The 70752-nt window shown below is 49.0% G+C and overlaps 3 protein-coding genes and 1 long non-coding RNA gene across 6 annotated transcripts; 3 read left to right on the forward strand and 1 right to left on the reverse strand.

The window, feature by feature from the left end:
- The first annotated feature begins 2173 nt into the window (after positions 1-2173).
- On the forward strand, positions 2174-14807 carry SERPINA5 (serpin family A member 5). 3 transcript variants are annotated; one of them, XM_017857891.1, is made up of 6 exons: positions 2174-2296; positions 2421-2516; positions 8186-8821; positions 10859-11129; positions 11569-11716; positions 13747-14807. In XM_017857891.1, exons 3-6 carry the CDS (start codon positions 8203-8205, stop codon positions 13927-13929), a joined length of 1221 nt encoding a protein of 406 aa, XP_017713380.1. In that variant the 5' UTR covers positions 2174-2296; positions 2421-2516; positions 8186-8202; the 3' UTR covers positions 13930-14807. The 3 variants fall into 3 exon arrangements, with proteins under 3 accessions (XP_017713380.1, XP_017713379.1, XP_017713381.1); XM_017857892.1 differs by having other exon boundaries at positions 2207-2296; positions 2421-2444; XM_017857890.1 differs by lacking the exon at positions 2421-2516 and having other exon boundaries at positions 2180-2296.
- Positions 14808-17798: 2991 nt separating this feature from the next.
- LOC108519099 (uncharacterized) lies at positions 17799-23897 on the reverse strand. Its single transcript, XR_001882528.1, has 3 exons — positions 21376-23897; positions 19180-19291; positions 17799-18662 (listed from the first exon to the last, which is right to left on the reverse strand). It is a non-coding gene; the product is annotated as an uncharacterized LOC108519099 (long non-coding RNA).
- An 11105-nt stretch (positions 23898-35002) lies between these two features.
- SERPINA3 (serpin family A member 3) lies at positions 35003-46750 on the forward strand. The gene is made up of 5 exons (XM_017857893.1): positions 35003-35115; positions 37057-37707; positions 41849-42122; positions 44919-45069; positions 46306-46750. The coding sequence occupies exons 1-5, from the start codon at positions 35049-35051 to the stop codon at positions 46507-46509; spliced, it is 1347 nt and encodes a 448-aa protein (XP_017713382.1). The 5' UTR covers positions 35003-35048; the 3' UTR covers positions 46510-46750.
- A 13186-nt stretch (positions 46751-59936) lies between these two features.
- LOC108519064 (putative serpin A13) lies at positions 59937-65678 on the forward strand. Its single transcript, XM_017857866.1, is given in 5 exon segments — positions 59937-60519; positions 62085-62281; positions 62283-62356; positions 63569-63689; positions 65469-65678. Coding segments are annotated over 5 exon segments (1185 nt in total).
- Positions 65679-70752: the final 5074 nt, after the last annotated feature.

Below are 70752 nucleotides of genomic sequence, written 5' to 3' on the forward strand. Positions count from 1 at the left end.
GGGTGGTCAGAGCACAGACAGCACACACAGGCTGGAGACGGCCCACAGGACCTTGGTTAGCCCACCTTTCCCAAAGTAGTTTCATCTGGAACCCATTTGGGGGGTGTTGCCCTAGTTTCTGATGGCTGCTCTAAGAAGTTATCACAAACAGTGGCTCAGACAACACAAAATTCTTCTTTCATGGTTGCAGAGGCCAGAGGCCTCACTGGGCTAGAATGAAGATATTGGCAGGGCTCCACTCTTTCTGGGGGGCTCTAGGGGAGGATCCATTCCTCGCCTTCTGCACTTCTAGAAGCTTCCTCACTCCTTGGCACCTGGCTCCAACATCACATTGACTTTCCCTCTCCTGCTTCCACCATCACATCACCTTCTTCTGACTCCAATCTCCTGCCTCTTTCTTGCAAGGATCCTTATGATTGTAATTAAGACCCAGCTGGATAATCCACGACAATCTCTTCAAGATCCTTAACTTAATGACATCTGCAAAGTCCCTTTTGTCATAGAAGATAACATTCACAGGTCCTGGGTATTAGGACACGGATATCTTTGGGGTTCCATTACTCACCTATAACTGGTATGCGGTGCTGATTTCCATCCTATAGGTATGGTTTAGGGATCTCTAGGTCAATGAGATAACGGACTCTTGCTCATGTTACATGGCATAATGGGAAGAAAGCCAACCCTAGAAAGAGGGGACTCAGCTTCCCTTCTTAGAGCCTCTTGTTTTTAACTGTGGGATTTGGGGCTGATTCCCTGACCTGCTCAGTTCTGTATTCTCTCCAACTCAACAGGAATGAACTGTGAGGGCACTGAGCAAAAACTAAGGGCTAGATACCTAGTAGTAGTGGGACTTGCCTCTGGATACCCAGTAGCGATCCTGCCTGCTTCTGGATATCCTATAGTAGCGATCCCACCTGCTTCTGGATATCCTACGGTAGCAATCCCACCTGCTTCTGGATACCCGGCAGTGATCATGCCTGGCTTTAGATACTCGGTAGTGATTGTGCTTCCTCTAGATACCCAGCAGTACTGTGCATGCTTCTAGAGATGTAGTCGTACTTGGACTTGGCTCTAGATACCCAGTGCTCATCTCTAGACTGGGCTGAGATCAGTGTCTCCCTTGAAGGGTTGTTGTAAGGATGAAAAGACATAATGTGTGTAAAGCACTTGGTGTAATACGTGGTCTTTTTAAAAGTGTGAATAAATACTAGTTCTTTTTATTTCTGTGGATATCCAACAGCCCCATAATTGGGCCCCAAAACCATGAAGAAGGAAGAGGAAATGTCTTAAAGGTTGACGGACAGTGTTTGCTGAACATCAAGATCACTTTCCAGGTATTACCTCTGATTTGCTCTACCAACTCCACACCCCACCTGCAGCCACACAACCTTCCATGATCACGGCCATACACAACACACTGTGTCCCCCAGGCACGGGAACCTTGGAAACATAACCAGGTTTGAGACAGCACCCTGCACCGCTGTCTTGGAAATGCTCTTAAGAGTGTGTGGCTGAGTTAGGGAACCTGGATTTCAAAGTAGAAAGGGAGAATCCACCCAAGCCCATAGAAATCCTGAATGCAGCTCCTTTCTCAGCAACAAGTACTGGCCTGACAGTCAGCCACCTGGGCACCAGCCCCACTCTGCCCCTAATTAAATGCATGACTTTGAGAATTCCCTTCATTCTTCAGAGCCCCAATTCAGTGACTGGTGCAATCACAGGCTTGGCTACAACGACCCATTCACTGCAGGCATGGTGAGACTCTCAATTCCTCTCATTCCCACCAGAATCCAACTGTTGGGATCTATGACCCAGTCAGCATCGCAGGCCTGTGGGGAGCTCTCAGGCTCAAGCCTATGCCCCCACTAATCTACAAGAAATTCGCTGCAGAAAACCAAGGAATAGTGCCTGGAAAAAGAGAGGGTTTGCTGGAGCTGTCCCTTTCCCTGTCTCTGGAATGCCAGCAACGGGCAGGCTCTTTGGTCTTGTCTCTCAGGAGTGCCCATGCCGTTCCAGGCAAATGGTGACCTGGTTGGTGGCGTAAGTCTTGGCAGGCAGCGAGTGTGCATCGTGGTCAAAGCCTCTGGAGCAGGCAGCTGCGTCTGCAGGCAGGCCTGCTGGCTGGAAACCTGCCAGGAAAGGAAAGGGCCGGCCTGGGGCGGGGCTAGGGAGGGGTGGAGACAGGGCCGGCTGTGGTCAGTGACAAATGCTGGCTGCAATCCAGCCAGCCCTCTGCCCTTTCCTGAGCCCAAGGGACTGCCACCTCCACTGTGTGCACGCTTGGCTACAGGACACAGTAAGTACAGATGCCTCAACAGGAGGTCCCGTGGGCTTGAGGGCATGTGGGACGAGGAAAGGATGGACTCTAGAGTTTTGGGGTTTGGGGGCTGCAAAGATCTGAAGGAGTCTCACCTCTGCAGTTTCAGGTATCCAAGGCAGCAGAGGTGAGTGGGTCCCCTGAGCTCTGTGACCTTATGCTCCACACTAACTCTGGCAGAGCCTCCGTTTCCTCATAGGTAAGATGGAAATAATTATACCCTTTGGATGGTGTGACTGAAGATTAAATACAGCGGGTGCTCTCACTCAGCACATCTGGCCATGTCTGCAGACACATTTGGTTGCCACAACTGGAAGGGAGATGGGGGTTAGTGGCATCTAGAGGCCAGCGATGCTGCTGATGATCCCACAATGCCCAGGACAAGATCGCAGAGCATCATCCTGTTGAAAAGGTCAACAGGATCAAGGTTGAGAGACCCTGAAATAAGGCTGTGGGGACAAAATGTCAGCTGGATAGGAGGTGCTCAGTAAATGGCAGCTTCTGTTGTTTTCTGTGCCTGGAGTCTTGGGCCTTTGGAAATCAGGAACAATGATCTAATATTATCTGCTTCCCTGAGATAAGGGCATCTTGCCTGGAGGCTGCCACCCAGGCCGGTCGTGGTAGCTGCTCCTGAGAGACAGTAACCACTTGGCAGTTTGTTAAATGAACAAAATGTAAAAATAAAGTAAGCAGAATTTTTTGTTTTTCTGAGGGTAGGGCTTTTGGCCAGATACACAGCAATAAAAGGGGAAACCACTTCCTTGGACCAGAGTCCTTGCTCATAGATCAGGAAACTGAAGCATGAAGAATACAGGCGGCAGATGCCTAGCGGTGACGGACGTGTTCATGGTGTTGACGGTGATGATAAGTGACAGATGTAGACTCATCTCCAAACTTGTCAGGTTGTAGACATTAAATAGGTGCAACTTTGTGAATAGCAGTCATGTCTCAATTAAGCGGTTTTAATAAAGAAATGAAACCAGAGCTGAGAGACAGGGAGGGAGTTGTTCAAGGTCATCTGGCAAGTGACCCCCGGGGCGGAGAGAGCTCAGCTCTGGGTGGATAGCCTGGCTTTTTCCACTGCTCAGTGTCCAACTTGCAGTCTAATGTCTCTGAATTACAGAAAAGGAGACAGGGGTCAGTTCATTCATTCATTCATTCATTCATTCATTCGTTCGTTCGTTCTACAAAGGTGTATGGAGCATCTCTCATGACTGCAAGTTTCTGAAGGTGAGAGCAGCACAGATGAGGGTCCCATGCAGAGAGAGGCTGGAATGGAAAACGTCAATGACAAATGCATATATGAAGGCATATGTGTAATTGAAGGAGCTCTGAGAGAAACAGTCAAGGCACCGTTCCAGAGAATAGCTGTGGAAGGGGAAAAGGTCCAGTGTGATAAGGTATTGCAAAGAAGTGACATTTAAGCAAAGGCCTGCAGCCTGTGCAGAAGTTGGCCTTGGTGAGAAAGGTCAGGGGAGGGTTCCAGTAGAGAGGGAAGGTGTGCAAAGGCCCAGGGTTAGGACAGAACTTGCTGCATTTGAGAAACTGGGAAAAGTGAGCCTGGGGGTATCTTGTGATCCAGGGCAGAGCAGGTCCAGGCCAGGCAAAGCCAGATCACAGGAGCCCTCGTGGGTTAGAGCACAAATCAAAGTTAGCATTTATCCGAAACACAGGAGTTGGCCATGAGTTTCTTAGGCAAGGAAGTGCTGTGACCGTATTTATGATTGAAGGAGATTCTTTTATATGCTGTATATAGAAAGCCTTGCGGGGCAAAGAAAGGAAGCTACTGGGGTAGCCCAGGGGAAGATGGTGGGAGATTCCATTGGGGGCAGTGAGAAAGCCAGGGAGAAGCGGCAGTTTTAAGACCTGTTTTGGAGCTAAAACTGACAAGCCTTGCTGATGGGCTGGAGTGGAACAGGAAGTCAAGATTACTTCTTCTGGGAAGTTCTGTTCCTGGGTCTTTAGGATGTAGAGGAAGCTATGACTTTGTCTCTCATCTCTGCCTGGGCTCCAAGCCTCACATCCCTCTTTGTAATTAGAAGATATTGGACAGACCCTCCTCACTAACACAGTTCCCACAGCTCAGTCCAGGGCAGAACTGGGCATGACTTCGTTGCCCAACACGGGAAATACCAGTCAGCAGATTTGGGCTTCATGGATGGTGGGGGCCAGCGGGAGGACTGACCAAGGCCCACCCATCACATCCCCAGCACCTGCCACCTAAATTCACCTTGGCCTGAGATGACAGATGAACTTGACTGATGCCCTCTCTTCCCTCTGCAGAAACACTACAGCCAGGGACCAGGAGAAGGGCAGCCCGACCAGGCTCTCAAGGCACTCGGTGGAGGCTGGTCTGGGGGATGGGAGGCTCCTAGGGCTTCACGTGTCTCTGTCAAAGCCATATATTTCCACCAGAGGCCCAAGAGTGTGATGGCAAACCCGGGACTTTGAAACTAAGAAACGTAAAACAAGCACTGAAGACCCCACTGCCTCTTGGAGCCACCTCTCTGATCCTCTGTTTCTTCTTTTGCACTGTTAGGATAATAATACCAACTCCATGTTACTGTGGAGAAGTATAAATGGGCTAATACAGGTGAACCGCCTGAGGACACCAGGAGGTGAGATCGAGGAGGAAAGAGGTATCACTCCTCAGAGTCACTCAGAGACAGACTGTGCATGAGTCAGAGGAACCCGGATTTTAATCCTGGTTCCATCACTCAGTAACGGGAACAAGCTTTTCCACTTCACTTAGCCTCAGTCTATTCAATCTGTAAAACAGAGTGAGTTTACTTTTGGAAAACTCTGTAAAATAGAGAGCTTACTTTTGGTGAAGGCTAAACATAGTAATATTTATGGAGTGTCTAGTAGGTCTTGAATAATTAGCGGTTTTACTAAAAGATAGAGCCAGTGGGCCCAGAGGGAGCAAGATTTCTGGGTCTCAAACGTGGAGCCCAGGAGAGCCTAAGTGAACCTGGGGCCCTCTCCAATCAGACCCTGGGGGAGGCTCAGTGCACACCCGGAGAAGCAGCTCCTCCCCGTCGGATCTCTAGTGCTTGGCAGAGGGCGGGGGTCCCGAAGGGGTGTCCACAGCACACGGCAGACTGCAGATGAAGAAACTGAGGCCCAGAAAGGGTGAGGCTTGCCCAGGGTGACCTAGCAGTTGCATAGATGAGAGAATGGAGGCCAGGGCCTCACTGGGACTCTTGGTCAGCTGCCCCTGGGCTCTATCCAAGAAGGAAACTCCCCTGCTTCTGAAACTGTTCTCGAAATTATCAGCTCAGTGTGACTCTGTGGGGGGTTGAGCCACATTGTTTCTTTAGCAGCATCTCCATACGTGGCTGGTTCCAACACTTGGCAGGAGGGACCATATTGTGCTGCAAAATAGACTCATTTAGAGGAGCCAGATATTAAACCACCCACCCATGTCCTTCAGAGCTCTCCAGGCGAGTGCCATGGTGGGAACAGGCAGGGAGTGTCAGCGGGGGGAAGCCCAGACTCTGCTCACTCATTATCTGCAGATTAGGGCTATTGTTGGTGGCTACTAAGTCAGGGATTTCAAAATCAGGAAGATGCAGCACAGGAACGGAGGAGGCAGGACTCTGTAGAGACACAGTGGTAACCAGGCCTGAGTCCAAGCTTTGCTAATGTTAGCAGGCGACTCCATCTCTCTGAATCTCGGATTACCCATCTGTAAAATAGAGCTAGCAGCAAGACGTACCTTTCTGGGTGGTATGGGGCTGAAGGAGTTGGCACAGTGCCTGAAAAAGGGTGAGGACAATGCGCCCAACTGCTACGGCTGCTGGGTTCAGTGCCAGGTTCGGTTCTGCAGTCAGAACCTTCTACATGAGCCTCCTTCTCAGAGGGAGCTCAGGGCGCAATTTAGAGGCTGGCCTGGCAAGGGTGACCTGCTGGAGTTATTCAGCCTCACTTAAAGACAGGCCTGCAGTCCCAGCCTGCCCAATTCCTGAGACCATTCTCTCTCCACTGCTGAGCCCCACGGCCACTCTGCAAGCGATTTCCCACGCAGCTGTTTGGGGCCCTTTGGAGTTTGGTTTTATTTGGGTCACGGGATGCTGTGACAGGCTGCCCCTGCCTGGTGGGGATCTGGGAACCCTGATGACATTGTGCCCATAGAAAGAGCCCAGCAGAAAGGGGTTCTCTCCAAGGTGACACACAGGGCAAAGCTCACATCAGAAGCCAGGCAGGCCCTCTGCACCTGATAATTAGCTGGCCTGGGTGCTGCCAGGCTCACAAGTGTGTGTGTTTGTGTTTGTGTGTGTGGGTGTGTGTGAAGCATGACCCTATGATGCAGTTGAGAATATGGGGGCCTCAGATGAGGCTTTTGCCAGAAACTGCCATGCCTACTGCTCATCCTTCCACAGCACGTGCCCCCAAGCACCCCATGGTGTAGGTGCTGCTATCATCACCGTCTTACAGTTGTGGAGAGTGGCTCAGGGTGTAGGTGCTGTTATCATCACTGTCTTACAGTTGTGGAGAGTGGCTCAGGGTGTAACTGACTTGCCCAAAATCTCACTGCAAGGACACAGCTGGGCTGAGATTTGAACCCAGCAGTGGCTTCAGAGCCTGGGCTGTTTCCTACTGCGGAGGGAGGAGGCAAGATTTCTACCCGTAGCCAGATGGGGAAGCATGGACACAGAAACAGCTCCTGGGTGAAGTGGAGGGAGGAAGAGGAGGACTGAAGGCAAAGGCCACATCAAGAGTGATGAGAGACCCCACAAAGCTCCCCCTGAGAAGCTCTAGAGTCAAAGATGAATGCCTCCTCGTCTAGAAGATGAAGAGATGTCTTTGCCTGCATGGGCTGCCGTCACAAAGTCCCACAGGCTAGGGGGCTTCAACAACAGAAATTTCTTTCCTTACAACTCCGGAAGCTGGAAGTCTGAGGTTTAGGCGCCAGCAGGATTTGTTCCTTCCAAGGCCCTTCTCCTTGGCTCACAGGTGGCTGTCTTCTCACTGTCTTCACCTGGTCTTCCCTCTGCGGGTGTCTCTATCCTGATCTCCTCTTTTTAAGTTTTGTGTAAGGACATAGTCATATGTCCATAGGGCCCACTCTAGTGACCTCATGCTAACTCAGTCCCCTCTTTAAAAGCCCTGTCTCCAAATACAGTCACATTCTAGGGTATTGAAGGTTAGGACTTAAGCATATGCGTTTTGGGGGGCACAATTCAGCCCAGAACAGGAGGACGGTGGAGATGCTCACATGAAGAGGGCAGGCAGAATTCCCTTAGGAGGGGAAGGTGTCTTTCTGTGAGACAAGGGTGGCATGGAGCAGTCCCTGGGGGAAGAAGAAAGGGACAGTTGGCATCCTGGTATCCTGCCTACCCCGGGGTGGATGCTCACTCCATGTTTGCTAAATGAACAGGGCAAGGCCAGCAGTGCTGATGGCCCCAGGTACGTAGCTGGTCTGAGTTCATAGAAGGACCACAGGGCCCTGCCATGTGCCAAACCAAGACACCAGAGTGAAGGCCAGAAGCTCACATGGAAGCAGCTTAGTTCCCTGGTAACCTTGAGATGCTGATGAGACAAAGCAGAGCAGGGGGAATCCTCTCCCTCCATGTCCCATCCTCCAAAATGTGTCCCTTGATGTGGATGGGCAGGGAGGGCTCCTGTCCTGCCTTCGGTCTGCACCTCCTCTCCCTCCTTCTTCTCCCCATTGTCCCTAAATCTTTGTCCTCGAGCCACTGCCACCCTGTGTAAACTCTCATCCCCAGTCTCGGGGGTGCCATCCCTTCTCTTTGAAGCTGAATGGACCAAACCTACCCATTGAGTGTTGGGGGCGGGGACATCTCTGGAAAATCAGTGCCTGGACCAGCCCCACCCCTCTCTGAGGACACCTTCTTTCCCTTTCAGAACAAAGAACAGCCGCCATGCAGCTCTTCCTCCTCTTGTGCCTGGTGCTTCTCAGCCCTCAGGAGGCCTCCCTTCACCGCCACCACCCCCGGGAGATGAAGAAGAGAGTCAAGGACCTCCATGTAGGTGCCACGGTGGCCCCCAGCAGCAGAAGGGACTTTACGTTCGACCTCTACAGGGCCTTGGCTTCCGCTGCCCCCAGCCAGAACATCTTCTTCTCCCCTCTGAGCATCTCCATGAGCCTGGCCATGCTCTCCCTGGGGGCTGGGTCCAGCACAAAGAGGCAGATCCTGGAGGGCCTGGGCCTCGACCTCCAGAAAAACTCAGAGGAGGAGCTGCACAGAGGCTTTCAGCAGCTCCTGCAGGAGCTCAGCCAGCCCAGAGATGGCTTCCAGCTGAGCCTCGGCAATGCCCTTTTCACCGACCTGGTGGTGGACGTGCAGGACACCTTCATGAGTGCCATGAAGACACTGTACCTGGCAGACTCTTTCCCCACCAACTTTGGGGACTCTGCGGGAGCCCTGAAGCAGATCAATGATTATGTGGCAAAGCAAACGAAGGGCAAGATTGTGGACTTGCTTAAGAACCTCGACAGCAATGCGGTCCTGGTCATGGTGAATTACATCTTCTTTAAAGGTAAGGGCCTTGGGCCCAAACCTGCGCTTTCTCTGGCTTTTCTGCTGCTTTTTTCTAAAGAATTCCCAATTTCCTCACATATGTAAAGGACGGGGAGTAGATTAAGTTCTTTCGGGTGCCTGCTGAGAAAAATTAAGTAAACAAGTAGCCAGAGAAGGTAAGATGAGTGCCTTCTCGCTGTGGATGCGGTTAGTGAGCCTGAGATGCTGTTTCCTCCATGGAGGAAGAGCTGATTGCTGTCTTTGGGCCCCTGGGAGCATCCAAAGCCCCAGCTTTCATACAGGCGCTGAAGCATGAACCCATTGTGGCCACCATGATAAAGACACCAACACCTCAGCCACTCAGGGCAGGACACGGATCCCAGAAGGGCTTAGAGGGCATTTCCCAGTCCCCCATATGCCCCAGATCCTGGCCCCTCTGCACTCATAGAGGCCACGACTCCCTCAGACAAATGCTTCTTCCTCTGAAATGCCTCCTCGAGACTCCTCAGTAAGAGCTGACCTCTGCTTATCTCCCCGACACTCCTTGTAAGCATTTCTGTTCGCGTCTGCAACTCCCGCCAGGTGCTGACCCTGAGGAAAGCAAGAATGGATAGAGAGGAGAGGGTGGGAAGGGTTGGGAAGGAAGGTAAATTGTTAACACCTCCCCTTCCTATGGTCACAGATCGTATCTTTGGCCATTTGCATGGCTATAACAAAATACGGTAAACTGGGCGACTTAGCAACAACAAACATTAATTTCTCATAGTTCTGGAGGCTGAGAAGTCCAGGATCAAGGCACTGGCAGATGCAGTGCCCGTTCCTTGGTTCATGACAGTGCCTTCTTAGTATGTCCTTGCTCGAAGGAGCAAGGCAGCTCTCTGTGGTCTCTTTTGTAAGGACATCGATCCTGTTCATGACAGCTCTACCCCCATGAACTAATCAACTCCCAAAGGCCCCCCGTCCTAATACCACCATCTCGGGGTTAGGTTTCAACATATGAACAATGTGGGGACACACACATTGAGACCGCAGCAGTGGGTGTTGAACTTGGACTCTGAGATTTCCTATCCCCTGGTGCAGGGCAGTCCCCATTACACCAGATTGCTGAGGACAACTGGGAAATAAGCTAAGGATAGTATTGGGTGGGGTCTTCCTTTGATAACAATGAAGAAGTTGGAAACAGGCCAGGCATGGTGACTCACGCCTGTAATCCCAACACTTTAGGAGGCCAAGGTGGGCAGATCACCTGAAGTCAGGAGTTCGAGACCAGCCTGGCCAACATAGTGAAACCCCGTCGCTACTTAAAAAATACGGAAATTAGCCAGGTGTGGTGGTAGGCACCTGTAATTCCAGCTACTTGGGAGGCTGAGGCAGGAGAATCACTTGAACCTGGGAGGCGGGGGCTGTAGAGAGCCAAAATTGTGCCACTGAACTCCAGTCTAGTTACAGAACGAGACTCCATCTCAAATAGATGAATTAATAAATTAATAAATTAATAAATAAAAATTTAAAAAAAGAAGTTGGAAGCAATTACTTGTAGCATTTTGTTCAGAAGTTCCCATAGGAAGGTAAGAGAAGGGTCACTGAAGACTTCCCAATAGGAAAAACCATTCGTTTCCAGGATCCATACGAACTTCTCTCTAAAACTTAAATTAAAATATTGAGAAGAAAGTGCAAACAGAGAAGCTCACCCAGACATCAGGTAGCATTCATGGCCAGCCACATTTTTTACCCTCTTCACTTGGAGATTTGGCCTTGAGTAAAACATTAGAGAATCAAAGAACATTAGGGGTTCAGGGCCTCTGAAGATGTGAAAACCGGCCTCCTTGTTTTGCAGATGTGGAAGGAAAAGCCCTGTGAAAAGTCAGAGAATGGACCCAGTGTTATAAAAGGACTTGCCTTGACATTCAAGAGGTTCAACAGTCACTGCTCTCAGGCTGCCATAAAGATGGTCTCTGCTGGCTATCTTTACTGTCTTCACTCCTTTTATTTGCAGCTGAGAATTTCCAATTCTTCCACAAAATTCTTTTTCGTTTTTCTTTCTTTTCATCTTTAGCTAAGTGGGAGACAAGCTTCATCCACAAAGGCACCCAAGAGCAAGACTTCTACGTGACTCCAGAGACTGTTGTGCGGGTACCCATGATGAGCCGCGAGGACCAGTATCACTACCTCCTGGACCGGAACCTCTCCTGCAGGGTGGTGGGGGTCCCCTACCAAGGCAATGCCACGGCTTTGTTCATTCTCCCCAGTGAGGGAAAGATGCAGCAGGTGGAGAATGGACTGAGCGAGAAAACACTGAGGAAGTGGCTTAAGATGTTCAAAAAGAGGTACTTTCAGACTACCCCAGGGCCAGCCTAACTCCATACAGCCCCAGGGAGACGCACATGCCCTACCAGGGCCACACAGCACTGGTGGGAAGGACTCGCCCAGCCAAGGAGCTGCCTTCAAGCCCAGAGGCATCCTGTGACATCCAGGTCCTGGGGTCCTAGCCCAGTTGGAGGGACAAGGGCTGGTAGCTGGGTTCTGTAGGGTGGTGCCAGAGTGGGCAGAGACCTCTGGGGCAGCCGATGTCCAAGTCCAGAGCAAAGGGAGGCTCATCCTAGACAAGAGGCCAGAGGATCCATAACCACCATTGTTCCTTGGGTTAAGAGTCCTTTTTTTAAAGCATCAAAACTAAGAATCCAGTGCATTATGAAGCCAAGGGGTGAACCTCAGTGTGCCAATGCCCTAGAACAGTCTAAGAAAGCTCCCTTTTTCCTTTTCTAGGCAGCTTGAGCTTTACCTTCCCAAATTCTCCATTGAGGGCTCCTATCAACTGGAGAAAGTCCTTCCCAAGCTGGGGATCAGTGACGTCTTCACCTTCCATGCGGACCTGTCCGGCATCAGTAACCACACAAATATCCAGGTGTCTGAGGTGGGTTCAGAAGCTCCTATGCATCCACTTTCCAAGATATTCTATTCTATGCTTTCTATTCCACTCTACCCCATTTCATTCCATTCCATTCCACTCCACTCCACTCCAGTTCACTCTATTCCATTCCACTCCACTCCTCCACTCCACTCTACTCCTCCACTCCACACCTCCACTCCACTCCACTCCTCCACTCCACTCCACTCCTCCACTCCACTCCTCTCCTCCACTCCAATCCACTCCTCTCCTCCACTGCACTCCACTCCTCTCCTCCACTCCACTCTTCAACTCCACTCCACTCCACTCCTCCACTCCTCCATTCCAGTCCTCCACTCCAGTCCTCCACTCCACTCTTCCACTCCACTCCTCTCCTCCACTCCACTCCTCTCATCCACTCCACTCCTCCACTCCTCCATTCCACTCCTCCACTCCACTCCAGTCCTCCACTTCACTCCTCTACTCCACTCCTCCACTCCACTCCTCCATTCCACTCCTCCACAGCACTCCAGTCCTCCACTCCACTCTTCCACTCCACTGCACTCCTCCACTCCAATCCTCCAATTCACTCCACTCCACTCCTCCACTCCACTCTAGTTCACTCTCTTCTATTCCACTCCACTCCACTCCATTCCATCCCATTCCATTCCACTTTGCTCCATTCTATTTTATTCCATTCCACTACACTCCACTCTTCCACTCCACTCCTCCACTACACTCCAGTTCACTCTATTCCATTTCACTCCACTCCACTCCATTCCATTCCATCCCATTCCATTCCACTCTACTCCATTCTATTCTACTCCATTACTCCACTCCTCCATTCCTCCACTCCATTCCTCCACTCCACTCTTCCACTCCACTCCTCCACTCCACTCCACTCCAGTTCACTCTATTCCATTCCACTCCACTCCACTCCATTCCCTCCCATCCCCTTCCATTCCACTCTACTCCATTCTATTCTATTCCATTCCACTTCACTCCATTCCTCCACTCCATTCCTCCACTCCACTCCTCCACTCCTGCACTCCTCCACTCCACTTTTCCACTCCACTCCATTCCACTCCTCCACTCCACTCCTCCACTCCACTCCATTCTACTCTATTCTATTCTACTCTATTCTATTCTATTCCATTCCATTCCATTCCATTCCACTCTATTCTCTTCCATTCCATTCCAGTCCACTCCACTTCACTCTCTACTATTCTATTCCACTCCCCTCCCCTCCACTCCATTCCTTTGCAGTCCACTCCNCTCCACCCCATTCCTCCACTCCACTCCTCCACTCCAGCACTCCTCCACTCCACTTTTCCACACCACTCCATTCCACTCCTCCACTCCACTCCTCCACTCCACTCCATTCTACTCTATTCTATTCTACTCTATTCTATTCTATTCCATTCCATTCCATTCCATTCCACTCTATTCTCTTCCATTCCATTCCAGTCCACTCCACTTCACTCTCTACTATTCTATTCCACTCCCCTCCCCTCCACTCCATTCCTTTGCAGTCCACTCCACTCCACTGCACTCCACTCCTCTATTCTATTCTATTCTATTCTATTCTATTCTATTCTATTCTATTCTATTCTATTCTCTCCCTCTCCCTCTCTTTTCCCCTAAGAAGCAAAAGTTTCACTTTATGTCTTATCCTTCATGTAATGGGAAACCATATCCACCACTGTTCCTTGAGTTAAGGAGTCTTGTTTTAAATAATCAAAACTAAGAAAGCACTTCCTAGCTGTGTGAAAAAAAGAACTTGATTCTCTGAGCCTCCTTTCTCTCTTCTATAAAATTGAAGAATTATGCCTTGCTCCAAGATGTCATGAGAATTTAATGACAGACACATGTGACGTCACCTCCCAGCACAGTGCCTGGGGCAGAGTAGCTGCTCCATTGTTGCATTTCCTACTTGCTCCGTGGCTCAGTTGAACAGATACTTAGAGGGTGATGCCCATAGGCAGAAGCTTTGCCATTTGATACGATGGCTTCACCCACCCCTGGTGTCCTGGTGATGCCTGGTGTCTCCCCTGCAGATGGTGCACAAAGCTGTGGTGGAGGTGGATGAGTCAGGAACCAGAGCAGCGGCAGCCACGGGGACAATCTTCACATTCAGGTCGGCCCGCCTGAGCTCTCAGAGGATAGTGTTCAACAGGCCTTTTCTGATGTTCATTGTGGATAATGATATCCTCTTCCTCGGCAAAGTGAACCGCCCCTGAGGTGGGGCTTCTTAACTCTACACGCCTCAGGGTGGGAGATGAAGGTGGCTATGCTATGGCCCATCTGTATGCTGGTAGCTAGTGATTTACACAGGTTTAGTTGATTAATGAGGCATTACAAATAATATTACTCCATGATGATTGCTTCCACCCACACAACTGCAAGACACAGGTGCCTTGGGGAAATTTGGAGAACATTCAATCTCGCCCTCACTCTTCCTCAATGAAGATTAGCACTGAGATCCAGAGAGGCTGGATGACTTGCTCAAGTTCACCAGCATGTTAGTGGCAAAGAGAGGTCCAGAGTCCAGGCCCTTGATGCCCAGCTCAGTGCCACAAAGCTCAGTAGGAGGGTTGTTCCAGTGGATGAGGGCCACCAGGAAGCACAGGTCCAAGGTTGGTCCCCTACCTATCAGCAACAGCAACTGTCAGTTCATCCTGCATGGGAAAAACATTGGAATGGGAGTCTGAAATGGGGCTACTGTTTTGGTCCCAACCTGCTGTGTGACACTGGGGCAACACTTCCCCTCTCCGGACCTCAGTTTCCGTCTGTATACAAGGATCAGATTCTTGCTGTGATCCAAGAACTCCTGAAATCATATGGAAAGGCTGGGGTGTGCCCTGTCAATCATGGTTGATTTCAATACACTCAAGTGCCACTCATCCTTTAAGAAAAACATCTGGATATCAAGGTGGAAATGGCCCATTTAATGATTGATTATATCATCTTGTGGATATAGTTGTAATCTTATGGGCCTGGCTGGGAGTGGAAGAAGGGAAGCCTGCTGCGAATAGTAGAGTATCAGTTGCAGGTGCCAATGACTAACTTTTTGAATTTTATGTTGGCATTAACAATAAAGCATTTTGCAAACACTGGTTATAACTGTCTTTATAGAGGCAGCTCTGGGAATGGTGACATTGATTGCTTACCATGCTCCAGGCCGGGTACCTGGCCTTTCACCTAGATGGTCGCATTTACCCCTCATAAGACTCCTATGAAGAAAGGCACCACTGTTATCCCCATTTCACAGATGGGAAAGGCAAGGCTTGAAGTGGTTAGGTGGCTTACCCAGTCACATATCTCCTAAGTGGTGCAGCCAGAATTTGGCGGGGAGAGTGTGGCCCAGAGCCTTGCACTCAGTCCTGTACTCTGTGCTGTGGAAAAGAGACGACCAGGAGCAGAAGCTTCGTTCAGGGGCATCTCAGGCACCGGCTACCCCAGAGCCAGGTAAGTTCCCTGCCTACCTTCACCAAGCATGATGTGTTTCCTCATATGTCAAATGAAGAGGATCAGACACTCAGTAACAGAATAAATGGGTGAGTGAGTCCTTCGCTGCATCCAAGTCTGACTCTCTGTGTACCTGCCCACCCCATCCTGCATGTTCTAAGCATGCTTCCATGAGGCTGTGCCCCACCCTCTGATTCTAGAGTCTGGACTGTATCAGAGATGAGTGCCCACTAGAGGTAACAAGGTCAGGACCCCAAGCCTTGTTCATCCCCGAAAGTATTGAGCCCCCACCATGCACCAGCCCACGCCAGATGCTTTGCACTTGTGATATCACCCATCCCTTAATAACCCAGCAAGGTCTGTTATTGTTCCCGTTTTACAGACAAGGACATAAGTACTTTCCCAGGGTCCCACAGCTGGTGACAGTGAGGGCCCAGGGTCTGAAAGCCCAGATGGCACATGTGCGGGCTGGTGGCAGGGCAGATGGCTGCAACCAGATTCAGACATTTCTCTGCAATTGTGCTGCGGGCTCAGGGTGGCTCTTTAGGACGGGGCCCCTTCGTAGGGTCATCCACTCCTATGTGCTTTCCCTTGCATCATGCCTTGCCTGTCTTGGCAAATAAATCTCTTGAGGTTTACCCAACCTGTCCAAGGTCACAGGGAAGCCCTGTCTGTGTCTCACACAGAAGGCCAAGGTCCAGCACTGTCCAAACTTTACTCAGCAAACAGTCACAAAGCAGCTTCTGTGTGAGGGGTCAGGGGTGGGCTCACTGTGGTCTCCGCTGCGTGTCACACGTTGAAGCACTGTGCTGGGGGTCATCACAGGCTGTTTCACTCAATTGTCACGTGAGCCTGGGTGCACAAAATGGTAGAGCAGCTCAGATAGAGATGGACAGAGACAGCATGAACCTCTGAGGAGTCAGGTTTTCGTGGACAAGGGGACACTGAGCTGGCTTTGGAGTGTGAGAAGGACTTCACCTAGCAGATGTGGGAAAGGAGTGAGACCTCCAGGCAGAGGGACTGGCTGGAGACAAGCATGACGTGATGAGCCGTGGAGTGTAGGGGACCCCACGGAACTTCAGTCTGGGCCTGCACGGGGCATGTGGAGGAGACAAGGAGGAGGGAGGTGGCTGTGCTGGTGGTTCAGTGACAGAGATCCTGAACCGGAGGCCAATGTTTTGTCTGATCTCTTTCATACCAACTTCAGGGTAGTTTGGTCATCCATGCCACACTACAAGTGTCCACTGGGCCCTTTCTGTCCCTCACTCTCCTGTCTACACACGAGTAGATGTCTCCTCGCAGCCCTCCCAGGATGCTCACCTCTATCCACAACTGCTTCTCCAACACCCACCAGGCCCTCCCATGGAATGAGCTCACCTACAGGGTAAAATCAGGTCACAGTCTGCGGAACTCCTGCATGTATAGGCCTGACTATTCCCCTCAGGACCCTCATTCACAGCCACTGTATTAATTTGATGGGGCTGCCAACATGAAGTGTTCTTGTCTGGGCAGCTGCAGTGGATTTGCTGAAATTGATTTGCTAGCATTGCTGAAATTGATTCAAGCTTGACTCTAGAGCTTGAATCTAAGATCAAGGCATGTGCAGGGCTGGTTTCCCTGAGGCCTCTCCCCTTGGTTTGCAGGTGGCTGTCCTCTCCCTATGTCCTCACATGGTCCTCCTCTGCATGTGCCTGGTTCTAACTTCCTCTTCTCTCCTCATCTGCACCCGTCCTATAGCATTAGGGCCCCCAATGACCTCATTCTAACTTAATAACCTCTTTAAAGACTGTATCTCCAAGTACAGTCACATTTTGAAATATTGAGGGTTAGGACTTCAGTGTATGAATTTTGGGAGGATGCAACTCAGCCAGGTTCACTCTTATTATTACAGTTGCACTAGTGCCATGTCTGGTTCCTAGTGGACACCCCGGGAACAGCCATCCATCCAGACTGATGTCCCGTGACATCCCCTACACTCCATGGCTCATCACATCACACTCATCTCCAGCTGGTCTCTCTGCCTGGAAGTCAAACACCTGTTCCCACATCCACTGTCTGGGGAGGTCCTTTTCATGCTTCAAAGCCAGCTCGGTGTCCTCCTTTGTGCAAAAAATGTCCTGACCTCTCAGAAGTTCATTCTTTCTCTCTTTCTGTCGATCTTTCTCTGAACTGCTCTATCATTTTGTGTATTGTTGAAATGAAGAAACGTGTGACAATTGAGTTGAACAGCTGGCAAAAATGAAAAAGAAGAAAAAAAATACTGAGTTAAACAGGCTGCAATGACCCCCAGCATGGTGCTTCAATGCATGCAATGCATGAATGACTTGTAGCAGAGGCCACACTCAGCCCCTGCTTGCCCTTTGAGTTTTTGTAGCTTTTGCCTGGGAAAGTTTTCCAAGGGAAAGTTTTGTAGTCTTGCTCTGTCACCCAGGCTGGAGTGCGGTGGCATGATCTCGGCTCACTGCAAGCTCCGCCTCCCAGGTTCACACCATTCTCCTGCCTCAGCCTCCAGAGTAGCTGGGGCTACAGGCGTCCGCCACCACGCCCAGCTAATTTTTTTTTTTTTTGTATTTTTTAGTAGAGATGGGGTTTCATCGTGTTAGCCAGGATGGTCTCGATCTCCTGACCTCATGATCTGCCCGTCTCGGCCTCCCAAAGTGCTGGGATTACAGGCGTGAGCCACCGCGCCCGGCCGCCGAGATCATTCTTGTTTTTAGAAAACCCACCATTATTTTCCTCTCTAGCCACATGGATTCTAAAACCTCCTCTTGTGAGCCGTAATCAGAATGCAGAGAAGTAATACAAGGTTAGGGCCCGGGACTCCTTCTCCCACCTCTCCCAGCAGAGACCCAGAATTTTTTAAAAAATGACCTTGGTCTTCAGGGAAAGAACTTCCCACCACAATGAGCAGCCATGCCCAGCCTGCCCTTGACTGTGGGGCTTACTTAGCTCATCCATCCAAAGGCTATTCCTGGGATGCCTAGTAGGAATCCAGGCATGGAACTAGTGCAAGCATAATGATAAGAGTAAGCCTGGCAGACACGGGCCCCAGTAATAACCAGGTAAACAAATAAACAGAACTACAAACTATGATGACAACAGTTCATCTGTCCACAGATATTCACTGAATGTCCACTGTGTGCCTGGCAGTGTTCCAAGTGCTGAAGAAAAATGAAGAAAACAAAAATCCCTGCCCTTGTAGAGGAGACATTGTAATGTGGAAGATAACATAATGAAAAAGAATGAAGAATAAAATAGAAAAGTAAAATGGATTGCATGTCACTTGATGACAAGTACTGTGGAATGAGACTGTCATCTATATGAAGCACAGAAAGTGGAACATGGCAACATCTCCGCCAAAAGACCTGGCAGACACCACCTTGGCCAAGGGATCGAGGTTGGCATCACCGGCTGTAAGCAGTGCTGACATCTTGTTCTCTTCGATATGGCATCATGAGCAGGCTGCCTTGCTGGTGGGATCTTCCTCCAAACCCAGAACTTCAGTCTAATCATGAGAAAATGATAGCCAATCTCAAGTTTAGGGACATTTGGCAAAATACCCCACCACTCCTACTTAAAAGTGTTGAGGTCATGAAAGGCAAGGAAACCCTGGGAAATCATCATTGGCCAGAGGAAACTAAGCAGACATGACGACTAAATGCAATGTAGAATCCTGGGGCAGAAAAGGACAATAGTGGGATAGCTGGTGAAACCCAAGTAAGTCCAGGCTGTACTAATGTCCACTTCCCAGTTCTGAGGAACATGCCGTGGTCACATGAGATATACATATTTGCATCAGTGGAAGCAGGGAGAGCGTATATGGGACCTCTCTGTACTGTTTGTATAACTTTTCTATAAATCTAAAACTGTTTTAAAATAGCTTTTTAAATGATACTTTAAGTTCTGGGGTATATGTGCAGAATGTGCAGATTTGTTACATAGGTAGACATGCACCACAGTGGTTTGCTGCATCCCCTTTTTTTAAGAAAATGTTTCAAAAAGAAAAACATTTTTTCTTTTACCTGTAGGTGATTTTTCCCTGTAGGTGAGCTCACTCCATGGGAGGGCCTGGTGGGTGTTGGAGAAGCAGCTGTGGATAGAGGTGAGCATCCTGGAAGGGCTGCGTGGAGGCATCTACTTATGTGCAGACAGAAGGGTGAGGGACAGAACCGTGTGAGTCAGCTCCTCTGCAGTGAACAAGGCGACCTCACAGAATGTTCTGTCTCAGGCTTCAGTTTGATGCAATCATGGATAAGTCAATCCTTTGTTATGCTCCTGGCCCTCACATTATGTAGCAGGGCACATAAGTGGGGTTGGGAATTGCAAAGGCAAAAGCAGGAGACCAGTTAAAGAAGAGAACGGGGCATAAGAGAGACAATCGGGAGGACCTTCCACAGCCAGGGCCCTGAGGGTCTCCTTGAGGTGGTGCCATTGAAGCTGAGTTCTGAGGGACAATCAGGTGTAGACACCGTGAGTCTCAGAAGTGGGAAAAGGGGAGTGCTGTGCACGGAATTGAGAGATGGTGCCTGTGGCAGCAGCTGGGGAGAGAAGGAGAAGGTGGGTGGGAGGCCCATTCTTTTCTTGGCCACAAGGACACTGAGTAGGGTGCCCAGACTCAGTAATAATAACAGGCAGCACTTGGAGGCTGCATCCTGTGTGTCTGGCACTCGCCTTAGCCCTTTGTGCCCATCGGCTGAGTTAATGCAGAGGTGAACTGAGAGGCACCTGGGGAAAGGGCTGGGGGACAGGAAGCAGGTGACATCTCCGGTCCTCTCCAGCTTCCTTAGACACTTCCTGGCAGACATTGGCCCCAGCAATAACCAGGTAAACAAATAAACAGAACTACAAACTATGATGACAACAATTCATCTGTCCACAGATATTCACTGAATGTCCACTGTGTGCCTGGCACTGTTCCAAGCGCTGAAGAAAAATGAAGAACACAAAAATCCCTGCCCTTGTAGAGGAGACATTGTAATGTGGAAGATAACATAATGAAAAAGAATGAAGAATAAAATAGAAAGGTCAAATGGATTGCAGGTCCACAGTACTGATCCTTCTCTGCCACCCTTCTCCAAGACCACCTTGGTGGGAGTAAGGGGCTCTAAGGTGACAATAGACACAGGAGCCAGACACAAGACACAAGACACTTTTGACTCCCAGGAGAAGCTAGTATGGGCATCCATACGCCCTTCCTGATGGTGACTTTTTATGCAGACATGCAGAGTACAGTTAACCAGCTGCTCCTGCACACGTCTGGATCTCTACTCACACATCTGTGCACATGCGTGACCGCGCGTGCACACACACACACACACACAGCCTCCTGGAGCACTGTGGATTCTGGGTGACTAACTCAGCTACAGCCTCTGGTTGTACTGAGCTGAGCACCCATTGCCTGCTGGGGTGGGGAGAGGGCGGGCACTTTCCCTGCGTGACCCCGTTTAACCCTCTCAGTGCCCCACTGAGGTGGTCCCTGTTGTCCCCAACGGACAGAGGAAGAACCTGAGTCAGGAACCCAGAGCGGTGTCTCCACTAAGTAGAAGCCTCTGTTTCTCTCCCAGCCTCTCCCAGAGGAGCTGTTCTGAAGCGTGTGGATTTGATCAGGATAATCAAGGTAAATGATCCTTGTCTTGATACATCACAAATGTTAGGGTTCAAGGTTGTGAGGGCGGAGAGTGGGTGGAGTCTCTGCTGCCCGGTATCCTGAGCTGGGTGATCGCAAGCAGACACAACGTGACCACCTCTCGGGCCACGCTGGGGGAATGAATGTAATGAGGCCAGGGTTACAGGGTTGTTGAAGGCTCAGGGGAGACCAGGCAAAAAAAAGCTATGACCTGCAACCTCCCTATAGCAGTGTTTCTCAAACTCTGATTAACGTTACTTGAGGAACTTGCTAAAAATACGTATTCCTGGCCCTGATCAGATAAATCAAGACAAGTCAGAATATTTGACGCAGAGTCTTTAAGCTCCCCCTTGGGATTCAAATGCACACAGATTTTTGGTGCTTTGCCACCTACAGTACAAGAAAGGGCAGGACTGTCCTGTTCAGTGCACTATGACCTGGGCGCTCAGGCCCCAGGAACTCCCCTACTCCCCCAGCTCCCTGCGGTGCCACCCACCTAGCTTTCTTGCCTGAGGGTGGTCCTCAGACTCCTCCTAGAACAGGCTCTTAGTTATGTAAGTATCCATTCCTCCAATCACTGCAGAGCACTCACCAGGTAACAAGAACACACGCCCAGGCGAGTTCCCCATGCTCATCCCCACGTTCATATCTCAGACTCTACAAGTCTGCAGCTGCTGCCTAGGACTCTGTAAGTCCTTGAGGCTGGGACCCCTACCACACACAAGAGCTGGCGTGCCCTGCAGGTGGGGAAGTGCTGACCATACACACCCAGGAAGTCAGAATTCCAGATAATGAGTAACTTTTTAGCGGAATTCCAGATAATGAGTAACTTTTTAGCACAAGTACCCATGCCCTATGAATTGTGAGGTATTTTTGTTTGTGAAATCTGACAATTCTACCTGTAGGGAACAGGGATGATTGAGAAGCAGCTGCCCTGATGGCCAGAAGCCAACAGCCTTCCCTGCAGAGATGCGGGAAGTCCAGGGGAGAGCAGAAAAGGTCAGGCACTGCACTGGCAGTGGGAGTGGAGCATGGGTCAGAGGAGGGTCAGAGCCATGAGGAAGGACCCTGGGAGGCTTCCTGCTAATGTGAGGGCCAGGAGCATAACAAAGGATTGACTTATCCATGATTGCATCAAACTGAAGCCTGAGACAGAACATTCTGTGAGGTCGCCTTGTTCACTGAAGAGGAGCTGACTCACACGGTTTTGTCCAGGAAGTTGCAACCTGTGCCAGGAGTAGCCAACCTGGGAGTAGCAAAGAGGCTTTTCTACTGCAGGTTTTCCCAGAGCTCCTCTCCCTCCCTCCCCTGGCCAAAGATGAGCTCTGCAGGGAGAGCCGGCTCTAGGGGACTTGGCTCCTAGGCATCCCAGCTGCAGAGATTGGTGGCGCCAGTCCAGAAAGGGGGGTCTTCTGGACCAGGGGACGATGGAGTTGGGCCTCGGGGCACTGGGAGGCCAGTAGGGGTGCTTCAAACTGGCCAGTGACCTGAAGGACTCATATTCTTAAGGATACCCTGGTGGCCACGTAGAAAACAGTCTGGTGGGATGAGGGTGGAAGTGAGGACCAACCAGCTCAGAGGTCACTGAGGGTGTGGCCAGATAGGCTGGGGCCCACATGGGCAGCAGAGGTGGGGAGTAGGGATGTGGAGGGGGAGACCCAGCCCCACGTTGGGGGCCCCAAGGGAAGGTAGAGGCTGAGCCAGGAGAAGAGGCACCACCCACTGACGTCCTGCTTGCTGAATAACTGTGAGAAGCAGGACCAGGAGCGAAAGAGCAAGCGAGGAAGTCAAAGGGGTTATTTGGGTGCTATGCTTCATGTGAGGGTAGCTAAGTACAGGTGCCAAGGAGGTACCTGTGTCAAAATCCCAGGTCAAAATGTTAGTTACCAGACGCCTCTGATAAAGACAGTGCCACAGGTAAAACGCAGCACGCACAACCCCTCAACCCTAAAATCAGAAGGCTATCTGTGTCCTGGCGAGGAGAGAAGCACAATTGACCATCCACACCACCAGGATGCAAGCCCGTTATTTCTGATGTAAAACCCAGGCTCCTTCCAGGGCTGGCACAGAGAATAGCCAGAGGTGTCAAGAGGCCTCCACCTTCCCCAGCTGGGCAACCTCAGAGGGTATCTCCTTATCTCTGAGATCACTGTGTGTTCATGTCCAGGCTGGGCACAGGTCACCTGGGAGTGGAGCTGTGTTTGCAGAGAAGGAACTAGGGTGGACGTCAAAGCCAACCAGCCTGGTTCAGAATCCCGGCTCAGCTTGGCACTTACCAATAGTGGCAATGAGGCCTTGGGAATGAGCTTCACCTCTCTGCACTTCTGTTTCCTCATATCTAAAGTTGAGGGAGTGATGGGACCCACCTCAGTGGGTGTTCATGTGGATTCCATGGGCTCTTAAGCATAAAGAACAGAGCAGCTATGATGACCATCATCTATGTCACGGGGCCTCCGGGGATGAGGGAAGAAGAGGCAGATCTACTTAAGTACAAGGAAGGTGGAGGAAGGTAGTAAGGCATCAGCCATGTGGCACAGATTGTATTATGAGATTGACCGGTTTTCTTACGTCACCCTCAAATTTCCCTCCTTACCCGCTTCCCATGATTCCTGAGAGTCAAGAGGACGGGAGCTATAGAATGTGTTAGTCATCCACTGCTGCAGAGCCAATCGCCCATGATTATCTCACGGAGTTCCTGAGAGTCAGGAATCCAGGAGGAGCTAAGCTGGGTGGTTCCAGCTCGAAGTCTCTCTTGAGCTTGCTGTCAAGCTGTTGGCCAGGGCAATCCCAGAAGGCTCACTCATGAGGCTGTTGGTAGAAGGTCTCAGTTCCTCGCCATGTGGGCTACTCACAGGGCTGCTCAAATGTGACTTAGAGAGAGAGAGAAAGAGAGAGAGAGAGAGGTTTATTTGTTTAGTGTCCAGGACCAAGAGAGAGGGCATAGAGAGAAAGCACAAAAGAGAGAGAGAAAAAAAGAGAAAGGCAGAGAGAGAGATAGAGACAGAGAGACAGAGACACAGATGGTTGTTTAATGTCCAGGACCAAGAGAGAGACAAAAGAGAGAAAGCACAAAAGAGAGGGGAAAAGAGAAAGACAGACAGAGTGAGAGACAGAGAGAGAGAACCCACAGCAGAAGCAGCAGTCTTTTTATAACCCAGTCTCAGAAATGATACCCCACCCCTTCCGCCTTAGAAGGAAGTCACTAAGTCCAGTCCAATGCAAGGGGAGGTAATAAAGCTCTATCTCTTCAAGGAAGTGGTATCAGACATTTGTGGACACATTTGTAAAATGACCAGAGCATTAGAACCTCAGAATCCAGCAGAGTAATTGCCCTAATAGTAGATTATTAATATTTTTAAAAATGGATGGACTAGCTGAAGGAATAAATGAACGACAGAGTGAGAAGGATATTTCTGTCTCATTTCACACACAGGAAAGGCACCGAGCCTCAGAGCAATTAGGATATGTGTGAGGTTGTCTAGGCAGTAAGGGATGGGGGCTGGGCTGGTTTGCCAGAAATCTGAGATGAAGCATGCAGCGTGCAGCAGTTCTGAAATGGAAGCCAGGGATGGCAAGCTGTAGCAGCCACTCCCTCCCGGAGGGAGAACAGACTCAATACCACTCAACACCGGGGAGGAAGGGATGACTCAGCAGCACTCAAAACAGAGTCAGGAGTTCTCCCTGCTCTTGCCAAACGCTCTGCAGGCACCTCTTATCCACACAGGGACACCACCAAAGGCCTGGTTGTGCTGAAGGAAATTTGCAACTCCTGCTTCAAATCTACAGCCAGTATCTCCTCCAGCAGCCACCAAACCAGGCAGCACAAACCCAGCCAGAGAACAACATAGGTGTCAGGCAAAAACAGGCTATGGACTCCATCTTTTTCTAACAGAGATCAGAGTCCTCTGGCCTTCCACAGAGAAGGTGGGGCCTTCTCAGGGTTCTCTGGGTCTGGGTCTGCTGGTGTCAGTCAGTATCTATTTCTTCTTCCTAAGAATTCTTTTTTTTTTTTTTGAGATGGAGTTTTTGCTCTGTTGCCCAGGCTGGAGTGCAATCATGCAATCTAGGCTCACTCCAATCTCTGCCTCCTGGGTTCAAGCAATTCTCCTGCCTCAGCCTCCTGAGTAGCTGGGATTACAGGCACCCACCACCACACCGGGCTAATTTTTGTAATTTTAGTAGAGACAAGGTTTCACCATGTTGGCCAGGCTGGTTTCAAACTCTTGACCTCAGGTGATCCACCTACCTCAGCCTCCCAAAGTGCTAGGATTACAGGCATGAGCCACTGAGCCCAGCCTCCTAAGAATTCTTAAAGGAGCTTACGGTTGACAAAAGAGGTTCAGAGAGGTAAAGTAATGGCCCTAAAGTCACCCAGCAAGTAGGTGTGGCAAAGCCATGGTGCAAAAGAAGCCCTGGTGGGTGACACTCTTTGGATGGCCCCTGCCTCTCTGGAAGGCACCAGCATTGGTTTCTCTCTGCCTCACCTTCCTATGCAGGTGGGCATGCTTGTGCTTGGGCTCCTGCTGGTCCCTCTGGTTATGCCCCAGAAGCACACTCTTCCCTATCTGCAGTCCCAGCCAATGTGTGGACACAACATTTCCTAGGGTGCTCCTTAGCCCACTGCACCAAGTCAGCATTTAGGAATCAGCTGTGGCACCACAAAGGCAACAGTCATGAAAACCACAAACAGCATCACAGTGATCAAGCTTGCAGAATTCCAGTGTCTGATGGACTCTGTAGACTCTGCCTGGACCAAGGTGACTCCAATCTAGAGACAACGAGAGTCACTATTCCTCGGACTGAGCATCTGCTTGTCCCGGGTCCCAGGCGCCTTGGATGTGAATCTTGTCTCTTCGCTTTTGAGACCGGCACTTACAGCCACACTCACATAGGTCCCAAAGGCCAGTGCCATCCAGTACCTCCGCCATCTCCACTCCTGCATTCCACCAGCTTCCCTGACCTTTAGAAATAGTCTCCTGGAGGCCAGTCCTGCTGGCTCAAGCCTGTAATTCCAGCTCTTTGAGAGGCTGAGGTGCGCGGATCACCTGAGGTCAAAAGTTTGAGATCAGCCTGGCCAATATGGTGAAACTCTGTCTCTACCAAAAACACAAGAATTAGCCAGGTGTGGTGGTGGTCGTCTGTAATCCCAGCTACTCAGGAGGCTGAAGCAGGAGAATTGCTTGAACCAGGGAGGTAGAGATTGCAGTGAACTGAGATCACGCCAATGCACTCCAGCCTGGGCAACAGAATGAGACTCCATCTAAAAAAAAAAAAAAAAAAAAGGGAAAAGAAATAGTCCCCTGGAGCCCCTGGGCCTGACCTCCCAAAAGCCAGAGTGAACTTTCAATCTCACCATGGGCTGACTCCCTGGGTCCATTTTAAGTCAGAGGATCGTGCCTATCCACAGTCAAAAGGAGAGGATGGTGACTGGTGTGGACAAAGCTCCCATTCAGCGGAGACCCCAATCAGTAAAGAAAATCTTTCCCTACACAGATCCACAGACAACCAAAGCCTTAAAAAGGCGTCAACCCTAAAGCCTGTGAAATTGTCATTTTCTGTCCTGTGCTCAAGAATGGAAATGCCTTCCTTCATTTTTAAGGAAGGAGCAGGGGATAGTGGTGAGAGTCTGGATTTGGCATCAGATTGGTTTTCCAAAGCTCCAACAGCTGCTGCATTTAACAGCTGGGGGTACGTGGGCAAATCACATGATTAGAGGTACGAAGCTTTTTTCCTCCTGCCTAACTCCACTTCCTGGAGGTTGACGCAGACCAAAGCTTGGTAAGAAAACTAAGGATAAAAGAAGGAGCAGAGGCCAGGCAAGGTGGCCCATGCCTGTAGTCCCAGCACTTTGAGAGGCCAAGGTGGGTGAATCAATTGAGCCCAGGTGTTTGAGACCAGCCTGGGCAACATGGTGAAACCATGTCTCTGCAAAAAATTACAAAAATTAGCTGGGCACGGTAGTGTGCACCTGTAATCCCAATTACTTGGGAGGCTGAGGTGGGAGGATCACCTGAGCCCAGGATGTTGAAGCTGCAAATGAGGTGAGATTGCACCACTGCACTCCAGCTCGGGCTACAGAGTGAGACCCTGTCTCAAAAAAAAAAAAAAAAAAAAAGAGGGACAGAGATTGTTTTTCAACATCATCAGAGATGGAAGTTATACAAAGAGAGGAGACAGTCAGCAGTGGCAATGTCAAAATATTCGTTAGCCAGTACATGGTCTGCCTACGGAATTTTCCATACCTACTGAGAGGTAGGGCAGGATTTAGCAGGATCAAGAGCCCATGGGGGATGCAGAGTACAGGACAGCAATACCCAGATGGCCTCAGCCAGCCCCACTCTTCTTCCTCCCACTCTTAGCTCTTAGGATAACTGTAGAATGTGCTAAGAATGCAGTGCCCTGAGACAAGGAGAAAATGTCAGGAACAACCTGAGCTTTGTCTTCATTCCTCCTAAAACTTTTTTCAGCCATCCAAGTGACTTCTGGGATATAAAAGCCAGGGAAGGGTGTTTTTGAGGCCCCTTAGCTGTGGTGCAAAGTGAGGCACATGCAAACAAGACTCCATCTGCCGGGGCAGCTTTCCTGAGCCTGGGGAACTGGGTCATCATGGATCCTAGGCTTCTGTTGATTCTCGCTGCCTATATCTGTAATGAAGTTGGTTTGCGTGGCTTGCATAGTATTGTGTCACATCAAACTAGCAACTGGCTTTGTGTAAAACCTCTTCCCAGATCCAGGAAACTAAGCAGAAATTAGCAAGATGTTTAGAGTCCTCTCCGAGGAGCGAGGCAAGTGCACAGTGTTGGGAACGTGTTGGGAGTCCTCCCCGCAGATTGATAACCAGTGCGTGGGACTCTGCTTCCCAGAGAGAAGAAAGAGAAGATTTCAATCAGGAAGGGGGTCCCTGCAGTTTCAAGTAGGGCAGGATGGAGTTGGGAAGTGGGATGGAAGCAATGAAATTAACTTGCATTTCAAACCTCTAGGGGCAATGCATAGGCTGGAAGCTGTAATGTGAGCCTGAGCTAAAAGAGTAGGGGTGTTTGTTCACTATTCTGGACTCCATATGTATCTGATCACTTCATAGCTGCTTAAGGAGATTGTCCAGGGGTCGGCTAACTAGACCCACCAGCCAAACCCAGTCCCTAAACAGACAGTTTTTATATATTTCACAAGCGAAGATTCATACATTTTTAAAAGATTATGAGGAAGAAGGAAGAAAAGGAGAAAGAGGAAGAAGAGTAGGGGGAGAAGAGGAGACAGAGACCATACGTGGCCATCAAAGTCTAAAGCACTTACTATTTGCCCCATTATAAAAAAAGTTTGCAGATCCATGGAACATAGGTCCTGCTCCCTTCCATTAAGGCCACTGTCCCAAAACTGCAGAGACAGTGTGACTCTGAGAGTGGGAGCATTATTTGTTTTGTTTGTTGCCGGATGCCCAGTGCCTAGGATCATGCCTGGCACATAAAATCACTCTGTAAATGTTTGTGGAATAAAGGAAAAAAAATCAATGAATGAACAATGTATAGAAAAGTACTTGGTAACCTATAAAGTCCAAGTATAGGACAAATAAAAATATATACTTTATTTATTTATTTTAATTTTTTTGAGATGGAGTCTTGCTCTGTTGCCCAGCCTGTCGAGATGGGGTCTTGCTCTGTTACCCAGCCTGGAGTACGGTGGTAGGATCTCAGTCCACTGCAACTTCTGCCTCCCGAGTTCAAGTGATTCTCCTGCCTCAGCCTCCTGAGTAGCTGGGACTACAGGCATGTGCCATCATGCCTGGCTAATTTTTTTGTATTTTTATTAGAGATGGGGTTTTGCCATGTTGGCTAGGCTGGTCTTGAACCCCTGAACTCAGGTGATCCACCTGCCTTGACCTACCAAAGTGCTGGAATTACAGGCATGAGCCACTGGGCCCGGCCTACATACTATTTTAAAATCCACTGCACCTGTTCTTATTCTGGAGGAGATGCTGAACTCTGCCCTTGGACAAGGCCCTCAGTGTGTCCTGGGAGAGCCTGACTTGAAGCCACATTATGCAGAGGCAGGGCAGATCCCAACCCAGGGAGCTGGAGACAGAGGAAATCTAAAGGCAGAAACCTCCTACAGAGGTTGCTCTTCTGCTTAGCCTAAGAAGCAGTGCTTCTCAGGCTTTCTGGTGCACATAAATCATCTTGGGTTATTATTAGTATCCAAATTCTAAATTAGTATGCCTGGGCTGTGCCCCAAGGATTAGCATTTCTAACCAGCTCCTCTGTGTTGCTGCAGCTGCTGGTCCCTGAATCACACTTGCAGTACAGCAAGGATGTCAAAGCTCTCTTCCTCAAAGGGGGGAGCATCTCCTCAGACCCTAGTATCCTCCTCATTTCCTCTTTGCTTCCTTTTGTGGGGCTCCAAAAAGTCGTAGGAGTGCCCTGGGCTCTGATGAGAGAATATTCTCAAAGGGTTGCTAACTCGGGAGGAAAACAGGCTCCAGCGATCCTGCAGCCCACGGGCTGGTGGGGAGATGACCACAGGATGCCCTTCCGAAAAGGAAGAGCAGTGGGCCTGGACGAGTACGATTTTGGTCTTAGTACTGCTTCACTTTTCTGTCTTAATTGCCCTGTGGTTTCATCCGGCCATGGGACTCCACAATGACATGTGCCATCCTTGTATGAATGCTGCTTGCAGAACCAAAGGAAGGGCCTGTACCAATGCCTGGGGCAAAGCAGACCAATGAAGACTTGTAAGAGTCCAGAAAAGAGGCTGAGAGAAAGTCAGGAATGGGGTACACGTGGCCTTGGAGCATCCACCTGGAGCTCCAGGTGACCAGCAGCACCCGGAACAATTCTTTACCCTCTGCAGGTCCTCCAAAGCATCCTCAGCAGGATCTGCAGAAGGTCAAAAATTTTCTGCTTTCACGAGATGGAGGTTAAGACTAAGTCAGCTCAGCTATAAGCAAAATGATGCTCTTCCCTTTGAAAACTGGCACAAGACAGGGATGCCCTCTCTCACCACTCCTATTCAACATCGTATTGGAAGTTCTGGCCAGGGCAATCAGACAAGAGAAAGAAATAAAGGGTATTCAGTTAGGAAAAGAGGAAGTCAAGTCTCTATTTGCAGATGACATGATGTATATTTAGAAAACCCCATCGTCTAAGCCCCAAATCTCCTTAAGCCAATGAGCAACTTCAGCGAAGTCTCAGGATACAAAATCAATGTGCAAAATCACAAGCATTCCTATACACCAATAACAGACAAACAGAAAGCCAAATCATGAGTGAGCTCCCATTGACAATTGCTACAAAAAGAATAAAATACCTAGGAATCCAACTTACAAGGGATGTGAAGGACCTCTTCAAGGAGAACTACAAACCACTCCTCAATGAAATAAAAGAGGACATAGACAAATGGAAGAACATTCCATGCTCATGAATAAGAAAAATCAATATTGTGAAAATGGCCATGCTGCCCAAAGCAGTTTATACATTCAATGCTATCTCCATCAAGCTACCAAAGACTTTCTTCACAGAATTGGAAAAAACTACTTTAAATTTCATATGGAACCATAAAAGAGCCTGCATAGCCAAGACAATCCTAAGGAAAAAGAACAAAGCTAGAGGCATGACGCTACCTGACTTCAAACTATACTACAAGGCTACAGTAACCAAAACAGTATGGTACTGGTACCAAAACAGTTATATAGACCAATGGAACAGAACAGAGGCCTCAGAAATAGCACCACACATCTGCAACCATCTGATCTTTGACAAACCTGACAAAAACAACCAATGGGAAAAGGATTCCCTATTTAATAAATGGTGCTGGAAAAACTGGCTAGCCATGTGCAGAAAGCTGAAGCTGGATCCCTTCCTTACATCTTTTACAAAACTTAACTCAAGATGGATTAAAGACTTAAATGTAAGACCTAAAACCATAAAAACCCTAGAAGAAAACTTAGGCAATACCATTCAGGACATAGGCATGGGCAAAGACTTCATAACTAAAGCACCAAAAGCAATGGTAACAAAAGCCAAAATAGATAAATGGGATCTAATTAAACTAAAGAGCTTCTGCACAGCAAAATAAACTATCATCAGAGTGAACAGGTAACCTACAGAATGGGAGAAAATTTTTGCAATCTATCCATCTGACAAAGGGCTAATATCCAGAATCTACAAAGACCCTAAACAAATGTACAAGAAAAAAACAAACAATCCCATCAAAAATTGGACAAAGGATATGAACAGACACTTCTTGAAAGAAGACATCTATGCAGCCAACAGACATATGAAAAAACGCTCATCATCACTGGTCCGTAGAGAAATGCAAAGCAAAACCACAATGAGATACCATCTCATGGCAGTTAGAATGGGGATCATTAAAAAGTCAGGAAACAACAGATGCCAGTGAGGATGTGGATAAATAGAAATGCTTTTACACTGTTGGTGGGAGTGTAAATTAGTTCAACCATTGTGGAAGACAGTGTGGTGATTCCTCAAGGATCTAGAACTAGAAATACAACTTGACCCAGTAATCCCATTACTGGGTATGTACCCAAAGGATTATAAATCATGCTACTATAAAGACATATGTACACGTATGTTTATTGTGGCACCATTCACACTAGCAAAGACTTGGAACCAAGCCAAATGTCCATCAATAATAGACTGGATAAAGAAAATGTGGCACATATACACCATGTAATACTATGCAGCCATAAAAAAGGATGAGTTCATGTCCTTTTCAGGGACATGGATGAAGCTGGAAGCCATCATTCTCAGCAAACTATCACAAGGACAGAAAACCAAACACCACATGTTCTCACTCATAAGTGGGAGCTGAACAATGAGAACATATGGACACAGGGAGGGGAACATCACACACTGGGGCCTGTTGGAGGATTAGGGGCTGGCGGAGGGATAGCATTAGGAGAAATAATATAATGATGTTATATAATTACGTCATTACAAACATAAGTGACGAGTTGATGGGTGCAGCAAACCAACATGGCACATGTATACCTATGTAACAAACCTGCACATTGTGCATATGTACCCCAAAACTTAAAGTATAATTTAAAAAAAGAAAGAAAGAAAGAAAATGATGCTCTTCTGAGGCTGGAGAACTTGAGAACACTCAGGTAATGCTCTGAGGAAAGATGACTAGTCATCCCTAATATCCACTCTCTTTCCCTCTCTCATGGTAATGGAACTCTGAATTTTTAGCTGAGAGGTGACTACCTAGAATCTTGACTGCACTGCACAACCTCCTTTGTAACTAGGTGTGGCCATGGGACACAACTCCAGCCAATGGAACACAAGTGGAAATAACAGGCAGTGTTTAAAGCATTCCTTTCAAAAGAAAGGTTGTGCCCTTCCCTTTCCCTGTGGCCCTTTCTATGGGCTGGAAGGTGGATAGCAGTAAGCCATCTTAGCCCAGACACACAGACATGGAGGGGCAGCTGAGCAGCCAGACAGGAGGATGTGGTTTCTGACAATGTGGAGCCACCCTATCAACCCACTGCCTCCAACTGGACCTGCATGAGAGGGAAATGAACTTCAGTCTCATTTTAGCCACTATTTCTTTAAGATTCTGTGTAACTTAAACATATGTATTGGCCAGGTACAGTGGTTCACACCCATAATTCCAGCGCTTTGGGAGGCTGAGGTGGGAGGATGCCTGGAGGCCAGGATTTCAAGACTAGCCTGGGCAACACAATGAAACCCTGCCTCTACAAAAAATAAAAACTTAAAAATTGGCCAGACATAGTGCTGTGCACCTGTGGTCCCAGCTGCTCGGAAGACTGAGGTGGCAGCATATCTTGAGTCCAGGAGTCAGAGTCTTCAGTGAGCAATGAGCAGTGATTGAACCACTACACTCCAGCCTGGGTGACAGAGCGAGACTCTCTCTCTCTCTCTCTATATATATATACACACACACACACACACACATACACACACACACACATATATAATATATATAAAATATATAATATATACATAATATATAAAAATTTATATATGTGTGTATATGTATATATAGATACACACATATATATAGACAGAGATATATAAAGATACACACACATACACACACACACACATATCCAATTCTGAAACTGGGAGCCTGAAAGTCATTTAAGGAAGATGGACCCAGACAGTTATTGGTCATCTTAGTGCCTTACAGTCAACAAATATGTAAGTACTCTAAAGATACAGCACTATCACAACAGACAAACAAAAACTGCTGTCCTCGTAGAGCGTACATTTAATATAATTTCATTTCATGTTGATTACCATTTTGTCAGGGAATATTACTTTGCATCTTAGACACCAGGAAATTAAGCTGTAGAGATTTCCCATGATTAGTTTGAAGTGAGTCAGTTGGTGAGTCAGACATCAGAGATTCAAGCCAGGTTGGCTGGTGCCAGAGCTAGAACCTCCCCACTGGTCCAGTGGCCTCCAAAGCATGTCCTCTAGAGAGGCCTGTCACAGCCATCATAGATGGGGACTGTGACCATGAAGAATCAAGAGGAAGGATTTTTTTTTTTTTTTTTTGAAACAGTCTCGCTGTGTCACCCAGGCTGGAGTGTAGTGGCGTGATCTCAGCTCACTGCAACCTCTGCCTTCGGGGTTCAAGAAATTCTCCTGCCTCAGCCTCCCAAGTAGCTGGGATTATATGCATGCGCCATGATGCCTGGCTAATTTTTTTTTTTTTTTTTTTTGGTTTTTTTAGTAAAGATGGAGTTTTGCCATGTTGGCCAAGCTGGTCACGGCCTCCTGACCTCAGGTGGTCTGCTCACCTCAGTCTCCGCTGGGATTACCAGCATGAGCCACCACTCCCGGCCAAGATTTATTTATTTATTTTTTTGATGAGCCAAAGAAAGACCCCGGACTAGCTAAGAGAGAGGCCCAAGGATACCTGAAGGCCGGGGAGGAGGGACAACCACTTGTTCGGGTGAACCAATAGCAGAGGCTCAGCAGGGCAGAGGCCAAGGCTGAGGACGCCCCCGCAGAGAGAGCCTGAGGACAAGGGGTTCCTCACAACACCTGTGCTCCCTGAAAGCTCCCCTCCTCACCTCTCTCTAGGTGCCCTACTCTCTGGAGTTGGTGAAGGGGTGCCCAAAATGCAATTGATCTACAGAAAAATAGAGTCCTGTATTTTAAAAATTTATCTAGGTTTGTATATGGACATTCACATCACACAGACAGACACACACGCAGCCACACACACACACACACACACACACACACACACACAGACACCAAAGAAAAGTGCCTTAGAAATACATCAAAAAGTGGCCGGGTGCGGTGGCTCATGCCTGTAATCCCAGCACTTTGGGAGGCTGAGGAGGGTGGATCACGAGGTCAGGAGTTTGAGACCAGCCTGAACAACATGGTGAAACCCCATCTCTACTAAAAATACAGAAATTAGCCAGGCGTGGTGGTGTGTGCCTGTAGTCCCAGCTACTCAGGAGGCTGAGACAGAAGAATTGCTTAAACCTGGGAGGCAGAGGTTACAGTGAGCTGAGATCACACCACTGTACTCCAGCCTGAGTGACACAGCAAGACTCCATCTCAAAATAAAAATAAAAAATAAAAAGAAATAAAAAAGAAATACACCAAAATGTTAGTTGGGGTCCTCTCCAGGTAGCAAAGTGCTGGGGGATATTTTCCAAAGTCCTTCTTTATATTCTCTGAGTTTGTCCATGTTCTTTTTTCTTTTCTTTTTTTTTTTTCTTTTGAGACGGAGTCTCACTCTGTCGCCCAGGCTGGAGTGCAGTGGCGCGATCTCGGCTCACTGCAAGCTCCGCCTCCCAGGTTCCCGCCATTCTCCCGCCTCAGCCTCCCGGGTAGCTGGGACTACAGGCGCCCGCCACCGCGCCCGGCTAGTTTTTTTGTATTTTTAGTAGAGACGGGGTTTCACCGTGTTAGCCAGGAGGGTCTCGATCTCCTGACCTCGTGATCCACCCGCCTCGGCCTCCCAAAGTGCTGGGATTACAGGCTTGAGCCACCGCGCCCGGCCTTCCATGTTCTTTAATGAGTATTTAAAAAGCAGATAAAAACTAATATGACAAAGGATTTTGTGTGTGTGTGTTTGACGTTTTAAGGAAGAGATGAGAGCTATTCCCATAACCAGGTTATTTGAGTGGGTCCAACAAGCCAGTGTTACCAGAAATTATCATCTGGTCATTTCCAGTCTGAGAACAGAACACTTGGTTGTCCTGGCATTTCTCAAGCAGGGGGAGGAGTTCTCTGCAGGAATAAATAAGCCTCAGCATTCATGAAAATCCACCACTCCAGACAGACGGCTTTGGTATCCACCAGCTACATCCAGCTCCCTGAAGCAGGTAACCCAGGATGTTTTACATTCTGGGAGCGGAGGAATCTGTTTTTCCAGGAGAGTTTTAGGGGGCAGCCTGGAGCGTGTGAGGGGTGAGCCGAGGCCAGGAGGAGGTGTGCTCAGGTGTTAGGGGCCAGGGGACTGCTCTGGGCTGCCGCTGATTCCCCGTGCCTTTTTTAGAGGCATCCTGTGTGTCTGGGTTTTCACACCTGCAAAGGGCGGAGGTGCCCTAGGGCCTCTTATGATCATTTCTGCCTTGATACTTACAGATTCTGGTTCGAGTCCGCTATGCATCTGGCCCTCAGGGAAGAGGTGCTGTCCTCTTGCCTGGAGCAGGGTGCAGCTCTCAGAACATGTGGCAGATGTGATTATTGCACTGGGTCCCTCTAAACAGAGGCCACAGGCCTCACGGTGATTTCAGGGTCTCCATGGGGCTGCCTCGGGGGCTCCACTTCCCCAGAAGGACCCCTGGCCAAGTCGACAGATGGGCTGTGTCTCTGTCCAGTAACAGAAAAAACAAACTGCTGGGAAACTGCCAGCCCTCCAACTTGCCCAAACAGAAAAGACAAGCCTTTGTCCCTGAAATAATTCTGGAGAAAAATATTGTCTGACATTTATCCAGAGAAATGGTTGCATCAGCCTGAGAGTAAACAGTTGAAGCAAACAAGCTACCTCTGTCCCTGGGCTTGGCCAAAGGCATTTCCACTGGCCTCCCCTCCTTCCCCTCCTTCCCCTCTCTCTTGCCTTCTTCTTCTTCTCCTCCTCTCTCCACCTCTCTCCCCTCCCCTCCCTTCCACTCCCCTCTCTTCCCTGCTCTTCTCCCCAGCACCCAAGCTGCTGCTTTTCTCTTCTGAATTCTAGGACTGAGTGGGTGGAGGCTGAAGGTGAATAATCTTGTTTGCTGCAGTCACCGGCTTGGAACTCAGCCCTTCCAGGGTATCTTGTGTAGTAGCTCATGGCTCTTCTCTGGCTTATAGTTTCAGGCGTGGGGTAGTATGGGAGGTTGTGACTCCCGGTACATCTAGTATGAACCAGGTGCCTTCATTATTTATCTCACCTGAGCCATTTAACATGTTGTGCAGAGATGGAAGCAGGTTCAGAGAGGTTCAGTCACCTGCTTGCCACTACACAGCAATCAATGGCCAAAATAAAATGCTAGTCCAAGTCTGGGAGAATCCAAAGCCCTCTCTGCCTTCTCCCCACTAGGAGGCCCTTCCAGGCTTATGGCGCACACAGATGCCACGTGGCAACCTGGCAGGGGCAGAAAAGAACATTTGCCTTTCTCTGGTCTTGATGCCGACCATTGTCAGGGCCATCTAGGCTCCAGACATTGTACCGGGGACGTTCATTTCCCTCTCTCAGTCAATTCTCACTACAACCTAGCATCACACCGTGGAGGCCTGCGAAGGCCACACCACGTGTCATCTAGAGGCTGGGAGAGTCATTGTGGCCTCTGACTCTGTCTAGGGCTCCTTCATCCCTGGGTTGTACTTTGGTGGCAGTTGGGGGACTAGGGGAAGGGAGCCCCTGCTTTCTAATCCCCTAGGATGAGGTCTGCTCACCAAGCAGGAGAGGAGCAGGCATTCTGATTGGACTGAACCTCGGACCCCCCATCAGCTTCCAGACCGAGGTGCCAGGCAAATCTGGCTGCCCACTGGACTCCTTTACCTGTTTGCTGTATGGCCTTGGGCAAGCCCCCTCACCACTCTGTGCCCAGTTTTTCCACTGGAAAAAAAAAAATGGCAACAATTATGGCACTTACCTCAAAGGATGAAAGGAAGCACAGTGATGTGTGTCGGGGACCCCAGAGAGCACCCACCTGAGGGAAGTTCCAAAGCTAGCAAGAGGCAGCAGAACAGGGACCAGGATGCAGGCCAGACGGGGGGCAGTGGGAGGTGGTCAGGGCTCCATCTGGCCCTCTGAGACTTAAAGAGTCTTTGCTTTGCAGAGTTGAAAATGGAGAGAATGTTACCTCTCCTGGCTCTGGGGATCTTGGTGGCTGGGTTCTGCCCTGCTGTCTTCTGCCACCCTAACAGCCCACTTGACAAGGAGAATCTGACCCAGGAGGACCAAGACCGGGGAACACATGTGGACCTCGGATTAACCTCCGCCAACGTGGACTTCGCTTTCAGCCTGTACAAGCAGTTGGTTCTGAAGGCCCCTGGTAAGAATGTCATCTTCTCCCCGCTGAGCATCTCCACTGCCTTGGCCTTCCTGTCTCTGGGGGCCCATAATACCACCCTGATGGAGATTCTCAGAGGCCTCAAGTTCAACCTCACGGAGACTTCTGAGGCAGAAATTCACCAGAGCTTCCAGCACCTCCTGCGCACCCTCAACCAGTCCAGCGACGAGCTGCAGCTGAGTATGGGAAATGCCATGTTCGTCGAAGAGCAGCTCAGTCTGCTGGACAGGTTCATAGAGGATGCCAAGAGGCTGTATGGCTCCGAAGCCTTTGCCACTGACTTTCAGGACTCAGCTGTGGCTAAGAAGCTCATCAACGACTACGTGAAGAACAGAACCAGGGGGAAAATCACAGATCTGATCAAGGACCTTGACTCGCAGACAGTGATGGTCCTGGTGAATTACATTTTCTTTAAAGGTGAGTGCCTGGCTTGGGGTTCAGAAGAGGTGGATGTTTAGTTTCGAGCCTCAGGACTATTTGTGTCCTGACTCAACAACAGTGTTATTAGGCAAACTACTGTAGAGGAGAGTGCCCACGGTGTGGGGGCAGCATGGGCATCAAGGCCCCGCCCTGCCCATAGGCATCGCCGTCTCCTGTGGGGTTTTTCCAAATTATGGTTTGTCCTTCCAAGACATAACTCAGTGGAGCCCATCAGCCCTTGGTCTGAGTCAGTGTGGTGCTTTTCACTTTGATTTATACTTGTCCGGCAAACAGAAAGAAGGAGCTCTCCTTTCAAATCGCTCCAGGGCATGCAGGAGCTACAGCTCCCTCCTTGCAGGGGCGCCGCTAGACTGGGCCAGGAAGCCCCTCTCTCTGGATGCACCTGGGGCTTCCACCCTGCACATGCGGGAGGAGATGGTCCAGCCAGGGGTCTTGGTGTCTGGAGGCAGCCAGGTGGGGATAGGGCCAGCTTCACAGGGGAAGATAATCCTCAAGGAGCCTGGCCACTTCCAAGATTCTACGATTCTGCTCTGCTATCATCTTTAACTATTTTTAAAAATGTGTCATTGACACATAACAAATGAGGGCAGAAATGGCATTGTTCCCATCTGGGGAAGAGCCTCAAGGATGGGCGGTGTCCAAGACATGGCCCTTTGCCAGATTCTAACTGGTCCAGAGCCCAATCCCACTGATAGAAACTCAACCCATGCAAATCTCAACCTGCACGCTCCGAAGGGGCAGAGTGCAAGCAGGTAGCTTCTGTCTCCTGGAACCCGCAGTCCAGATGGGGACAAAAAAAAAAAAAAGAGATAGGGACCCAAAGAGTGATCACTGAGCCAGAGGGTGGAAAGGTGCTTAGGAGACATGAGCTGCTTGGAGGCAGAGTCCTGCTCGGGGGCTGTTGGTTGATTCCTGGGCAAGCCGCTTTATCTCCCGGGCCTGGGTTTTCATCTGTAAATGAATGCGTGGATCCAGATCTCCCTCTAAGACTACTCCATGCCTCACATGACATTTGTTCTTTGAGTTTCCTGTGTTCTCCCCTCCTACCACCCAGCCCTGTGCTAGGACTCTCCCCTCCAGGACACAGTAGCCAGCCCAGCTTTCCCTCCCCACCTGCCTCTACCAATGGGAAACAGGCAGGTGGTAAACAGGTGGGCAGTGGAGCTGGCCCCATGTCTCCAACCTTCCCTGGAAGCTCCCACTCCCCTCATTGTTCAGTGCTCTGGTCCTCCTGGAGTGGAGACCTGCAGGGCCCCTCCCCTTCCTCTGTTGACCTCTAGTCACTCTCCAGGTGCCAGTTTGGCTCCCTGTCTCAGCCTGGTTTACATACAGTGTATGTGATGAGGCTTGGTCACTGCTGGAGCCGCCCTGTAGAAGGTGGAGGGGGCTGAGCATGCATGAGCTTCAGGCTGAGACAGTCCCAGCTCAGAACCCTGGAGCACTTGTTCCCTCCCTTTCTGCTCTTCCTCTTCCACTGCACCCGCTGGACCCGCGAGCATGCGAGGATTGACTCACCCAATGATGCTAGAACTATGTATTCAGCTGAAAGTAAGAGAGAGGGGGCATCCAACCAGGGGCAGAAGATGGGAATTCAAGAAAGGAAGGTTTCCACTAGAAAACTGTTTTCTTCTTTTCTCTTAAATCCAGATAGAAAAAGAAGGGAAGGCCATTACAGAAGAGATAAGTCGAGTCAAGCAGAGATCGGATACTAAAGACACTAGTCTAACCAGACATTCGGGCCCTCAGTTGAATAGTTGAGGATGTCAGAAGATGTTAAGGAGGCAGAATCAGAAAACTTGGTGACTGGCAGACAGAAATGGGGGGAGATGGGGCCAGATGTGAGAAGATTTAAAGGCTTGTAGAGCCTGGATGGTGATTTCATCCAGCAAACCTATCCCTCTCCCCATACTGGCATACAAGGCAGCAGTCGGGGTCCCCACAGCACCCGTCTTCCTGGCAGGGACCCATGCTGGAGATCTGGCCAGCTGAAAGGCCCCAGAGGAACTCGGTGCCCTGGGTAATATGAGAAGGTGCTCCATGGTACTGCCCTCACATGGCGGCCACAGAAGCACCTGAATGGCTGCTGCAGTTCATGACGGGGACACCTGTTCAACTGAAATATCTCCTACCCTGAGATGGGTCCTTGCTCCGAGGGGTCTTTACAATTAGATTTGTCCCCAGTCATTCCATGTTGGGAGGTTGCAGGGACCAGAGAAGCTGAGATGGTCTTTGGGGAGGGGGAAGGAAAGATGGACTGTTATTTTGGTCCTAAAAGTCCAAAGGTGGGGAAGTGTCAAGAAGGAAGATGAGGGCACAAGAGAATGTAAGGCCACCAAGAAGCTGGCTCTCATTACAATTACGGAAAGGAAAACCAAAATAAAGAAAGAAAGGGAAGAAGCTCCCATTTATTGAGCACCTACTCTCACCAGCCATACACATGCAATATCTTATTTAATCCTTGCAGCAGCTCTGAAAGGTGGATGGTGGTGTTGCCATTTGTTAGGTAGGAGACATGAAGTCCAGAAAAGCAAATAATTAAACATTCAAAATTGGCCTGGGCCCATTTGAAAATTCCTTTTTCTGCCTCATTTTAGCCCTTAATGTAAAGCCATTTGTGACTTTATCAGCTTTTACTAAGCACCTCCCAAAACCAAGAATGGAGGTGACAGATTGTGGAGCCCACAACCTAGAGAAAGAATTGACAATTTTTTTCTGTAAAGGACCTAGTAGTAAGTATTGGGCTGTGTGGTCCACATGAGGTCCCTTTTGCAGATTCTTCTTTTCATCTTCCTCCTCTGCTTCTTCTTCATCTTCTCTTTCCTCTTCATTTTTTTCACAACCTTTGAAAAATATAAGCACCATTCTTAGCTTTAGGTACACACAGAAATAAGCCGAGGCTGTATTGGCTTACAGGCTATAGTTTCCTGACCCCTGTTCTAAAGGAGGAAAATAATTGTACCCAACTAAATTCATGCAAATCATGGGCCTATGTCGTAATTCCCAAAGAACGAGTTTCATGGAATTTTCAACATTTTAAATATTTTACTCCATTCTTCCCTTGCTTGCATAGTTTCTGATGAGAAGTCTGCTGTCGTTTTCATCCTTATTCCTTTTTACATAAGGTGGAGTTTTCCTCCCTCTGCCCCTACCTCTACCTCTTTCAAGATTTTCTCTTTCTCTTTACTGTGGTAAATAGGCCTTTAGTGAGAGGAATTATGTCAGTCTAGCTAGGAGTCAGACTGCATTTCATGTTCGTGATAGCTAGAGGTGCCAGAGGCAGTTTCATGGAATTTTACCTTTGCAACACTGAAAACCTAGGCAGCCTCAGAGTCAGAATACCCACAATTGAATTCTCGGCCAGACAGACACCAAATCCAGGGCAAGTCTTAGCTGGATATTCATGGTCTGTAGAGGTGGACATGAGCTACATATGAGCTGAGGACCATAGCCAGCTCATGGCTTTTGTGATGTCCAAAACCCCCACCCCCTAAGATGTCACAAGTGTCCCTAGGCTTTTATTCCCATGGTCTCTCCTGGCTCTGAGTTCTATCTTCCACTAAGATTCTCCCTGTTCCTCCCCTCATTCACACTGATCGGCATCTCTTCTGTCTGCCCTCATCAACTCACATACAGAACCCAGTCTCTTTCCTCCTATTTCCGCCCAAAGCCCTCCCACAAACCACTGTTATATGTTCACATCCCTGTAATGCCAGTGAGTAACAATTGCTAACGAAACATTTTTCCTTTTAAGGAACCAAAACTGTCCCATTTCTCCTCAAGCACCAGCCTCCCAAGTGTTGTCATGCCTCTTTCCCTCACTTTCCCTAAACCTTCTCTCTCTCTCTCTCTCTCTCTTGCACTTCTTATTCCCAGATTCCTATTGATTTCTCATTTAGCACAAGAAACTAGGTCTTTCTTTCATGGCTCTTTTCCCAATCCAAGCCTACTGGGCTCTCCCTCACCCCCAATAACTTTTACTATTGCCAAACTACTTCTCTAAACCAAAGCAGGGTCACTTCTGTGAGGGACTCTGGGCACTTCCACTGCTAGGGAAGCAGAGTCAAGGCAGGGTGACCCTTGCACTCATACATCTCTCAACTGCTTGCTCCACCTTCAGCCAAATGGAAGATGCCCTTTGACCCCCATGATACTCATGAGTCAAGGTTCTACTGGAGCAAGAGAAGGTGGGTAAAGGTGCCCATGATGAGTTTGCAGCATGTGACTACACCTTACTTCCGGGACGAGGAGCTGTCCTGCACCGTAGTGGAGCTGAAGTACACAGGCAATGCTAGCGCACTCTTCATCCTCCCTGATCAAGACAAGATGGAGGAAGTGGAAGCCATGCTGCTCCCAGAGACCCTGAAGCGGTGGAAAGACTCACTGGAGTTCAGGTGATTCTTCCTGGCCCCCAAAGACCCCACATCTCACCAAGTCAAGGTCTCACCAATGTCCAGGGACAAGGGCATAGTGGTGGGAGAACTCGTACAGGGGCAGGTGGAATTTACACTTACTTTGCCCTGTGCTGCCTGGGTGGCTTTGGGCTTGATTTTTTTTTCTTCTTCTTCTTTAAGATGATGACATCAGACAGGACAAGGGGCTGAGGCTTCCTCTGACTCCAGTATGTTCTAAGTCATGAGAAATCTTTTGCACAGTCCCAAACACTCATGCATGGTCTCTCCTGGTCTCAGTCTCTTGAAGGGAGAGAGAAACAGAAGGAATTGTGATCAGTTGAGGGCTGTGGTGAGATGGACACTGAGAATCAGCTCTGCACTGGTGAACCACTATATTTATTCATTTGCTCAGCATTTGCTGCATGATTAACTGAGCACCTACTATGTGTCAGACACTAATTTGCACCCTGAGAGTAAATCAGTAAATAAAACACAAGATTCCCTGCCCTCTTGGAACTTACTTTGTGATAGGAGAGGAGAGAGGCAATAAATAAATATAACAAATAAGTTACGTGATATGTTAGAAGGCGAGAAATTGAGTAGGGGGATAGAAACTGAGTAGAGGAGGATGAAAGGATCAGGAAAACTGGAACTTGTGTTAGCTTGTGATTTTAAATAGAGTGGCCATTAGGTGATGTCTGAGCATCCATGTAACAGAGGGGAGGGGTGGAGTTGTGTTGGTATATCAAGGAAAAGCATTCCTGGCAGAGGGAACAGTCAGTGCAAAGCCTCTGAGGTGGAAGTGAACTTGATACGTTCAAGGAAGAGCGAGGCCAGAGTGGCTGGAGCAAAGCGAGTGAGAAGAGAGTTGAGAGAGGTCAGGAATCCCCAAAGGGGTGGAGCAGCTTATGTAGGGCCACGTAGACCCCTAGAAAACCTTGTCCTTCCTCCTCTCTGTGAAATGGAGAGCCATCAGGAGGTTTGGAGGAGTGCGACGATCCGAGTGTTGTTTTAAAATACTAATCCTGGCTGCTAAGAGGAGAATAACTATAGAACAGGTGTGGAGTCGTTGACACCTGCAGGAACCAGGCACAGACACGAGGTGGGAACCCACTGTGGCTGGGACCCAGGAGGGAGCCATGCATGTGAGAAGTGGTTACATTCCAGATAAATCTGAGGGTAGAAGAACAGGCTGGGCACATGGAATTGAGCTGACCGATTTCATGGGGACACAGTGAGGTGGCGCAGTAGTTCCGGGCCTAGACCCTGCAGTGGGCCCAGGGAGTGCATGTGGGCAACTGTGCGGGGTAGGGAGGGAGGAGCACCAGCCTTGGGTTCAGACCGTGGTGGCTGGTGTGACCTGGAGCAGGTCATTGCTCTTCTCTGGAGCTCAGCTATCTCCTGAATAGAGAGAAGTGTCCTTTCCCCACCACCCCTGTTTTCACTAGGTGATTATGAGAATCCAGTGAGGTGTTGTATGTGGAAGCCGTAATAAACCACCAAGCGCGAGGAAGCTGCTTCAACACAAACTGAGGCTGCAGCCCCTGCCCCAACCACTGTCCAGAGGGCTGGAAACCTCTCGGGATTGCCTGACCCTTAGCCCCTCCTCACTCTAGACCCCAGGAGACCCCAGAACACGGGAGTCCTACCCAACCCATCCATTTACTTCCAGACTCCTTCCTCCTTTAGCACCAAATAGCCACCAGGGAGCAGGGCTCAGCAAATAGTTCTGAATGGCAAGAATTCTCCAAACACTTTAGATTTACCAAATGCTTAGATTTACAAAATGCTGTGGTCCACACACTCCTGGCCCACAGAGAATGCTCAATAGATATTGGCTGCATGAAGGATGGAACGAAGGGACAAACATATGAATGAATGAATAAAAATAGAAATAGGACACCTTCCTCCTTCATGGGACTCAGAGTCTAATGGAAGACAAAGCCTCCTGTATGATTGTAAGACCAGGCAGACAGTGACAGGCGTCTTAAGAGGGCTATAAGCTAAGGGAGGGGGAGCTCACAGATGGGAGGTGTGACTTGGGCCTCTAACAGCTTGCTGCCTGCTCTATGCCAGTCCACACCTGGCTTGAGGGACAGTGCCCACCGGCAAGGCAAGATGGGAACCTCCAGTTGATTGTTTCAGGATCCCCAAAGCTCTTCCAATACAATCAGACTCCTCAGAGGCCCCGAGGCCCTTTTTGACCTGCCTCTGGCTCCTGGCCCACCTCATCCCTCACTACCCCGCTCCCTGAGACAGTGAGGTCACCCACCACCCTGTGGAGCAACTCCTCCTGCTCCCACCTCCTTCCAGGTTCTTCCACCTGCCTCCTGCCCACCTCTTCACCTAGCTAGCTCCCTTCCCACCTTTGGGACTCAGCCTCAATGCCACCTCCTACAGGAAGGCTTCCTGGTGCTCCCGTGAAGCAAACTGCCATGCAGCCAGTGCAGCTGACCTGGTCCAGGCTCTCAACACAATCAGGAGTCCCTGCTGGTGTGAAGGTGCTTCGACCACATTGCAAACTGCAGGGAAAGGGCAGCACCAGGCTCGAGCAGGGCCACAACTCCACACTTGGTGCGCTGCCTGGAGCCTTTCACACTTGCAGATCTGAATGAATAATTAGTGAACAAGAAGAGTAAAGACAGGAGTTAAGAAATTGAGGAACAGATTATTTATTTCTAGTCAGAAGGGGGTGACTGTAGAGGAAACCAGGGAAGACCATGCTGCAAGATGGGAGGCAGGTAGGCACTGATCAGCAGAGAGGTTCAGATACTTTTTTTTTTTCTCATTTTCTAGACATATAGGTGAGCTCTACCTGCCAAAGTTTTCCATCTCGGGGGACTATAACCTGGAAGACATACTTCTCCAGCTGGGCATTGAGGAAGTCTTCACCAGCAAGGCTGACTTGTCAGGGATCACAGGGGCCAGGAACCTAGCAGTCTCTCAGGTGAGTCTTTAGACTTGGGTCAATTCATCCTTTGAATCCGAACTTGAATGGTGAAGGCCAAATGGACTTTTGGGTATTCTTGAACTTGGGTTAATGCAAGTGCATTTCTCATTATACACTCACCCTGCTTGGGACACCCCCAAGCCAAGAAGAGCTAAGTGATAGCCCAGCTCCTGTTGCTGTGTTAGGGGCTGGTTCTCTACAACAAAATGTCACCCAGGCTTGGAATCAGAAAGCCATGGACACCATTCCACACTACACCATTTACTACCCATGGAGGCAAACAATTGAAGTCCTCCACCCCCAGCTTTTCATGTGTAAAATGGTAGTGATAGTTCTTGGCCAGTATCCAGTGCCTGGATACTTACTGTGGAAGCCACAAAAAACCACCAAGGGCGAGGGAGCTGCTTCAACACTCACCTGAGGTTGCAGCCCCTGCCCCAACCACTGTCCAGAGGGCCAGACGCCTCTTGGGATTGTCTGGGCAGATAATGCCAATAGGTAATAACAATGACTGTCTAGCAATTGTGATGAAAATAAGCTCAGAGTATGAGAGAAGATGACTTGGGACACTCAGTCTGTGTTACTCAAAGCAGAGGTGCCAAGGCAGGGTGGCCGTGCAGCCCTTTGCTCTTGTCTGCCCTCTGTGCTCACACAGCACTGGGTTGAGGGCTGTACTCCACCTTTCAAACAGCAAAGTAACAGAACAGTGTGTGTAGAGGAGCAGACCCATATGATTCAGGAATTCAAGGCCATGAAAAGTACTTAAAAACCCCAAAGATGTTTAAGCTAGAGCAGGAGAGATGCTGAAAGCCATGCTGACCTGGCCGAGGAGGTTTCTGCAGCAGCTTCTTGTGGTCAAGAGCTGCCAGGATGTTGCTTGGAAGAAAAATACTTTACATTGCTCTTGCTCTTCCTCCCAACAGTAGTGGCTGTTTTGGGGGCAACAGACTCTCAACTCGGACAGAAAGGGATGCATATGAGTTGCTCCATCCTTTACCTCGATGGCTCTGGGCAAATCACACACAGCATCTGGGTCTCCATTTGCATATCTAGGCATCAGTACTGTGCGAAACTAGTTGGCAGGGGAGTTGAGAGGGGCAAACATTCAACAGTGCAAAGACAGGCCAGTGCTAGGTGCTCAATGCACATTAGTCCCCTTAGCGGCACACAGGCAGGTTGCTGACTTCCTGCCCATCTGTGTCTCCCGTGAGTAATGTTCTGCTCTCCCCACAGGTGGTCCACAAGGCTGTGCTTGATGTGTCTGAGGAGGGCACAGAAGCATCTGCTGCCACAGGAGTCAAAATCACCCTCCTTTCTGCATTGGTGGACCCAACAATCACTGTGCGTTTCAACAGGCCCTTCCTGATGATCATCGTCCCTATGGACACCCAGAACATCTTCTTCATGAGCAAAGTCACCAATCCCAAGCAAGCCTAGAGCTTGCCATCAAGCAGTGGGGCTCTCAGTAAGGAGCTTGGAATGGAAGCTGGATGCTTGGGTCTCTGGGTACAGCCTGACCCCTGTGCACCGAGTGGCCAGGGTATGTCTGGCCCTGTCTGCTCATCCTTGGAAGGTGACAGCAACTGCCTGTGTAGCTCCCACATGCATAGGGGCCCATGGACTCTTCACTCTGGAGGGTCCTGGGTCTCCTGAGAGCAATAAACAGTTTCCTTGGACACGTTGCTTGTGCCTTTCCATGCTGACTGCCAGACTCTGTACCTCTGAGGCTACTTGTGCCCCAAAGCCAAGCCCCCTGACCTCCCATGCAGGCTCAGCTCCACCCCAGAATCTGGGCTCCTTCTGCCTTCAGCTGCAGCAGCCTGCCCAGGACCACCTAAGCTTGTGACTGAGCTCACCCAGACCTCAGACCCAGGGCTGGGAGGGGAACCTACTGCTCTAAGGCTAATTCCTGCCTCCCGGGCTTCTGGGTGCCCACTTTCAGTTTCCCTCTTTCCACCCCCAGGGCCTAGGCTCCACCTGGCTGTTTCAAGAGCTCCTAGCCCTGACCACATCTAGCACAGCCCCCGGACCCCTCGCTCCTGCATCTGGGCAGGGCTTTATCATGGGACGTCCTTCTTCTGCCCTTTAGCACCCCTAATTTGGGGGAAGCAGCTACTTTCTGGGTTTCCAGACTGAGCCCCTCAACTGCCTCACCAGTTCCTAGCCCTGGCTGTGTGAATGATCTCCCTCAACAACCAGAGTGCAGAGCTGAGGACAAATGAACCACCAGCGCACAACCGCAATAAAAGCAATCATGTAGTCAGGCATTTAACCGAGGGTCTCAGGCACCTTGCAATCTCTATCACAAAGTCTATAATGATAATGTTGACAGCAGCTGAATACTTGAGGTTTTGATGCCAGACAATCTGCTAAGGTCTCTCCCTGAAATAACCAATTGAATCCTCCTGATGTCCCTATAAGATAAATGCTCTCAGCAGTCCCATTCTATGGATGAGGAAACTGAGGGACAGAGAGGCTTAGTAATTTTCCCAAGGCCATGTAGCTAGTAATTATCGCCTGTAGAATGTTAGCCTATCATTCCTGACACCAGAGGCGCCCTCTTAACCACAAAGTGATTTCCGTAGGGATTGCCTTCATGGAATGTACAACCTGATGGCAAATAGATGGTGAAACAAGTCTGTGAAAGCTAAGGGAGAGCACCAAATTCAGTTTGGGAAGTCAAGAGAAGGCTTCTTGGAGGAGGCAACTTCTGTGCTGAGGTCAGGGAAAGAGAAGGTGGTTAAGTGAACAGAGGGGACAACACTTCAGATGGAAAAAGAAGCAATGGTAGCATTCAAGAAACCAAAAGAAATCAGATGGCTCTGGGGCAAAGAGCAGAGAGGCTGAGGGGCTACAGAGAGGAAGGGGCCATGACAGAGCCGCTGGGCTGCAGAGGGGCTGGCCACTGGCAAGGATTCCTAAGTGTTTCCTTAGAGCCACGGGGAGCTTTAAGGGAGTTTAAACTCAGATGTGATGGAAGCAGCTTTGCACACTAGAAAAGTACTCTGGCTGCTGAGTAGAAAAATGATTCATAACCCAGGACAAGGATGTGGGGTGGACATTGAGGGGTCTCTGTGGGAACTGGGGCAAAATAGGTCAGAGCTGGGGAGAGAGAGCAGGGATGATTCTATTGAAAGACTTTGAGGAGAATGGATGTGAGTTTATGATTGCAGGTGGGGTGGAAGGGAGAATAACTGTATTTGGGTTTGGGCCCCTGGGTGATCCCCAGTTCTCTGAATAGGAAATCCAGCAGGGGCTTGCTGGCAAGGGAAGTCGATACATTCAGATTTGGACCTCCCATGTCTGAGGTTCCTGGGAGACACCCCAGGAGCTTGTTCAGGAAGCAGCAAGGCTGAAGTCAGGAGAAAAATCTGGGCTGGAGGGAAGCATTCAGGATCCTCCCCTGGGATGGGCAAGTGAGTATTGAGGGTGTCTGTCCCCTCAAATGAGTGCCATGGAGTGAAAAGAAAAGGGGAACCTCAAGGACTGGCTAAGAAAGGACAGCCCACCAAGAAGAGTCACCAGCGTGGGGCAGGAGACAAGAGGACAGGGAGAAAGCTGTTGCCACAGGACCAAGAGGAGAGACTTATCCAGGGGAGAGGGGAGAAAACCTAGAGACAAATGATGAATGAATGGAATGAATGGGTCCATGGGATTTAGTGATCTAAAACTACTCAGGATCACAAATGCAATGTTAGCAGAATTAAGGGAGGATCACAGTGGGCTGGAGAGTGAGCAGGAGAGGGAGAGAGGGAAGGCAAGACAGTGTGCAAATGCCTGTTTAGACTGGCCTTTAGGGAAGGAGAGAGAGGGGGTGGTGGGTAGAGAGTGCTAGGCTGAAGTTAGCTGCAGTGCTTGATAGATGTGAGAGCCTTGAGCAAGCTTGCATAACCGTAGAAAGGATTCAGGAGGCAGGGTGACAAGCAACCAGGGTTGCAGAGTGGCACAACTCCTCAGCTTACAATTCACAGGTGGTTTAACACCATCCTAAGGTTACAGTTCACAGGTGGTTTGACATCGCCTTCAACTCAGAGTTGCAGAATGAGCAGTCGGCCAGGCTGCATGAAGCATCCACGGAGAGGGCACAGGTGAAGGGCAAGGATCGAGGGTCAAGGCTTCCACTGTCATGGGAATGCAGGGAGGGCCTGGCGAGGGGGCTGGTGAGGGTATGAGGATCGGTGACCTCCTCTCCTCCAATGACTCTGATGATTTCTAGTATAGCAGGCAAAGTCACCTGCTTAGTGATATTTCCCAGAGGTTGGGGCAGAAAAAGGAACAAAATGGGACAGAGAGTGGACCAGGGTGTCACAGCAGGTCAGCCAGGCTCACTGATGAGCACCTTGGAGGTCCAGCTCCAGGAATTCTTGGTGGTTCCAGGCTTTACAGACAGTTGTGGAATCCCCCGTCGGTGGACTATTTCTCCATTCTTACCAGCCCCCTTGTGGGCTTCAAGAAGGCCAAGTGCTGATCAGAAGGACAGGAGTCAAGGGGGCTGGAGGTACAGACTAGAGAAGGGTTGACGTCATGGACTTGAGATCAGCACTGGGGGTTACAGATGAGGGCAGAGGGAGTTGATCACTGGGGAAGACTGAGGATGAGGAGATGGGGTCCCTAGGAGGTCCAAGAATGACCTGTGAGAAGTGTCATATGAACTATAAAAGCTACTTTTCCCCCTGAAGAGGATGTTTTCGCATTGACTCTCAGTTTTCTCACTGTAAGGTGGAAACCATGATAGGGTGCGCATGTCTGTGTGCATCCGTGTGTAAGAAGTCAGCAAGTCACTGAAATGCTTGCTCCTGAGTCTGAACATTCCTTTGACAGCAATTTTAAAACTCCTGAGATGATCTTTTCCACGTGAACTAACTCATCCAGTCTGGCATGGCTTCTTGTCCCTTGACTGGAGCCGGATGACATAGCATTGGACAAGGCTCTGACCTGACCAGCTCATGCCCCCAGTCCCTCCTGGCCTCAGTCCAGGTGTCTAAGGAGCCTTACCACAGCCCAGGGTTCATTCCCTTCTGTGACTTAGGTCTGGAAATTGCTGGCTGAAAACTGAGTTCCTCCCTTAAGGGAGTATCTGGGCCCCAGATCTATGAGTGTGGGGCTTAGTTTCATTCTTCTCCCTCCCCTGGGAGCTGAGGGCACATCCACCTGCTGATCACTAACTATTGCCCTTAAATGGCTTCCTGACACTAGCTGCAGGGACAAGCCAGCCCCTGTCCTGACTTATTACCTCCCTCACTAACCAGAAGTGAAGTCCAAGCCTGAGAGGCACTGACACCAATAAAAGACACCTACTTACTCTCTCATTCAGCCCACGCGAATTGCCAACCCTCCAAGTGCAGGCCCTGAGCTGGCCCTGGGGATTCCGAGGTAAAGAAAGTAGACCTGAAATTTGCCCTCATAGAATGTTCAATTTGTTGAACAAGACAGAAAACTGAACATGGACGTGACAGCAGCCCTGAGGAGTGGAGTACAGGATATCTGGAGAGGGCAGGAATCAGCTCCAGACTAGAAGGGTCAAGTTTGGTCTCCTAGAAGAACTGTCCTCAAATGCAAAATCCTGTACAGTGAGGAGGAGACACTAGGGAGATGTACCAGCAGAAAAGGAGAGGGAGTGCGGTGTGGCCGTGGAGCTAGAAGAAGATCCTATGGTCTGGATGACCGATGTTTGAGGGAACCATGGTCATCTGTGGAGCTAAAGAGAAAAACATGAACAAGAACATGCCTTGGAAACCATGTTAAGGATCTCAGAGTTTATTTAAAGAGTGGTGAGCCACAGTGAATATTATACACAGGGAGGCGTTTTGATTAGATTTCACTAGAAAGACCACCCTGGCTGAGCAGGGAAGAATGGATAGCGTATTGAGTGTGGACTTGGTGAAAAGAAGAGAACAGAATGACCAAGAGTTTCAGCTTCGCTAGGAATTGGGAGAGGACAGAGAGGAAAGGAGACTAATTGGAGAGAGATTGATTAGACAGAATTGAGGAGACTTCATGGTTGATTGTGTGGGGGACAGAAAGGAAGCAAAGATGGCACCCAAGTTGCTGGGTTGGGAACTTGGGGAACTGAAATCCACATGCCATTCTATGCGCTAAGGATTATGAATAACGTTTTGTGCAGGAAGAATATAAATCCTGATGTGGACATGTGGAGTTGGAGATGCCTGGATGCCATCTAAGAAGAGAAGTCCAATAGAGAATGGGCTCTATGGATCTGAAGTTCAGTAGGGAAATTTTGGCAGGAGGAATGGAATTCAGGATTTCTTCTTGTCAAAAATGTGAGGACACTCTTGCCAAATAGCTTCTAATTTTCCCTGTGCCATAGAAAGAGATGTTATCTGCTGAGTCCATCATGGGGAAGCAAAAAACCCAGAAGTCTGGAGGAGGAGAGACGAGGACACATCAGGAAACCTCGATGTTCTAGCAAGCACTAATAAGGGTCCCATAGGGTCTGGAGACCACTGTGTCACTAACCTGTACAGGTGTGTGGCTCCAGGGATACTCGGCGGTTCAGACATAGACAAAAAGGGGACAGACTGCAAGTAGCTACTGGAGCCAAAATTTCCCCTGGCGACAGGACAGAGAGACCATGAGTGGCTGACATAAGGAAAAATGAGTATATCTGAAAATACTGAACAGAGAGTCATTCAAATGATGGGATTTTCATGTTCCAGGCCAGGGACATCAAGGAGCCATAATAGGAGGAGCTGATGGGTGATAGAGCTGATGGTGATAGAAACAAGATGGTACTTTGAAGTTGAATAGGGAATGGTGCATTGAGGTTGAAGACACGGGATGATTCATATATTGCTAAAAGGGTTCCTTCCACTTGCTCAACATCCATTTTACATAGATCTACCAGTTGGGAAATGGGGAAACAATGCCCACAAATTCCATGCAGCTGATTCTCCTGTCTACTCCTCCTTTCTTCTCTGAGCCCTTCCTCTTGCCACACAGCTCCCCATGGTGACTTTCAAGTCAGCAAACCTTCAAAGCCCAGTTCAGACCTTGGTTACATGACTTTGGCCAAATTACCTGGCATCACTGTTACTGCCTCTGCTCTTGAATGATGGGAGAACATCTACTCTAGAGGACCATTATGTGGATTACAAAGAATCATAATAACAACACATGTCGAAGACCTGGCTGGGTTCCACAACCCTGCTCCACTGCCTACAGCCTCTGCTACACCAGAAACATGCATGACTCCCTCTTGGGCCCACAGGTGCTACTAAGGGCTGTGATTGATGTGGCCAAGAAGGGCACAGAGGAATTAAGCTTCAATTCTCTACAAAGAAAACCCCACTGACCATTGTGCATTTCAACAGCCCTTTCCTGATGGCCGTCCTCTCCCCAGATACCCAGAACATCCTCTCTGGGCAAAATTATTGACCACAATAAAAACATGAAACAAAAATCACAACTTGTAAAGCAAACTGAACCAGTACATGCAAAACAGATAAACTATGCCCAACCATGACTTGTTACATGTACTGCCTACGTCCAGAATGTATTGATAGCAGCATGTTCAGACCTATGTGATCGTAGGCAAAGCCACAGAAAATGCTTCTAAGAGTGACTCCACACAGACTCAAAATGAGTTTTATAGATAAGAACACTGACTACTCGCTTAGTTTACAAATCCTGGCCACGCTTTAGAAGTATCACTCAGAAACCACCATAGAGTAACTCCAGCCCATGAGATGCAGTATTTCCCTTAACTACCCTCTTTCAAGATTTTGCTGCACTGCCAGGATGGTGTTCTCCCTTGCTCAGAGAGTTTAATAAACCCAGCTTTGTTTGAGAGGAGTGAAGCACTGGCAAATGCTACAATGTGGATGAACCTTGAAAACATTATGCTAAGTGAAAGAAGTCAGGCACAAAGGCCACGTATTGTATGATTCCATTTATGTAAAACATCCAGAACAGGTAAATTCACAAACACAGAAAGCAGATTAGTGGTTGGCAGGGGTTAAAGGAAAGAAAGAATGGGGATGACTACTCAATGGGTAAGGAATCTCCTTTAGGGATGATTATAATACTTTGAAACCAAATGGAGGTAATAGTTACACAACATGTGAATGTACTAAATGTCACCAAATTGAACACTTTACAATGGTTAATTTTAGGTAATGTGAATTTTACCTCAATTAGAGAGAGAGAGATTAAATGTCATGTATAGAACTTATTTGGATCCTAATTGAAACAAACCAACTATTAAAAAAAAACAATTAGGGTCACGATCACACACCTCTTCTGACATGGGGAGGGCACTGAGGATCAGGGTCTCTCTGCCGCAGGCCACTTGCAGTGCCATGGGATGTAGCGTGGGGCACCATGATCCAGTTCATGCCCACCGGCCCAGTTTTTCCACCGTCACAGGGAGATCTCTGCCCCTTGGGGCTGAGAAACCCCAACCTTTCCCCAAGATGAAGTTGCAGGGTATTGAGGTACCAACCAGAAGTCTTCTCACAAAAGGTCTTTGATGGCACAGGAATGGGGATCCTGCCAGTAACAGGGAAACTGACATGATGGAACTGGTTGAACTCTGAACTGTGACCCCTGCTACAAGAGAAGGGCAAATGGGTAATCGCCAACCCAACCAAAGCTGAAGAAGAGCAAACATGCCCAGTGCCCAGGGAAGAAGAGGAGGAGGTGTGGGTACTGACACTTCCCCTGCAAGCCCACCATACCCTTGGCGAGCCAAGCACAGAGCAGCAAAATGTGTGTGAGTGAGTGAGCGCAGGGTCTGGCCATTGCACACAGCCAGGCATACTGGCTGCTGTGGCGGGGTGGGCAGCTCTAAGCACTGGCACAGGTGCTGGCTCCATGCAAGGCTGTGGCTGGACCAGATGTACCACATGTGGCTTCCGTTATGGGCACCCACATCTGGACAAGGGGAACCTGGTGGCACCCAAAAGCTTGGAGACACAAGGAACCAAAGAGCCCCAAAGAGGGTGTCACAGCCCTGGCTTGGGGAGCCCCTAGGTCTGGGCTCCCCAAAACAGATCAGTTCTTCTCTCCTTGTTGCGCACAATGTGGTGAGCAGTGGGCCATGTTTCCGCTCTGTCTGTGTTACAGTTCTTTCAGTCCCACTGAGAAATTTGCATTTTTTCTTGAAGAAAATGTACGTCCCTTACCCCCATCCTTACTTTGTATCCTGGCTTATAACAGGCCATCCATTTTTGTAGCAGACTTTTCAAAACAATCGTATAACCTGGTCCCATCTTTCTAGGGCCTGAATCTGCTTAAATAGCAGAAAGAATGAAGCCTCCAACTCTTACGCAGCCCGGCTAATCACAGAAGTGTGTCCAGGCTTGAAGTAACTTGAGTTTTAATTTGTTTTTTCTTGTCAGAGTAGCATAAAATTTAAATGGGGAAAGATATTTACTATTTAATACTAAGCTTTAAAAAGAAATCTGCTATCATTGCTATGTATCTTGATGCAAAGACTGTGATGTTAATGAAAGAAAGTACAGAAGACACTTGACATTCAAAGAAAAACTGATTAGGAATCAGTTAGGGAAACAATGGCTTGATAACATTAAGAAATTATTGTTTTTAAAAGTGTGATATGCTATTACAATTAAGATATTTTCCCAATTTTTGTACATAAAATGAAATATTTTATAGGATTTGCTTTGAAATATTCCACAGGGAGAAAGAGATTGGAAGGTATCAAAAAATGATATTGGTCTTATATTGAAAAGAACTGAAGCTACTGATGGGCGTATAGGGGTGCATTATACCATTCTCTCTATTTTTGTATAGGTTTGCATTTCTCCATAACAAAAAGAATCCTCCAGAAATCCCACTCTTGGGTATCTACCCAGAAGAAAAGAAGTCATTATACAAAAGGATACCTGCACACACGTTTATAGCAGGACAATTAGCAACTGCAAAAATATGGAAGCAGCCAAAATGCCCATCAGTCAACAAGTGGATAAAGAAACTGTGGTCTATATATACCGTGGAATACTACTCAACCATGAAAGGAACAAAGGAATGGCATTCACAGCAACCAGGAGGGAACTGGAGGCCATTGTTCTAAGTGAAGTAACTGAGGAATGGAAACCCAAACATTGTATGTTCTCACTTATAAGTGGGAGCTAAGCTGTGAGGACGCAAAGACACAAGAATGATACAATGGACTCTGGGGACTCTGGGGAAAGGGTGGGAGGGGTGTGAGGGGTAACAGACTACGAATAGGGCGCAGTGTACACTGCTTGGATGATGGGTGCACCCAAATCTCAGAAATCACCACTAAAGAACTTATTCATGTAACCAAATACCACCTGTTCCACCAAAATGTATTGAAATATAAATAAATAAATAAAATTCTATTGTGGTGATGGTTATATAATTCTGTCAATATACTAAAAATATTGAATGGCACACTTTGAGTGGGTGAAATGTATAATATATAAATTATATCTCAATAAAGCCATTAAAACAATCCTTGAGGGCAGGATGTGCCTTATTCCCCAGTACTTGATGCATCATCCTCAGATGCAGTAAGCATTCCATGATGAATGAATGAATTAGTGAATGAATGAACACAATGAATCTCATAATAGACCCCTGTGGTGCCATCCCTGATGTGAACATCAAGAATTGAAGGTTTTAGGAAGTCAACAAGAGGTGACCGTGTGGCTATTGATGTCAAGACAGTGGATAAGCAGAGCAAAAATATAGTAATAACAGGCAAAGCTGGAAGAAAATTAGTTCTGGCTCAGACCCGTTATCTCCTGGGAATCTTATCCGCACTCAATCTGCAGGTCATCTTGTGCCATCCCTGCCTCCAAGCCAGCTCAGGAAAGACAAAGCGTTTGATTCGCTAAGGCTTTGCAAACACTCTTTCTATTGAGTACATATCATATATATACTATATTTTTTTTTTGCCTATTTAAATTTCCTGCCTTTTATTAATGCCATTTTTCTTTTAATTTACTTTGAACATGTTAGTTTACCATTCCACCATTGTTAAGTAGTTATCATTAGAGATGTGCCTCCATGTCCATTGAAAATTAAACGGTTCATCTATACAAAAATCATAATTGTGTTACATTCATATTAATGCATAGCATTTTTTTTATTTTTATTATACTTTAAGTTCTAGGGTACATGTGCATAACATGCAGGTTTGTTACATATGTATATTTGTGCCATGTTGGTGTGCTGCACCCATCAACTCGTCAGCACCCACTTGGACTCAGGAAGGGGAACATCACACACTGGGGCATATCATGGGGAGGGGGGAGGGGGGAGGGATTGCATCGGGGAGTTATTGAGTACATATTAACTTTTCTGTTCACATTGCATGAAAGGGGAAAGTTCTATCGACTTTCCCAAAGAAGCAATCATTACATTGTAACTAGCCATTACAACTTAAAAAGTATTACAGCCCGAATGAAAAAGCAATTATGACATTTAAAAATACCGTAACTCAAGCTCCTTGGAGGCAAGAACTATGACCTGGGCATCTCTCTGCTCCTGTGATGAGCACAGTATCTGACACAACAGTTAAGTGTCCATAATGTGTGTTGGGCAAAAGAATGTGACCAGGAGAGGGCGGAGCATTGCTCCAATTTGCTCAGCCTTTTGCTAGAACCTCTGTGTATATCACTAGGCTTAACTTTCCTGTCAACCTTGAGCAGTAAGGAGGGCGAGGGAAGAAACTGAGGCCTGGGAGTGTCAGGCAGAACAAAAGTGGTGGAACCTGCACCCAGGACACCCACCCCAATTCCAGGACACCCATCCCAATTCCAGGGCACCCGCCCCAATTCCAGGACACCCGCCCCAATTCCAGGGCACCCGCCCCAATTCCAGGGCACCGCCCACGTTCCGCAGCTCCTTCTTCTCCACACACGGATTTCCACATAACCCTAATGGAGGGCAGGTTGTTTTCCTCTGTTGGTCTTTGCCAAGGGTGGACACTGAGCCAAGGGCAGCCTTATTCAGTTTGAGTTATTCCCAGAAATCCAGCCCATCACAGCCCTCCCTGAGGAACGCAGTTTTTCAAGGGCCTTTAAACCTGCCGAATCTCCCCAGCTCCTCCAAAAGCTCACGGAAAGCATTCACTTTCAGGTGAGTTGGGGGCTGTGGGTGGGGCTAGATCCCCAATTCTGCAGCTGACTTGTTGAACTTGCCACAAGTTAGATCATCATGCTACACACACCTACACATACACACACACACACACTCACGTGCCCAGTGTGCAACAGGAGCTGTGCATATAGGCAACCATCTGGAGTGGTGCTGACTCACCCTGCCTCCACGGCCTCAAGCATGCTCTTGCCTCTGCTGAAATCCCCAAATCCCTTTCCTGCCTCTCTCTTGCTCCATCTTCCAGTTTCAGTTCAGGTGCCACCTCCTCCAGGAAGCCTTCCAGGAACTTCTACCTTCCACGCCTCCTATAGGCTCCTCATTCACCCTTTGCGGTTCGCCTCTAACTGCCATCGTCCTTTCCTCACTGAGCTGTAATCAGCTCCCCGCATTTCCCTGCAATCACTGGCACGCTCCTTCAGGCTGCCAGTCCCTGTTGCCCTGACTGCTGAATATTCATTCAGCGAGTGAGTCAGCGAGTACATGAATGAGCGTCTCTCGGGGCCTCAGTGTTCCTGTCTGTCCAAGGCCTAGGTTGGACCAGGGCATCCTTTCTGCTCAAAAGCTCCGTGGTTGTGGGCCCTCAGAGGAAGCCCTGCTGTTGCTAGGTTCCAACTACACCCTCGTCAGCAAGGCACAATGGAACCCCACCTAGAGAATGCGAACGTGGACAGAGCACTGGACCCGAGACAGCTTGTCACCAGCCTGGCCATGCAGCACACACCACCCTGCGCAGATCTCTGCCTGCCTGTCCCACAGGACCCGAGCCTCCCCAAGAGAGCCACTGTGTCTCTCTCATATTGTGTCCCCAGCGTCCAATTCAAGTCCTGACGTGTAGCAGACGTTTTGTCTATGTTTGTTCAATGAATGAATGAGTGAATGAATGAAGGTTAAAGGTAAGACAATGAAAGTGCAAACCAGCAAAACCAAGATATTCACCAAAGCAGATCACCAGGCAAATGGGTAAATGGAGATGGTTGGTTCTCTGTCAATAAGTAAATCACAGGGAACAGAGGCTTTCCTGGAGGCTGAGGCTGAGCTGATTGTTTCTTACACAGATGAGGAAGCTCAAGTTCAGAAAGGCCCAGGGCTGCCCAAGGTCCCATGGAAAATCGGAGGCAGGACAAGGGGTTGTGCTGATGGTCGATTCTGTCAGTTATTAACCCAAGCTGAGAGTGGACATGTGAGGCCAAGCACTTGTGGCACAGAAAGCTAGGAACGGCCCAGTGTTAGGTCCCAGAGAGGCAGGAAAATGCCTGTGCTCTAGGTAAGGCTGAAGCCCTAGAAAGAGGCCCCCCAAAGGTTAGCCCATGAACGATTTGTTTTTTTCAACAAATGTTGTTGAGAGAGCACTCTGCCCTGAGCACTAGGAATGAACCATGCATGAGACAGAGTAGAATCTGCCCTCATGGAGCTTGTCTTCTAGTGGAGAAACCAGACAAACATGTCCTATCATGCCAGATGGGCATCAGGAAAACCAGGCAGGGTGAGGGTGGCAAGGGCAGAGGTGGGGTCTCTCTGGGGAGGTGACCTTTGAGCCGACAACTCAGTGAAGGAAGGAAGTGAGCTGTGGAAGGGGTGAGAGCAAGGCTGCTCCGGGCAGCCAACGGCAAGAACACAGGTCCTGAGCGGGAAGAAGCTTGGGAAGTTCTAGACTAGCAAGAAGGCCAGGATGGTTGGAGCAGAGGGAGGGAGGGAAAGGACGGTCAGAGGGAGGTCAGAGGCCAGGCACGGTATCTCCCGCCTGTAATCCCAACATTTTGAGAGGCCGAGGTGGGCAGATCTCCTGAGGTCAGGAGTTCGACCAGCCTGGACAATATGGGGAAGACGTGTCTCTACTAGGAAATTACTTGAATCTGGGAGGTGGAGGTTGCAGTGAGCCTAGATCACGCCACTGCATTCCAGCCTGGGTGACAGAGCAAGACTCTGTCTCAAAAAAAAAAAAAAAGAGGAGGTGAGAAAGGGCTAGCAAGGCCCTGTCATATAGGGCCTCCTAAGGTGCGGTGAGAAACACAGGATTTCTCTTGGTTGCTACAGGGCCGTTGGAAGTCTCCAGCAGGGAGTGAACGCATCTGATTTTCCTGTTAAAAGGATCACAGTGGTTCCCTAAGTGAGGGTCCAGGACCAGCTCAGACCCTTGCCAAAATGGATTCCATACTCCACGGAGGCCTGCTGAGTCAGACCACTGGAAGGGAGGCCGCAAGTCCGCTGCCACTCCTGGGGCTCTCTGTGCCGGGTCCTGGGCTGAGTGTGCTCCGTGCACACTTTGAATTTCTGTAGCCTTGTGATGTGGGGATTCTTAGCAGCATCCCACAGAGTGGAAGCCAAGGTCCTGAGAGGCAAGGACCTGCACTCCCTGCTGTACCATGAGGCACCTCCTGGCCCTCCTTTCCTCACAAGCTTCCTGCAAGTCTAAGGTCAGGGATAAGAAGTGGGGCTCAGATGGGCTAAGTGGATGGCCCAAGGTTGTAGAACTGGGATCTGGCGCAGCCAGGATTCATAGAAGGGTCCTCTGGAGGAGGGGCTCCGACTTTGTCCAGAGATCCCCCATGTCTGTTTGTGAGCAGGAAGCTGTGGGGTGGGGAGGAGGGGATGGGAAGGAGCCCCCAGGAGAGGCAAGGAGAGCCTTGAAGTATTTGCTGGGTGCCTGGCACAGGGCAGACACTTTGTGAATATCACACATCATCGTTACCATTGACATTGACATTGTGGTTGTCCTCTCTGCCACGCTGCTTTCAGACCAAGGACCCCAGAGGATGGAAGCCCCTTGGTGGTGGCCGCTGGTCACTGTGCTCATGGCTGGGGCTCATTGTGTGGCTCTGGTTGACCAAGAAGCTTCGGATCTCATCCATTCTGGCCCCCAGGACAGCAGCCCTGGGCCTGCCCTACCCTGCCACAAAGTCTCTGTGAGCAATATAGACTTTGCCTTCAAACTCTACAGACAGTTGGCTGTGAATGCCCCTGGAGAGAACATTCTCTTCTCCCTGGTGAGCATCTCCCTGGCCTTGGCCATGCTTTCTCGGGGGGTCCCAGTGGCCAGCAGGACCAAACTCCTGGAGGGCCTGGGGTTCAACCTCACTGTGGTGCCTGAGGTGGAGATCCAGGAGGACTTCTGGGATCTGATGCTCAGGCTCCCTGGGCAGGGTCCCCGGCTCCTCTTGACCATGGCCCAGCGCAGGTTCAGTGGCCTGGGCACAAGGGCCAACCAGAGCTTAGAGGAGGCCCAAAAACACATTGATGAATACAGAGAGAAGCAGACCCAGGGGAAGCTCGGGGCCTGGGAGAAGGACCTCAGCAGTGAAACCACAGCAGTTCTGGTGAATCACATGCTCCTCAGAAGTAAGAGTGTGTGTGCCCAACGCAAATCTCCTTCCCAGAATCCCAGAACCCAGGTTCCAGCCACACCCGAGCCCCACCCCTCACAGCAGCTGGAAAGTGTCCCCTCCTGACTTAGATATAGATGACACTCAGTGAGTGCCTGCCCCTGAATTCTTGATGTCTCTACTTGAATGCCTCCAGTAACACGGAACTCATCCCCTTCTCCATGTTAATGACACTGGAAGAGTTTGTTTTTAAAGAAGAGTTTTTCAAACTTAATGTGCACATGAACTTTCTAGAGAGTTTGTTTAATGCAGGTATCTCGTACCTATCCTAAGTGATTCTGATTTCAGTGGGGTGAGTCCAAGACCCATGACCTTGCATTTGAAGAAGCTCGCCTCCCTTCCTCACACAGGTGATTCTGCTAACAGAAGACTATGAGCTCCCCTTTGAGTAACTCTAGAAGCCACCACTGTATTAAGGAACCTGAATTTCCTTCCTCTGGCAGGCCTTAGGAGGCATGGATTAGAGCAGGAAGAGTCCTAAATTTTTTTTACAGTCCTTAATCTTTTCCAAGACAGTGAACAGGTTGCATGTCCCCACCATTGTATGTGTTTAAACAATACGGTCATGACATTCAAATCCACCGCTGTCAATGCCTGACTTAGTTTAATAGACACATGACGCCATGGTGACCATTTGGGGGCGGGCAGGGGACGCTTGTTGTTATCCCCTTGTTCTCATTCAGGACTCAGGAGGTGAACTCAGTCCTCGCATTCCTATAGTGCTCTGTGGATCTCAAAGTGTGTACCCCACAATCTCCCTTGACTCTCACCTGGGTGAAACAGACCAATCTTATCTTAGCAGATATACCTAAGATCAATGTTCCCATTTTACAGATAAGAAAACAGATTTTTTAAAAAGAAGAAAGCTTATTTGCCTGAGCCAGTGAGGCATCACTCAAATATGCATCTATGACTGTTGATGGTGTTTATTTGTAGGCATGGTTACACATACACACACATATTGACTACGAAGTTCTTATTAACATGCCGGCTCTATGCATATTTAATTTTAATTCTCATCACAATCCGACAAGATAGATATTATCATGTCCACTTGATAGATGAGAAACTGACGCAAAGTGGGGTAACTTGCCCTAGATTTCAAAGCCAGGCAGAACCCAGCCTTCAAATCCACACCTACCTTCAAGACGCTTGTGCCACAGTGATACATTTTTTTAAAAAAAAATTAACCACCTCCAGGAGAGATTAAGGAGATGAGAGAGCATCTGTGTTTATGTGATTATAATCTTATTATACTATTGTAATGGTTTCTAATAGTATTAATCATTTTCAAATGAGGACAGAAGCTCAGGGAGGCTCCAGGCTCAGCCCCAGGGCCACACAGGTACTAAGGGACCTCTCAGGAGTGAGTTATTGAGTGGGGCTTGGCTTCCTGAGTGTGGACTCCAAGATTTCAGCATCCAAGGTGCTTTCCCCACTCCCACAAGCTGCCAGAAGGGTGACCCCAAGCCCGTTCTCGGCTCTCTATGAGGATGACATTTGTGTCGCTCTTCCCTTCAGCTGAGTGGATGAAGCCCTTTGACTCATGTGCCACCAGCCCAAAGGGGTTCTTTGTAGGTGAGCATAGGGCTGTGTGGGTGCCCATGATGAAGGAGAAGGCCAGCCACCGCTTCCTGCACGACCCTGAGTTGCAATGCTCTGTGCTGCAGATGGACCATGCTGGGAACACCACCACCTTCTTCATCTTCCCCAACAGGGGGCAAGATGAAGCAGCTGGAAGATGCCCTGCTGCCCGAAACACTGATTAAGTGGGACAGTCTGCTCAGGACCAGGTAGCCCGCACACAGCAGAGCCCTGGGAAGGCCGGGCCCTACCTTCTCCCTCAGCCACTGTAAAACGTCCCCAGGGCACAGTCACCTCAAGGGCGTTATCATCCCAGGACAGTCACCTCCAGGGCACAGTCACCCCAGGACACTGTCCCTGCTCAGAGCACCGTTATCCACCAGGATGCTGTCACATCACCCAGGACATCTCACCTCCAAGACACTGTCATCCCTCAGGATATTGTCACCTTCCCAGAGTACTGTCACATCCCAGAACACTCATTCCCCAGGCACGGTTATTTCTAGGACACTGTCACCCCACAGATATTGTCACCCCTCCAAGACACTATTGCCCTCAGGACACTATCACCTTCCACCCATGGCGTCATCACCCCCAGAACACATTGTCATGGCACTGTCACTGCAGGGACACAGTTACCCCCTGAGATGCTGTCACCTCCGTGGTATTGTTCCACCTCAGGGCTCTGTCACTCTCCAGGGCACTGCTATTGCCTCCTTGAAGATATCAGTTTGGGTTCTGGGGAGGAAGGACTGGAGAGACCACTGGCCCAGAAGTCTGGAGGCTGGTCCCAAGTCCCACCTCTGCTGCAGACATAATGACCTGTCATGGGTTCCCTTGGCCTCTCACGCTGTTGAAGAGCCTGGTGCTCTGGCCTCTCCCAGTCTCAGCCTTCTCCCTCCTCGGCCTTTTTTTCTGTGTTCCCAACTCCCCCATGCTTATTCCTGGAACCTACTGAGCTCCCTGCAGTTTCCTGAACTTGCCAGGCTGTTCCTCAGCCCTGGGCTTTTGTGTGTGCAAATTCCTCATCCTGGTGTGCCCTTTCTTGACCCAGCCCTCTCTGGGATTCCTATTATTTATTCATGGCACAGCAGAGCTATCACTGGCTCTTTGAAGGCTTGACAGATCCCCAGAACAGGCAAGGTGTGCCCGCTCTGGGTTCCTGGGAACATCATCGTATCACCTGCTATTATAACACGAGAATAACACTGTCCTCATAGGGCTTCCATGTCAGTGTAATTACAACCCCCTTCCCACACTGAGGTGAATTGCTGATGGTATGCCTTTTAGAAAGCTCACACCCACTGCCCCTCCAAGAATGGGATGGAGCGGGTGTGTGGGGCAGAGGGACCCCAAGCAGGGAAGAAAGTGAGAAGCTGTTTCAGGATCTCTACTGCAACCCAATTTCTGTCTCTCCACAGAGAACTCGATTTCCACTTCCCCAAATTTTCCATTTCTAGAACCTACAGACTGGAGATGCTCCTCCCACAAGTGACTGTGGGTGGAGGCTTCCCTGGGCAGCCTGGACTGAACATCTCTAAAGTAGGTTGGGGTCGGTGTGTTCAGAGGGCCTCTCAGTGTCTTTTGATGAACACTGGAGGGAGATGTCCAGGACCTCCTTAAAGACAGGAGACGCTATTTCTTTTAACTTTGCAAGTTGCTATTTGCTTCCTTGTGTTGACTCTGCGACTGCCACCTGCTTTGTCAAGACACTGGGGATCCCAAGGGAAATAAGGAAAGGGAAAGCAAATATGCAAATCATGTCCCCAGGTTGGAAGTGCAGAGGACGCTTCCTGGGGAGATTACTTTTTATTTTAAACCCAAAGTTAAAGGTTATTTTAAAAAAAAAAAAAAAAAAAAAAAAGATGGGGGAACTGACAGGAAACATGGGGAACAGCTTGGTCCTCAGGGAACTGAAGGTTTCCCAGTCTTCCATGATCTAGTCATCACCCTCCTGTCCAGACTATGTCTCCTACTATACACAGCATCCTGCTCAACTGAACTTCACGGTGTCCTACATGCCCCCACAGTTTTCACCTTCTGACTTTGGCTCAGACTTTTTTTTTTCTTGAGACGGAGTCTCACTCTGTTGCCCAGGCTGGAGTGCAGTGGTGCAATCTCGGCTCACTGCAAGCTCCGCCCCCCGGGTTCACACCATTCTCCTGACTCAGCCTCCTGAGTAGCTGGGACTACAGGTGCCCGCCACCACGCCTGGCTAATTTTTTTTTTTTCGTATTTTTAGTAGAGACGGAGTTTCACCGTGTTAGCCAGGATGGTCTCAATCTCCTGACCTCATGATCCGCCTGTCTCGGCCTCCCAAAGTGATGGGATTACAGGCGTGAGCCACCGCGCCCAGCCCAGACTTTTTAATTTCAAACCACCCAAAATGTTCTCCCCCATCTCTGAATATTCAAGTTATATCAATTCTTCAAGGTCTTGCACAAATGTTACCTCCTCCATGAAGGTTTCCCTGTTGTTATCCTTCACCCCCACACTCAAAGCAGAAAGAAATCTCTCCTGATAACTTTCCACTCTTGCTTTCTTTACCTGTCTTATCTTCCCGATCAAATGATGAGCTTTTTCAAAGTCAGTCAAATCCATGTTTCTATCCCTACCATCCCCAGCACAGTGGAGTACACAGCATCGGTACTCAATAAATGCACATGGAATAAACTCATGAATAAACGAGTGATTGAATGAGTGAGGATAAATTAGCAAAATGAAGTGAATGAAAGATTAAGTCAATAATGATTGGGTGAAAGAGTGGTTGGATGAATGCATGAATGAATGGATGGAGAAATGGGTGAATGGACAGATAGGTGTGATATTCAAAATATACTGCAATCAGTAAAGTGCAGATGCCAGCCATAAAAATGGATATAGATGGGGAGACTGGTGATTGGATGAATGAATAGGTGAATAGTGAATAGCTGGAATCATGGATAGAAAGATGCATGGGTAGCAGGGTGCATGGATGATGCATGGACAGGTGCGTAAGTGAGTGGTGCATGGACAGGTATATGAATACGTAAGTGGTGCATGCAGAGGTAAGTAGATGGTTGAGAGGTGTGGAGTATGGTTGGCTGGCTGGCTGGTTGAATGGATCAATGATGGATGGACAACAGTCAGACAGGAGTATGTAAGAGTAGTAGATGGATAGTGAATTTTTTAAAGGGTAGATAGAAGAACACTGACGGGGTAAGTGAGTAGATGGATACATATGGGGTTAAGTAACAGAACAGAAGAAAATTGATCCCAACATAAAGGCCTGGTTTGTCCTTTCTATGGGGTGGCTTGATGATTCTAGAATTTTCCTTGCAGGTCACTCATAAGGCCATGATGACTCTGGATGAGAAGGGCTCTGAAGCTGCTGCAGCCACCAGCATTCAGCTCACCCCCAGGCCTCACCCAGACCTTGACCTCCCACCCTCTCCAGGCACTGAGTTCAGTCGGCCCTTCCTGGTGATGACTTTCCACATGGAAACGGGAAGCATGCTTTTTCTGGGGAAGATTGTAAATCCACTGGGATAACGCCCCCTCAGACATGCTGGGTGACTCAGAGGGAACAGAATGGCCTACACAGCAGGGAGCTTCTATTATAGACTCCAGTTAAATGAAAAGTTTGCATATACCTGGGTTTTTTTGCTTGGTTTTCACAGGAACCCGTGGGGGTAAGGTGATCAAGGCTGTTCTCCCTGCACACAGGCAGTAATTGCCATTGAGCAAACACCCACTATGTAGCAAATGCTTTCTATCTCTTATCTCATTTTAAAATGAATTATCACAGCAATCCAACAAAATAAGTATTTGGTTGAACCATATGAAATTGCTTATTTTGGGTTGTATTTTGTAGATATAAAAAAAAAGGCAACTTCTAATGATTCAATCCTTCTCGCAGCTGAGGATCAGAGAATTTCAGAGATGTGCTCCAGCTCACTGAGCTAGAAAGCAAGTGAGCTGCTTTCCAGTCTTATCCATTTTGCTAAATTAATGAATCTCAAACTTTACTGTATGCGCAAATTCCCTGTGGGTCTTTTTAGAAAGCAAATTTTGATTCAACAGGTCTGGGATGGGGCCTGAGGTCCCATATTTCTCACAAGGTCCCAGTGATGCTGAGGTTACTGGCAAGGTGGCTACATGTTGAGCAGCAGGTTGCTAAACGCACTTGCCCCCATGATCCCCAAAGAGGTTAAGTTGGTGTGGCCAGCAGGGCAGGGGAGTGGCATTGGCCCCTTAATTCATGTGTGGAGCCTGAGAAAAGTATGAGCAACACGTTTTTGCAGCCTACAGACAAAGCCGGCTTTAGGGCCACCTATTAATGAGTAGAATGGGAAAAATGAGTGTCCTAAAGATTTTTTTGCCCAGTCTAGACACACAGTGGATATTTGTAACTGTCTGTATCCACTGTATTAGTCTGTTCTTATGCTGCTAATAAAGACATACCCAAGACCAGGTAATTTACTTTTTTAAATAAAAGGTTTAATGGACTCACAGTTCCACATGACTGGGGAAGCCTCACAATCATGGTGGAAGGTGAAAGAGGAGAAAGGCATGTCTTACATGGTGGCAGGCAAGAGTGCATGTGCAGGGGAACTGCCCGTTATGATGCTGTCAGGTCTCATGAGACTTATTCACTATCATGAGAACAGCATGAGAAAAACCCACCCCCATGATTCAATTACCTCCCACCAGGTCCCTCCCATGACTCATGGGGATTATTACAATTCAAGGTGAGATTTGGGTGGGGAACAGAGCCAAATCATATCATCCTCCATGTAAGTTACTGCAACTGTGACTTTGGCTGTCATGTGGCTCATGTTCCTGGATTTCCAACTGCACAAAAGAAAGGACCCACACAGGCTTTAGGGCCAGGCACATCTGAGACCAAATCTTACATCTGGTGCAAAGCAGGTTCACTGTGCACTGGTGACCAACTTGCCTGAGTCCAGTGAGACCCACACACAAGTTACATGAAGTGGGCTTATTACTGACAGATGGGCAGCAAAGGATAACAGAAGCCTAGGATTCATTGCAAGCTGGGTCCCCAAGGTTCAGGAAAGCTGCCTGGGATACACAGGGTCTCATCTGTGTGTGCTCCATTTGCAGAGCAGCTGAGGAACCCCAGAAGGCAGCCTTCCCTGGGTGTCTTAGTCTGTTTGTGTTGCTATATGGGAATACCTGAGGCTGGGTAATTTATACAGAAAAGAAGTTTATTTGACTGACAATTCTGCAGGCTGTACAAGAAGTGTGGCGTCAGCATCCACTTCTGGTTGGGGCATCAGGCTGCTTCCACTCACGGTGGAAGACAAGGGAAGCCATCATGTGCAGAGATCTCATGGTGGGAGAGCAGAAGCAAGTGAGAGGGGAGGGAGGCACCAGGCTATTTTTTTCTTTTTTTCGATACAGTCTCACTCTGTTGCCCAGGTTGGAGTGCAGTAGCATGATCACAGTTCACTGTAGACTCAATCTCCTAGGCTTAAACAATCCTCACACCTCAGCCTCCTGGATAGCTGGGACTACAGGCACATACCACCATGCCTGGCTAATTTTTTAGCCATGTTGGCCAGGCTACACCAGGCTCTTTTTAACATCAGTGCTCTCAGAAACTGAGTGAGAACTCACTTATTTCCACAAAAATGGCACCAAGCCATTCATGAAGGATCAGCCCCCATGGTCCAAACAGGATCCCAGCAGGCCCTACCTCCAGCACTGGGAATCGAATCTCGACATGAGACAAGGCGGGGCCAAACAAACCATATCCACTCCGTAGCACTGGGTTTTATACCCAGGGGCAACGTGACTTGTTGGACTGAAGTGTTGAAGGAGACCATGTTTCTAGGGAGGATGGGAACTGAGCCTGGGCTCTTCTGGCCAGTCCTTCCCTATCTCAGGATATTGCATTCCCAGCCCATGCTACAGTTATTCTTGAGAACTACAAATGAGAAAGAAGTGGGGGCGAACTGGATCATCCAAGGCCACCTGGAGAACTGCCCTGCACCTGGCCTTCACTAGATGCCCATCCTAGAGCCATACCAAGGACAGCAGGCAGGCACAAGGAGCCATGCTGAGTGCTGGTCAAGGAGCCAGGCCTGCACGAGCCTGCCTAACCTTCATTTTCCATTCTACATTTTTGCAAGAAATAAAAATTGTTTTTTTTTTCTCTTCTCCAGTGAGAAGGTGCCCACAAAGCACAAATGAGTCAATAAAATTAGCCTCCCCCAGAAGGGGGCAGCCCTGGAGTCACTGGGGGTAATACCCCTGAGAAGGTGGAGTGAGCAGCCCTAATGTACAAGAAAACAGGTGTCTTACATTTTGTTTTATGAGGGTTTCCAATGAAAGGATCCCAAACTCAAATGCCTATTGGGCCAGGTGGGCAGTAGGCAGTGATTAGAAACAGAAAACTACAGCACAAGTTCAGTCATGACCTGGGCCTCTGTGAGGGAACGAAGTGCCGGTAGCTCGATCCCTCTCCTCCTCCCTTCCTCACCTAAGGGACTCTGTCCCCTCTGTCTCTCTGATCTGGCCAACCCCACGCTCCCCATTCACACTCTGAATGATGATCTGGTTCAGTGCCCTGGCATGAGCCCAGGTGCCCACAATACCAAAGCCAGGAGGGGGCTGTTAGCTGTCTGACAATGTGACTTTCAGTCCTGTGATCCCAAATTCCTGAAACGAGGAAGCTCAAAGGCTGGCCCACTTCCTGAGACAAGCAAGCACACCAGCAGCACAGGCAACGTCAGAACAGGAGATGCTGCCGCACACAGGAGCCCAACGCCATCCCTGTCCTCAAGGAGCCCGTGGCAGACAGGCTAGGACTGTGCTATGCACAACCAGCCAGAATGCAAGGCAATTACAGCTATGACAGAGGGGCCCAGAGGACAGATTTCGGTTCACAAAGGATGAAGGGAGCAGGGTAGCATGCCAGAAAGACTCCAGCAGTGGGGGGTACCAGGTGCAACTGGATGCCACCACGAGCCATGTGAACGTGAGGAGGTTACTTTCTCTCTCTGAGCCGCAGACCCCCATCTGTAATATGGAAGCCATCATAAGGCTGCCACCTGCCAGATGCTGTTACAGAAGGTGACACGTACTCATGCAGTCCTCATGGCAACTTGACGTGGGGGCTCCTTGCATTCTACAATTGAGGAAACAGGGACTGAGAGGCTAAGAAATTTCCTCTTCCAAGTCCCCTGCATGGAAGTGATGTCTCCCTCCCAAATCTCATAGGACCCTCTACACCTCTTCTGAGCCCTGAGCCCTCTCTGTAATGCATTTTGGTTTTAATGTCTGTCCTTCATGCCTGCAGCAGATCAAAACATGTCTGAGCCAACTCTGGATCTTTTAGGCTCCAAGGCGGTGGGTGATCAGGGCCTGGCTGGCTGGAATACCATCAGACCTGGGTTGTTCTCATAATAGAGCAGAGAAGAGAGATGGGTGGAGAAAAGGAAAGGAACGATAAGACACACAGAGACACACACACACAGACACAGACACACACACACACACAGACATACACACAGACAGACATACACAGAGACACAGACACAAACACATAGAGACACACACACAGAGACACAGGAACACACACACAGAGACACAGACACACACACAGACAGACACACACACAGAGACACACAGACACACACAGAGACACACACACAGAGACACACACACAGAGATACACACACAGAGACACAGACACACACAGAGACACACAGACATACACACAGACAGACACACACACAGAGACACACAGAGACACACACACACAGACACACACACAGAGATACACACACAGAGACACAGACACACACACAGGCACACAGACATACACATAGACACAGACACACACACACAGACACAGACATACACATAGACAGAGACACACACAGACACAGACATACACATAGACACAGACACACACACAGAGACATAGACACACACACACACAGAGACGTAGACACACACACAGACACACACAGACACACACACACAGACACAGACGCACACACAGACACAGACGCACACACAGACACAGACACACACATAGACACAGACACACACACAGAGACACAGACATACACAGAGACACAGACACACACACAGACATAGACACATGCACACAGAGACACAGACACACACACACAGACACACAAACACAGAGACACAGACATACACATAGGCACACAGACACACACACACAGACACACACAGAGACACAGACACACACATAGACATAGACACATGCACACAGAAACACAGACATACACATAGATACACAGACACCCACACAGACACACACAGAGGCACAGACACACACACAGACATACAGACATACACAAAGACACACATACAGACACACACAAACAGACATACAACCACAGAGACACAGACATACACACAGATACACACACAGAGACACACATACATAGATACACAGATACACATGCAGAGACCACACACACAGACACACACATACAGACAGATGTACACAGAGACAGACACACACAGAGACACAGGCATAGACACAGACACAGACACACACACAGAGACACAGACATACATAGAGACACAGACACACAGAGACACACACACAGAGACACAC

This window comes from Rhinopithecus bieti, unplaced genomic scaffold (genome assembly GCF_001698545.2).
Source record: "Rhinopithecus bieti isolate Rb0 unplaced genomic scaffold, ASM169854v2 scaffold_41913, whole genome shotgun sequence".
In the NCBI taxonomy this organism is placed as follows: Eukaryota; Metazoa; Chordata; class Mammalia; order Primates; family Cercopithecidae; genus Rhinopithecus; species Rhinopithecus bieti.

Excerpts from the sequence above, each read along its gene's own strand:
- SERPINA5 (XM_017857891.1), top strand. The coding sequence starts at position 8,203 with ATGCAGCTCTTCCTCCTCTTGTGCCTGGTGCTTCTCAGCCCTCAGGAG. Across the intron at positions 11,130-11,568 it reads CTTAAGATGTTCAAAAAGAG|GCAGCTTGAGCTTTACCTTC; the intron begins GTACTTTCAGAC and ends TTCCTTTTCTAG. Across the intron at positions 11,717-13,746 it reads CAAATATCCAGGTGTCTGAG|ATGGTGCACAAAGCTGTGGT; the intron begins GTGGGTTCAGAA and ends TCTCCCCTGCAG.
- SERPINA3 (XM_017857893.1), top strand. The coding sequence starts at position 35,049 with ATGAAAATCCACCACTCCAGACAGACGGCTTTGGTATCCACCAGCTAC. Across the intron at positions 35,116-37,056 it reads CATCCAGCTCCCTGAAGCAG|AGTTGAAAATGGAGAGAATG; the intron begins GTAACCCAGGAT and ends TTTGCTTTGCAG. Across the intron at positions 37,708-41,848 it reads GAATTACATTTTCTTTAAAG|CCAAATGGAAGATGCCCTTT; the intron begins GTGAGTGCCTGG and ends CTCCACCTTCAG.